General features: G+C 38.1%; 2 protein-coding genes across 2 annotated transcripts; one reads left to right on the top strand and one right to left on the bottom strand.

Moving 5' to 3' along the window:
• Nucleotides 1-19,258: 19,258 nt before the first annotated feature.
• On the bottom strand, nt 19,259-22,359 carry LOC136209311 (short-chain dehydrogenase reductase ATA1). Its single transcript, XM_066000750.1, has 2 exons — nt 22,285-22,359; nt 19,259-20,105 (listed from the first exon to the last, which is right to left on the bottom strand). The coding sequence occupies exons 1-2, from the start codon at nt 22,341-22,343 to the stop codon at nt 19,310-19,312; spliced, it is 855 nt and encodes a 284-aa protein (XP_065856822.1). The 5' UTR covers nt 22,344-22,359; the 3' UTR covers nt 19,259-19,309.
• Nucleotides 22,360-24,986: 2,627 nt separating this feature from the next.
• On the top strand, nt 24,987-30,246 carry LOC136210016 (NADH dehydrogenase [ubiquinone] 1 beta subcomplex subunit 7). The gene is made up of 2 exons (XM_066001677.1): nt 24,987-25,464; nt 29,896-30,246. Exon 1 carries the CDS (start codon nt 25,126-25,128, stop codon nt 25,429-25,431), a length of 306 nt encoding a protein of 101 aa, XP_065857749.1. The 5' UTR covers nt 24,987-25,125; the 3' UTR covers nt 25,432-25,464; nt 29,896-30,246.
• The last annotated feature ends 41,843 nt before the right edge of the window (nt 30,247-72,089 follow it).

Below are 72,089 nucleotides of genomic sequence, written 5' to 3'. Positions count from 1 at the left end.
AGTGCGGGGTTGCACGGCCCTCCGCGTTATTAAAATGACGTCTATTCCAAGGACGTCACAAAAGAAAAGAAAAACAAAAATAAAGATGGGATTTAAAAATGGACCCTGAAGGTCAGGTCCTACGCGAGGCGTGCCTAGGGGGCGTCCCGCGTAGGAGGTGCGTTTTAAGCCAATTTTGGCCAGAGACTCGGATACGCGGGGCGCACTAAGAGGGGTGCCCCACGTGTTCCGAGCTCTGGGCCAGTTATATGGGAAAACGGTGGGGCACGCGGGACGTAGAATGGGGTACGCCCCGCGTGAAGATTATTAATTGATGCATAAACAGAGAAAAATGAACACGGAAAGAGGAGACAAACAAAACAAAACATAAAGGAAAATCATAAATATATGAAAATAAAAAAAGAAAATACAATAGAAACACAAAAAGATAACAAAAACAACAAAAGAAACACACAAAACAAAACGAACTAAGAAAATAAACACGAAAAGAGAAAACACAAAACAAAGGAAAACATACAACAAAGAAAGGGAAACTAGGGTGGAGGGGGAGGAGTGGGAAAGATTTTTTGGGGAAGAGGAGAGAGTGATGGGAAAGGTGGGATGAGAAAAGGCTGCCATGGGGAGTTGCAATTCGCAACTCCCCTAGGATACGCGGGGCGTGCCCTATGAGGCGCCCCGCGTGTCCCAATACGTAGGGGAGAGCTAACTGCCGAAGTTTACGCGGGGCGTGGTAGGAGGGACGCCCCGCGTAACGTGTCTTTTATTGCGGAAATGGGGTCAGACACGCAGATGCGCGGGGCGTGAAAGGCATGGCGCCCCGTGTGGCTTATTTTTGGATTATAATTGGGATTTGTTTTTCTTTTGATTTTTATTTAAAAGAAACGAAACTGGAAAAGAACAATGCAGGAAATGAAAATTAGGGAAGGAAACTCCCTTATTCGAGCTTGGGTTGCCTCCCAAGAAGCGCTACTTTATAGTCGGTGAGCTCGACTTAGAATTTCCTCCTAGGTATATGCTTCCATTCGCGTTAGAAATGCAAATTCTTGAATAAACAATCCGTACCTACAAAACGGGTTGTTAGTTTCAAAGAAATTTAACGAAAACCAAAAACTATATTTAAAGAAGTTTTTGAAGAGTTTAGTTTGCTCTCTTTTTGACTCCTTTGGTAGTTCAAAAAGAGTGAAATATTTAGACGGAACCTCGAACTCTTCTAGCTTTGGATTTATTTCCATGCCCACACATAACCAGCTCATCGATTAGGATTTCCGGTTCCTCGCAGTTGAGACAGCCTACATAATTTGGGGACTCCTCTTGAGAGAGCTCAATTAACTCCAGCTCTACATTTTGATCACCCGGATTGGCGTCTCTAATTGATTCGTCCGCAGTTGAATCGATACGAGACGTCAATCTAGCGATTTGATTTCCCAAATCCCTGCAATATGCCTCATTGTTAGATAATCTCACTTGAATATCTTTAAGCATAGAGATTACCACATCGAATTGCGAGGTTGAGTGTTGGTGTGGACATTCGTCATCCATGTGGTCATCCCACATATGACGAATATGAGGCATTATACCATGGAAAAAATCATTAGTAACAACAAGAAAGAAAACAGATTATTTACAAAGAGAAAATAATATTTACAAATGCTTAGACTAACGATAAAACGTTTTTGTCTAATATTGCAAGAAATTATAAATCCCCGGAAACGGCGCCAAAAACTTGATGGGGCGTGGCGCCTATGTAGAGCTTACGAAATATATATTATGATGAGTGCGTTATGACTATGGATGTGATCTTCTTAAATGCTCTATCTCTACTAGACGCTACTACTTAGGGGCAAGTGTACCCCGTCGTATCAAGTAATAATCCGGTTAAGACCGGGTATCGAATCCACGGGATTTATAACTACAAGTATTAAACGACTCGGGTTTGTATGTTATCTAAGCGGTGAATACTTTGAGTTGATTCGGGGAACAACTACAAACTACTCCTAGCTACGGGTTAGACAAATTTATATAACAAAAACTCTACGAAATGATACGGATGGTGATAAGTTATAAATATGATAAACAATGACTCCCAATATATATACGGTTAATGATTTACTCTTGCAATGACGACTACGTGTAGTGTGACCGACCCGTGAAGTACTTAGACTACGTGGTTCCTAGTCAAGGCGTGTCTAATGCTCGGGATCAGAAATTAGGGCCCGTAAGTTCCGTGGCTTGTCAATTCCTACGGTTTTCGGAGTGTCACTTTCGGTAAGGCAACACCTATATGAATCCCTAAAGATAGCCCGAATGGCGTCGGAAATCGCGTTCTCCTACACAATAATCAATTATGAGTATCAAAACAAGTAACAAACATCAACACATATATAGAAAAAGAGATTATGAATCATAAATTATAAATATGGAGAATGTAAATATGGAATACAACCAAGCCTAGTACATAGGAAGAGTACAAGCTAATTAGCAAGTGAAAAGGGAAGAATCCACCCTCGGAACTAGCTAACCAGACTCAAGGCCGTCTCTTAGGACTTGGAGGTCGAACTTTCGAGCTTGGTGAACGGAGATGGAGCGGAACTTTGATGGAATGCCGGAATCAACGAACAAGCTCTCAAGGTGAAAGAGATTTGCTATATAAAGTCTAAAAATCTAAAGCTATGAAACAAGAGCTTAAACTATAACAAGAATTGTATATCAAAAGCTTTTGCTCCTTAAATGAGTGCTAGTCACTCCTATTTATACACATCAAGCTAGGGGTAGAATTGTAATTTCACAAGATACAAGCATGGAGGAACATGATTTTCTGTAGATTTCCCATGACACGCCTCGCGTATGGTGGAGTATGCCCCGCATATTTGCCCATTCCATCAGAAATGTCCTGCATGTGGACCAAATTCAGATCTTGTTGTCTCAACCACGCCCCGCGTAGATTGGGGTGCGCCTCGCGTGGTTGAGTTTCTGAGATTTTGTTGCTTGAATTGGGTCTTTTACGCCTCGCGTAGCTGAAGCACGCCTCGCGTAAGTGAGTCTCTGGCTTTTTGGATTGAAGAACTTCCCATACACGCCCCGCGTGTATGGTTGTACGCCCCACATGTATGGTTGTACGCCCCGCGTATTGTCAGTTGACTTTAGAAGATCTTGCAGTCTGACATTCATGATTGAGACATTATTGCTTATCATTGCTCGTACGCCCCGCGTGGAAGGTAGGACGCCCTTCGTGTTAGTGGGTAGATCCCACGTGGAGCCTGCGGATTGAGCAATCATTTTTGACTATGTTGTTCCACGCCCCGCGTAAAGGGTAATACGCCCCGCGTGTGTCGGTGGATTTTTGCTCCTTGCTCGTACCTGAAATACAATTCTCGAGAGCCGAGTTAGCTTGACGTTTTATTTTCTAAATTAATCAAAAATAAAGAAAATTAACTGAAAGTACGGATTTTATTTTTATTTCATTATTTTATTAAAACACTCTATTTTTGTAATTAAACTTATTTATTTCGTCTCAAATTAGACCGTAGTGTTGAAACACCTTTCCACATGATTTTGATTTGACAAAATTATTTAAGTAATTTATAAAAAATATTCTAACACATTAAATCTAAATGCTTTGATTTATTTACACTAATGTGTTTGTTCAATGTTGAGTTTATTGATTTATAAGACATTAAGATATAAAGTCTAAAAGCCCATAAGTGGAAGTCAAGCCCAAGTCAACACATCAAGACCTCACGGCCCAAGATTTCAAAACGCGGTCGTTTTGTACAAAGCACAAGCTCAGCCTGAAGAAGGATCGAGAAGCCTTCTCTCAATTGCTTAGAGATGAAGCTACTAAGTGGAACGACAAGAAGTACAAGACAAAGGCAGACAAGAACCAACTTCTAGACAAAGTCTTTCTACTTTGGGTAAAGTTCAGAAGGCGCAGGAAGCTGTCTGGAAGACTTTGCCAAATATGTCGAAACATTCTGTTTACCGGACGAAAAGCTATCGAGCACTCCCGTGGACAGAAGATGCAAGAATCTCATTGGCCAACGACACTGAGCACGTACTGAGTGACAACAACAGGAAGCCGTTTCCCTCCAACGGTTATTTCGAAATTCAAAATTACCGGTGCCTCAAGTGTCACTATATAAAGGCCTCTCATTTGCTTCATTCGATGCAGATCTTCAATTAGTCGAAACGCTGACCAAATTGATACTCGAAGTTCTGTGAGAAAAGCAAAGCAAAATCTTACACCAATTTCCAATCATTGTATAAAAGTCTAGAGTGATTTCAATCATCTAAAGTGTCTTAGCAATTGTTGTTTAGGACAAACACTTTATCATTTCTAGAAGAATAGAAAGGAGAGGCTGAGTACTCGGTTATAGTACTCAGCGGTAGTTATAGGAGTGAGTAGAGGTGTAGAGGAAGGTAGTCTTGTATACTCAGCTTCTATTGTAAAAGGTTTTGTGCTCTACCTTTAAAGAGCTCAATAGAGGATTCAAAAAGCTCGGAACGAGTTCCGGGGACTAGACGTAGGCGGAGAGGCCGAACCAGGATAAGTCTGCTGAGTAACTTATTTCTAACCTTAAACTCCTTTATATATATTGCTTGCTATAAAACTGACTAAGTAACGAACTCACGCTGAGTTGTGTGCACTAAGAAGCTGAGTTCAGGAATAGACTCTAAGTGCTATATCCTAACTCAATTAAAGAAACGGACTTAGTCACAAGTTGACTAAGTGTTTGTCTTAAAACTACTTAGCGCCTCTGTGTAAACCTTTTCTTAAGAAAAGAAGTCAGCCTTAACGGACAAAATTTTAAATTAGTTCCTATCCCCCCCCTTGGAACTAACCTTGTCACGTTATAAGGGACCAACAAGTGGTATTAGAGCTTAAAAGCTCACTGAGCAAGATATAACTATCTTGAGCTGATCCCCACAATGGCTGAGAACAGCACTCGTTTCCTCCCAGGAAATCAGACAACTCAGATTTTACCTGAGGGACTGTCCATTACTCGGCCTCCTCTGTTCTTCGGGTCTAACTATACCTTTTGGAAGAACAGAATGAAAAGTTTCATTCAGGCAACAAATATGAGTGCATGGCTTTCTATAGTCCAAGGCCCATTTGTTCCTGTTGAAACTATTGACGGCCAAACGGTTGTTAAAGCTGGGACTAAATGGACAGAAGATGATCTCAAGAAGCTACAAAATCCTGCTTCGGCTATAAACATGCTTCACTGTGCATTAGATGCTGCAGAGTACAACAAAATTTCAGGTTGTGAGTTAGCGCAGGAGATCTGGAAGAAGCTGGAGGTCACCTACGAAGGAACCAACAAAGTTAAGGAGTCCAAGGTGAACCAGCACATGAGGTTGTATGAGCTCTTTGAAATGAATGATGATGAAGGAATCTCTGACATGAACTCAAGATTCACAAACATAATCAATGAGCTCAAGAGACTTGGAAAGATCTTTACTGAGGAAGAGCAAGTCAAGAAGATACTGAGGAGTCTTCCTAAAAGCTGGCAAGCCAAGAAAACTGCTGTTGAGGAAGCTCAAGACTTAACCACCTACAAGTATGATGAACTCATTGGCTCGCTGCTGACCCATGAGATCTCAATGAAGAACTTCGAGGTGAAGGAGAAGTCTGAAGACAAGAAGCAAAAGTCTCTTGTCATGAAAGCTGACTCCACTGATAGGAGCTCAACAGACGATGAAGAAATGGCAATGTTCACTAGAAAGATGAAAAGGCTGTTCAGAAACAATGATAAATATTCTAAGAAGCCTTACAAGAAGTTTGATAAGTACAAAGCTGAGTCTAGCGACAGCAAGTACAAGAAGGACAGCTCAAAGCCCATTACATGCTTTGAGTGTCATCAAACTGGCCATATCAAGTCAAGCTGCCCTACCTTGAGGAAGGAAAGGAAGAATGGCAAGAAGGCAATGGTGGCAACCTGGAGTGATAGTGATGAGTCATCATCATCAGAAGCTGATGCCACTGAGTCAGCAAAGATCTGCTTCATGGCAGATGAGGTTGCTGAGCCTTGTGTTTCTGAGCATGTTGACCCCTCCATTGCATCTGACGATGAGGTACACTCAACTGAGGTAATATCACTACCCCTGCTCAGAAATGAAATGATTAATGCCCTGAGTGACCTCTATACACTTGTCAAAAAGTGTAACAAGAAGGTTAGAGCACTCAGCAGGCGAAGTGACGAGATTGAGGAGGTCAAACCGAGTGACCTTCGATATCTTCTCCAAGACAACTCAACTTTGCATAGCAACGTAGAAATTATGCAAAAGTTTGTCTCTGAGGTCCAATCAGATTCTAAAAAACTGAAAAAGGATGTCACATCTATTCAGAATCAACTCAAGGTTCCGAATAAAAGAAATATTCCTCTGAACACTCAGTACCGAAGTACTAGTCAGCAGAGATGGAATCCTCAACGGAATGTCCAATGTGACTTCTGTGGGAAGAAAGGACACACCACAAAGGTGTGCTAGCATGCTCAGCACTGGGGTGCTGACCAGTTAGTGAAATATCCTAAACGGAAGGTCAGCTGCGACTTCTGTGGGAAGAATGCACACACTGTCCAAGTATGTCGTCATAAAATTAAATATGATGCTTTACCTGTTGAACCTAACAAACAAGGACCCAAAAAGAATTGGGTACCTAAAACTAACTAGCTATATTGCAGGTAAGCCTGAGGTGTGCTGAGAAGTCAAAGATGTGGTACATTGACAGCGCATGTTCGAGGCATATGACTGGTGATGAAACTCAGTTCATCACATTTGTGCGTAAACGAGGAAGAAGCGTAAGTTTTGGAGACAACAAAAAGGGTAAGATAGTAGGGTCAGGAACCGTTGGTGGTAATCCTACTATTGAGTCAGTCTCCCTAGTCAGCGGACTCAAATATAACTTACTCACCATAGCTCAGCTATGTGACAATGGGAGAAAAGTTATATTTGATGACACTGGATGTAAAATATTCGAGGGTAAAACAAATGAGCTGATTTTAACTGCCCCTCGTATTGATAATGTCTTTATGCTGAACTTAGAAAAGAAGTTTTCAAAAACTGTATGCTTAGTGTCAAAGGAAGAAAATTCCTGGCTATGGCACAAGAGACTTGGTCATGTAAGCATGGACCTCCTGGCCAAATTAGCAAGAAAGCAACTAGTTGAGGGATTGCCAGAACTTAAGTTCGAAAAAGATCAATTATGCAACGCTTGTCAAGCTGGAAAACAAACCAAACAATCTTTTCATAGTAAAAACATTGTCTCAACTAAGCGTCCATTAGAGTTGCTATACTTGGATCTCTTCGGTCCAGTCCAACCGCTGAGCTTGGGTGGTAGAAGATTTTCCTTGGTCATTATAGATGACTTTTCTTGGTACACTTGGATCATCTTGCTGAGTAGCAAGGATGAAACCTTTGAGATGTTTTCAACTTTAGTAAGAAAACTTGAAAATGATAAAGACCTTAAGTTAGCTCACATCCGAAGTGATAATGGTGGAGAATTCAAAAACCAACAATTTGTTGAATTCTGTGAAGCCAACGGCATTTACCATCATTTTTCTTCTCCTAGAACGCCTCAACAAAATGGGGTTGTTGAAAGGAAAAACAGAACCTTAGTTGAAATAGCCAGGACAATGCTGAGTGAGCATAGGCTTCCAAAGTACTTTTGGAGAGAAGCTGTCAACACAGCGTGCTACATACTTAATAGGGCTCTAGTTAGACCCATATTAAAGAAGACTCCCTACGAACTTTGGAAAGGACGAAAGCCCAACATTGGATACTTTCGTGCCTTTGGTTGTAAATGTTTTATTCTAAATACCAAAGACAGCTTGCTAAGTTTGATTCAAAAGATGATGAAGCTATCTTTTTAGGCTACTCAACAAACAGCAAAGCATATAGAGTTTTCAATAAACGAACTCAGGTCTTAGAAGAGTCAATACACGTTCAGTTCGATGAAACTAACCCTGCAGGAAGAGATATGCAGCTGACTGAGGATGATCCACACTCATCTCCCGCTGACCAAGAAACAGCCGTTGAGTCATTGCCTCAAGGGCTGACCAAAGGTAAAAGTGAAACTCAAATTGTTTTCACTGACCAATCTACACCTGCAGAGATTGTTGAAACACAACCAGCACAAGACATCAATCTACCAAAAGAGATCAGAATACCAAGAGGACACTCAAAGAGTGCCATTCTTGATGCCGCTGAGAACACCCTGATGACAAGAAATCAACTCAGGAGATACCTCAGCAACGTAGCATTCATCTCAGTTCAGGAACCAAAGAACTTCGCTGAAGCTGAGCACGATGAGTTCTGGATGAGTGCAATGCAAGAAGAACTTGATCAATTCAGAAGAAATGAAGTATGGGACTTAGTGCCAAATCCAAGAAGACATAAGACCATAGGAACAAGATGGGTCTTCCGCAACAAGCTGGATGAACAAGGGAACGTGGTTAGAAACAAAGCAAGACTTGTAGCTCAGGGCTACAGTCAGCAAGAAGGTATTGACTACGGTGAGACCTTCGCTCCAGTGGCAAGGCTAGAGGCTATAAGAATTTTATGTGCATATGCAAGTTATATGAACTTTAAATTGTTTCAAATGGATGTTAAGAGTGCATTCCTTAATGGAGTTATAAATGAGGAAGTCTATGTTAATCAGCCTCTAGGGTTTGAGGATCCTAAGTTCCCAAACCACGTTTATAAGCTCAAAAAGGCTCTGTATGGTCTCAAGCAAGCACCACGTGCTTGGTATGAGAGGCTGACCAATTTCCTGTTGACTAGAAATTATATCAGAGGTAAAGCTGATACAACCTTATTCATTAAGAGGAAGGGTAAAGATACCCTACTGGCTCAGATATATGTTGATGACATTATTTTTAGTGCCACTAACGAGTCAATGTGCAAGGAATTTAGTAAGCAGATGCAGACTGAGTTTGAAATGTCAATGATGGGAGAACTCAACTTCTTCCTTGGACTTCAAATCAAACAAGGGAAAAATGGCATCTTCATCAGTCGAACTAAGTATGCTAAAGAGATATTGAAGAAGTATGAACTTGAGAATTGCAAGTCAATATCTACCCCCATAGGCACTGACACTGTCCTCTGCGCTGAAGAAAATGGTAAGTCAGTAGACAGCAAATTGTACCGAGGTATGATTGGTTCTCTACTCTACTTAACTGCTAGTAGGCCGGACATTCAGTTCTCAGTATGTTATTGTGCTAGATATCAATCTAACCCTAAGGAATCTCATTACATAGCTGTAAAAAGAATCCTTAGATATTTGCAAGGCTTAGTGAATGCAGGTTTGTGGTATCCCAATACTCATGATTTCACACTCATCGGATACACTGACGTTGACTACGAACGAGACAAGCTTGAACGAAAAAGCACCTCAGGAGGATGCCACTTCCTTGGGAGCTGTCTTGTGTCCTGGTTCAGCAAGAAGCAGGCATCAGTAGCCCTATCAACCACTGACGTTGAGTACATTGCAGTTGGAAGCTGTGTTGCTCAAGTCTTATGGATTAAGCAACAGCTTGAAGATTATGGCGTTCAGACTAAAACAATTGAAGTCAAATGTGACAACAAGAGTGTCATTGACCTATCCAAGAACCTAATCCAGCACAGCAGGATGAAGCATGTCAGCATAAGACATCACTTCATCAGAGATCATGTACTCAAGGGAGAGATCAAGCTGACCTATGTCCCAACGGATGAGCAGCTTGCTGATATCTTCACAAAGCCACTGGCTCGTGAGCAATTCAACATACTTAGAGAAGCTATTGGTATGTTTAATCCTCTTCAATAAATTCCAAGTATAATATGTGATATATGCATGCTGAGTGAATCACCATGCTGTATGATTCATGCTAAATCAACAACCATCAAATGCTGAGTATATATACATGCTAAGTGTTTATCTTAAGCTGAGCTACTAAGCATAAGAATTGTTCCTTTGCGTAACACTGACTACTCAGAACTTTAAACGCTTGAAATCCTTAACACTGAGTAAAAATCTGCTGCAAACTTTAATACATAACACGCAAATTAAATAGCCACCTAGGATGACGTATGCGCAATAATTAGAAAATACATGCGCCGAATGTGTCATAAATGCCAGAATTTTTGTCGATTGAGTATCTCGAGGTCAAACGGCCATCTCAACGCTTCAGATCTATTCGACACCTCTATAAATAGTGGATGATTTCCCACTTTTATCTCTTTACGCTTAGAAATTTCTGGTATTCAAATACTCTTCTCTAAAAACTCCCAAACTTCTCAAACTTCTCTAAGAATCGTGATAAAAGATTCTCAGAATGTCTCCGGTGCCGGTTACACCGATAATCGCTCCGATGAAAACCCTCAAATCCCTACTCAGCAGGAATACGGTGAGACTCCCACCAAGTCTCAAGAAACGAGTCAACGTGACCACTCAAAGGTCACTACACCGAGGAAGTAAACCAAGGCTGACCAAGCCACCTCCTCGAAAGGGAAGCAAGGGCAAGATAAAACAAAGAAGCCCGTGGAACGCACCTACACTCAGGTCTACGAGAGTGTGAGGGGATATAAGGTCGACCACTCTAGATGGTTTTCAAAGGGTTTTATGGAAGCTGAGCAACCCTTTTTGTGAGTGGATCAAAAAGAACGGCTGGACCGAGCTGTTCTCAGTCCGTGACGCTACCTATCCTGAGTTAATGAAGGAATTCTACGCTAACCTAAAAGCCACGGATGATAATCGGGACTACATGGTCACCCAGGTTCGAGGGAAGAATATCTTCATCAACCCCGCTTACCTTGCCTCGCTACTCAAGCTGAAAAACGAAGGAGCAATACTTCGTAAATCTGGTGACCAAGATAAAACCAACTACTCCATTGAGTTCTGTAAACCTCCTGGTCATGTAGGGGAAATTTCGAGTACTTCCATGGGTCAGCATCATAAGATGGCCCATTACATACTGACCAATTTCATCTTCCCCAAGATCAACTGTACCAACTCAGCGACAAACTTTGAGCAGTGCTTCATCTGGCACATGCTCACCTATACACCGATCAACATGTCTGTCTTCATAATCGGTGGGTTTCAAAGGAGTACTGGAACTCTTAGGCTAGGCTCCATTATCACCAGAATCCTCAAGGATCACAGGGTGAGCTTAGTTGAGGAAATCCACACTTGGGGCACAGAGATCACTGCAGCTGCTCTGTTTGGTCTGTTCTACGATCAACCAATTTTGCCCAAGAAAGGGAAAGCAGTCGCTGTTCAGGACACTGAGGGGATGGTGACCCGTAAAGGAAAGAAGAAAATAAAGAGGAAAGCGATTCAAAGCCCCTCTAAAGAAGTTGTTTCTCCACCAAAGAAGCTTAAATTTGTGTCCAGAGGAACTAAGCCTCAAATTCAACAAGGTCAGGATGGACCTAGGACAGCTGAGAAAAGACCAAGGCAAGTTGAGCCTGAAGAAAAAGAGGACGCTGATGAGCAACCACTAAGGAAGAAGAAGAAACTCTCTTTTGAGTTAAGACCCATCAATGCACCTCCCAGTGACTTCGTCATTCCCGCTGATTCACCCTATGCACGAAGTCTTGGCGATGACATTGAGCAACCACAGGATGAACAAGATGAAGAAGAACTAGGTGGTCAGTTTGATAATAAGGAAACAGTGGATGATGAGCAACATGAGTCATCAGATGTTGAACGGCATGACACAACCTACACTGAGCAGGTTGAAAAAGAAGAAGCTGAGCCAACAGAAAAAGGAACACACTGTTCAAAGGGAAACTTCACATGCTGACTCTATTGAGTCTATTCCTGCTGACCCCTCTCCTCCAAAGAGACTGAGAAGACTTAAGAAGAAGGCACACAGATCCCCCGTCATTGACCTTATGGGTGACTCAACTCTGAGGGATGAGATCACTGACCTATCAGATGTGGAGATTAGGTTCTTCTCTAATCTTATTGAGTCTCCACCAGAACAACAGGAAAAGCAAGCCTCTGTTTCTCAGCCTAAGGAATATGCAGACTTAACTGCTTCTCTAAACCAAGACGATCCCGAGCAAGAGCTCGAAGTTCCTGCTCCTCAACATGTTGAGCAATCTAAGGAAATACCTGCTCAGGTCAATGCTGAACTTCCTTAGCTTTCCAAATCCAATCAGCTTCAGCCTGACTCTGAGCAAGTAACACATTCTGCCGATCATCCTCTTCCACAAATCCAAGTGCAGAATCTAATCCAGTCAGCTTCCACTGGAAATCTTAACTCAAGACCAGCCGCTGATCATGCTGGCACTTCTAATATTGAGCAGAACCAAACACTGCCTCCATTCGGTTCTACTCCTCTTCCGGCATCTGGGCCAACAAATGATGGATCCTTCAGTTATCTTACTGCCTCTGAGTCTGGTCGAAGAATCATTGACTCAGCTCAAGCCCTTCTCTAGGACCTCCATCAAACAAACGCCAATGCCGCTGGGTCTATTAATGTTGATCCAACTCACCTTTCGTCTGTCACCCAGCTTCTTACAGAGATCAAAGGTCTTAAGGATCTTCTGAGCATCATGAATTTATTACAGTCTCAACAGCCCAGGAAGGAATCAATAACGAAGCTGGCCGAACTCCAGCTGACCATGGTTAATCGCATGAACTCTCTACAGGGTCAATTTTATCAACTGTCAGCTGTGAACACAATGTATGCAACTTCTACCGAAGTTCATTAACTCTTCAACCAGCTTCACACTGAGCAAGAGAAAACCAATCACCAACTCTCTTCCTCCTCCTAATGCTCCATTGAGCAAATTAGTGAGGCTGTACGTCTGCTAAACTTAAGCAAGGAAGAGATGGAAACTGACTAGCTCAAGACAAACGAAATCCTGAAATACTCTCGAGTTACTTTCAACCACGTGCGCCACTCAAATGCTCAACGTCAGTATTTTGACACGTCCTTGCTGAAGATGTTTCATCAAACATTTGCCATGCTCACTAACAGTATACACTGGGTTGGAAAATCTCAAGCCTATATCCTGAGTATGCTCAGTGTCGCGGCTATCAGGATTCCACGTTCTATTTTGGATGATGGTGTTCCAGTTTTTGACGGCATAAATGAAAGCACACGAAAGCTTAAGGCATTCTCTAAACGCTTAACTCAAGCTGCCATTGAAGACACCTTCATTCCTCCTCCTCTCGATGGTGGCAAAACGGGGGAGAAAAAACAAGCTCAAAGAACTCATCAATCAGAGGAAGCTTCAAGTAGTCAGCAAAAAATTTAAGGGAAAAGGAAAAGCTAAAGATCATGAAGCCCAACTCAACTACAAGAAAAAATAGCTTGACTAGGATTGACTAGATTCAATTTTGTTAAACTTGTAGTCTTTCCCTTATGCATTTCTATTGTGCTGACCCTGAATACAAAACTATGCATGCATCTATCTTTTTCAAATTTGACCAATCTTGTGTGATGCTTACTTATGTTTTGTGTTGAATAGTTAACGCATCTTCATTAAATTAACTGTCTACATTGCTTTATGATTGTATGATGTGTTGATCTATAAGTTGACCTCTTTTATATGTCTTCTTAAACACATTGAACAAAGAAATACTCAGCGCTCTCTGATATCTAAATCTTCCGCATAAACTGAGTTAAAAAGAATATGTTCCATGAGCTGACCTAATTCTGAAAACTGACCTTAGACTTACTTGATTAAACCTTGAAATGTTTAAAGTAAATCTAAGTCAGCCGTTCAACCCTTACGGGGGAGTATACTGAGTAATATAAGGTCAACCATCATGGGGGAGCTCAACACTGAGTTCTTGATTGAATATTTTTGCCAACATCAAAATGGGGGAGTTTGTTGAAACACCTTTCCACATGATTTTGATTTGACAAAATTATTTAAGTAATTAATAAAAAATATTCTAACACATTAAATCTAAATGCTTTGATTTATTTACACTAATGTGTTTGTTCAATGTTGAGTTTATTGATTTATAAGACATTAAGATATAAAGTCTAAAAGCCCATAAGTGGAAGTCAAGCCCAAGTCAAGATTTCAAAACGCGATCGTTTTGTACAAAGCACAAGCTCAGCCTGAAGAAGGATCGAGAAGCCTTCTCTTAATTGCTTAGAGATGAAGCTGCTGAGTGGAACGACAAGAATACAAGACAGCGGCAGACAAGAACCAACTTCTAGACAAAGTATTTCTACTTTGGGTAAAGTTCAGAAGGCGCAGGAAGCTGTCTGGAAGACTTTGCCAAATATGTCGAAACATTCTGTTTACCGAACGAAAAGCTACCGAGCACTGCCGTGGACAGAAGATGCAAGAATCTCATTGGCCAACGACACTGAGCACGTACTGAGTGACAACGACAGGAAGCCGTTTCCCTCCAACGGTTATTTTGAAATTCGAAATTACCGGTGCCTCAAGTGTCACTATATAAAGGCCTCTCATTTGCTTCATTCGATGCAGATCTTCAATTAGTCGGAACGCTGACCAAATTGATACTCGAAGTTCTGTGAGAAAAGCAAAGCAAAATCTTACACCAATTTCCAATCATTGTGTAAAAGTCTAGAGTGATTTCAATCATCTAAAGTGTCTTAGCAATTGTTGTTTAGGACAAACACTTTATCATTTCTAGAAGAATAGAAAGGAGAGGGTGAGTACTCGGTTATATTACTCAGCGGTAGTTATAGGAGTGAGTAGAGGTATAGAGGAAGGTACTCTTGTATAATCAGCTTCTATTGTAAAAGGTTTTGTGCTCTACCTTTAAAGAGCTCAGTAGAGGATTCAAAAAGCTCGGAATGAGTTCCAGGGACTGGACGTAGGCAGAGAGGCCGAACCAGGATAAGTCTGCTGAGTAACTTATTTCTAACCTTAAACTCCTTTATATATATTGCTTGATATAAAACTGACTAAGTAACGAACTCACGCTGAGTTGTGTGCACTAAGAAGCTAAGTTCAGGAATAGACTCTAAGTGCTATATCCTGACTCAAGGAAAGAAACGGACTTAGTCACAAGTTGACTAAGTGCGTGTCTTAAAACTACTTAGCGCCGCTGTGTAAACCTTTTCTTAAGAAAAGAAGTCAGCCTTAACGGACAAAATTTTAAATTAGTTCCTATCCCCCCTTTGGAACTAACCTTGTCACGTTATAAGGGACCAACACGTAGATCACGCTAAAAGATAGGGACGAAACGCCCCTATCAAAGGCCTGAGTAAGGAGCGGCCCTAAGGGATGGCGATGGGGGCAGGAATGAACTGAATCCCACATCGGAAATGGAGAGGGAGTGATTAGGGCTTATTAGTAAGATGTGAATCCAATACATGCAGACGCGTTTTAAAGCTGTGAGGCCCAATGTGTCGGATTTGGGCCAGAGCGGACAATATCTACATGGTATTGGACCAGGGTGTTACAATTTATATAGGAGGTGAGGATCAAGCGGAAGGTGGACCGGAAGAAGCCACTTAGTTAGAATTTTTTTTGGTGTTAAAGGTAAGTGGTTAATTAAATATATAGAACGTGTGCTTGTTTGTTTGTGTGATATATTTGACTTGGTGTAATAATTGCTTATTGATTGATTTATATGCTTGACATATATACTTGATATATTTATGATGACTACGGTGACGTGAATGAATTGAATTTTTGATATTAATGGTTGTGAGGACATGAATGGATTTTAGACCGAGACTTATTGCGGATAGAATGGAAATCGATTATGATACAGTTGAGAATCTTTGGATAAACTGAAAGACTGGAAAATTATAAAAATAATAGCTTATCTAGGATAGTATATTCAATGGTTGCGACTGAATTGAGGAAAATGAATATTGTGATCACGTGAAATATAAACACCGGGTATTTGTTACAACAAGGTGTTAAGGTACCGGGTATTTGTTACGACAGGGTACCTAGAGATATGAGACGGGATACCGGGTATTTGTTATGACAGGGTATCCCAGGATATGATTTTATTGGCCAAGCAACCATTGGGTATTACTAGACTAGAGTAAGTAGAGCCCTTTGAATAAATTAATAGTAATTTATCAATTATTGGATTGTTTGCTTGATAACTAATATATTTAAATGCCAGAAGATTATTGTATGCATATGTGATTGCACTATGTATTTAAATAACTATTTACTGAGTCGGCAGCTCACCCCTTGCCACCACCACCTTACAGGAATAAGAGTTTAGGGACGCTCGTTGGGATCGTCAGTACGTGGAATAGTTATGCTTAGAAATCTACCTTTTGCTAGAACTATTTTTTTTAATTTAAAGTTTGGAGGTTTAATTTGTGGAATTTTAATGCATCGGATTCTTTGTAATTTAGAGTTAAGGAGAATTAATTACATTTTAACAGGTTGTTGTTGAAAGTTTTTCTTGAATTTAATTCCATATTAATATGTTGTGAAAGATCTTCCTTTTACCTTTATGTTTCAAAATATATAAAGTGGTACACAACAAAACCAAAAGCTTCATTATTTTATATATATAAATGTTGCTACCACTTTCATGTTGTTATTGTATATATTTTCTTTTTATTATAATCTACAAACATTCTCTGGCATATAGGTATATTATATATATATATATATATATATATATATATATATATATATATATATATATATATATATATATATATTATTCTTGATATTATTATTTTCATAACAATTATTAGAAGCTTATGATTGGTAAGAAAAAAAATGGGTGTTACATTTAGTGGTATGGCACCGGAATAGAAGGCCTGAGTAAGAAGCGGCCCTAAGGGATGGCGATGGGGGCATGAATAAACTGAATCCCACATCGGAAATGGAGAGGGAGTGATTGGAGCTTATTAATAATATGTTAATCCAATACATGCAGACGCGTTTTAAAGCCATGAGGCCCAATGTGTTGAATTTGGGCCAGAGCGGACAATATTTACATGGTATTGGACCAGAGTGTTATAATTGGTATCAGAGCCGACTCTCCATGTACGATGTGTGGTTCGAGGACGAACCAGGCGGAAGCTGGTGGGCCTGTAACGAGGGTGGCGCTGGGGTAGAAGGCCTGAGCAAGGAGCGGCCCTAAGGGATGGCGATGGGGCAGGAATGAACTGAATCTCACATCGGAAATGGAGAGGGAGTGATTTGGGCTTATTAGTAAGATGTGAATCCAATACATGCAGATGCGTTTTAAAGTCGTGAGGCCCAATGTGTTGGATTTGGGCCAGAGCGGACAATATCTACATGGTATTGGACTAGGGTGTTACATGGCATGTTGTGAGCCCTTACGTCGTCTAATTTATATGTCATTTAATTCACGAACCTAACTCTGACATAAATATCTTTGCCAAAAAAACATGATAAAAAGGCTAAGTAACAAGGGACACACTAAACGTCGTCCTTAAAAATGTTAAGTGGTAGTGTAATGTAAAAACGGCACCCCTTTAACCTAATTCCAAAAAAAAGGATAATCGAGTTCCATGGCCGCTCACAGTGGCGACTCCGCTGGGGACAAGTGAAAGAATTAAACAACATGAGGGTATGACGATTAATGTAAAAACGTGAAAACCATGAAAACTAAAAAAATGAAAAACACAAAAACGGTACAAAATACTAAGACGTGAAAAACACGAAAATTGTGAAAATGCTAAAAACATGAAAAAACGCATTTTTCAGGTTTTCGTGTTTTTAACATTATTTTTTTCACATTTTCATGTTTTAGCATTTTTTTCACATTTACGTTTTTTCATATTTTCGTGTTTTTAACATTTTTTTTTGTTTTTGTGTTTTTTTTCGCATTTTCATGTTTTTTTGTTTTTTGTATTTTTTATCCTTTTTTATATTTGCTCTGGACTAATATGTATTTGAATAATTTATTTTTATAATTAAAAAATTTAAATGAACTAAGAAATTACACTTGAGGATAAAAATATCTTTTGACTTGCAAAACTAGTTATTCCGACTTATTTCAATCTTTTAACCAAACATGAGAATTATTCCTAAGAAATAGCTATTCTATTCTCTTATATTCTACCTATTCTGTTCTATTACATTCTGTGAACCAAATAGTATCTAAATTTATTAGATCTAAGACTTAAAATAATTTTAATCTCCATCATAAGATTTTAATAAGCCGATATATAACGGTAACTGAGCAAATAAATTTGATCATTTATGGTCCATATGAATGCAGTAGTAAAATATATATGATATTTTTAACTATATTCAATTAATTGGTTTTAAGTTGCTAAGTCCCTCTTTAAACTGTTGATATTTTCTTTCGGGTAGATAAGATTCTTATTTGTTTTGTTTTCTTTATTAAATAAAATCTTTGATTGATTTATTTTTATGTGATTTCATTTATTTTGAATTTATTTTTTCTATTCCTCGATATTGATGTTATTTCTTGTGAATTGCTATTTACAGTTCCCTACTGAATAATTGTTTTTTTATATTTTTCTTTCAAAAACTGTAAATGGTTTTTCTCTTCCAATCAAAATTGAAATTCTAAAAATAACTAATGAGTTACAACCCGAGAACCCCGTAAATGGATGGTTACGAGTCAGAGAAATTGGACGAGTTACATTTTTTTATGAGAATATGCGTTATTTTCCCTAGGCGGTTTTTCCGTGAACGCTTGGCCGAGTCACTCTTTTAATTGTTGATCTTTCCAATCAGTGGCGGAGTCAGAACTCAAGGTCCGGAGGGGCTCCATTGCATGAATATTTTTTTTCTTAATAACGACTTAAGGCTTTGATTCATAGCAGTCAAATCAAAATTTTCAAATTTTTGATAATATAAGGGTAAATTTGATTATAATTGGAAACATTAAGGTACAAAACAACTAAATTCAATATAAAGTAAGGATAAGGTGCAAAAAATACTTTAATATTTACACCTAAGAATAATTTTACCTCTAACGTATAAAATGGTGCAATTTGTAACTAAAAAATACAATTAAAAATAATAAAGGAGAAATAGGTTTAAGGGAAAAAATTAAAATGAGATAAAAAGTGAAGAGAGAGAGACTCGAACATAGGACTGGTTGGATGTAGAGATTCCTTTAATCATTACTACAACTAACTATACAAACTTAGTTTTATGCCATATAATCACATTCTACATTATAAATACTAATTTTAAATATTTTGGGGGGCTTCTCGGAACTGAACCACGATTCGTCAAGGGTGTTCCGGAGGATCGGAGGGTCGGGAGACCCTCCCTTACCCCCCTAGATCCGCCCCTGTTTCCAATTAAAATCTTCTATACATATATTGAGATTCAAACTCGAGATATCTAACCAAAACGAGTTCATATAACTTATTTAAATATTTGTAGAAAATTGAAACTATTGGTAAATAAAAGACATATTAGCATTAGCAGAAGTATAACCACCATCAATAACAAGATTATGAGCAGTTATAAACCCAGATTCATCGCTCGCCAGAAACAAAGCTGCCTCAGCCACATCTTCAACACTCGCACATTTCCCCCGCAAAAGACTTCCTCTCTCCTTCACAATCTCCCTCACTTCTTCAGCTTCCATATCCGCTTTCCCCAAAATCCTCCGATGCGCACTCACAAGCATCTCCGTCGGCACACCGTGCGGCGATATGCAATTCACCCGAATTCCATGAACTCCTAACTCGCACGCGCTGCTCTTCATCAACCCTACAATCGCCTCTTTTGAACAACTGTACGGATGCGATCCTAATCCTCCCATTATTCCGGCTGAGCTCGACATACATATGATGCAGCCGCCGTTACCTGCCTTGATCATTGCCTTTGCTGCGTGTTTGATTCCGTGGATGATTCCGTTTACGTTGACGGAGAATAGGTGTTTGGCTTTGTTCATGTCCAGATTTGTGATGCTTCCGTCTTGGCCGCTGATTCCGGCATTGTTGAAGATGATATCGAGTTTTCCTTTCCATGTTAGTGCGAGATTTATTGCTGATTCTACATCTGATTCGTTTGATACGTCGCAGTGAATGTATTTGCCTCCGATTGAATTGGCTAGGGTGTGTCCTTCGTTGTCGAGGATATCTGCAATCACGACGTATGCTCCGTTTTCTGCGTATATTTTTGCTGCGGCGGCGCCTATTCCTCTTGCTCCTCCGGTTATAACTGCTACTTTGCCCTTCAACCTAAGACAATGAAACCTCCATCATTTGGTAGACTTCAATTAAGAATTTTATTTTGTTAATCTTAATTCCCAAGTTCAGTTTAATTCTCTGTAAAAATTGACAGCTGAGAGGCGGAATTGGATATATATATATATATAAAAGTTCTTACTTAAAAAAAACTAACAAGTTCTGCAGTAGACTAGGACCGTACTGATTCCTCCGCTCATATATTCTACATCAACAATTGAGCTAACATGACGTGGCTCACATATTCTACATCAACAATTGAGCTAACATGACGTCATATGATGGACGAGATCCAGTGGCGGAACCAGGACCCCAGATGACCCGGGGCTTAAAATATCAGTAAAAAAATAACAAAAATTTTTTAGCCTCCAATTCGTTAAAACTGTAAAAATATTATTTTTTTTAGAAACTAGCGTTGAACTAATAGAAAATTAAACATGTTTACTTTTTTTAATGGTAAAGACATAATAAAAATGAATATTGAAAAATAAAATTAAAAAAAATAAAAAAAATTTAAAAGATAGCTGAAGAAAATTTTCGTCATCGTGAAAATTTTTTACTACTGTTATGGTGCATTTGGCAAGGTCGTAACGATAGGCTTTGGCGGAATACTTTTTTAACAGCTCATCAGTCGTGGAGGAGAGGCTGCGAAATCTTATCAGACTGGATACAAACTCGACAAACCAGAGAATCTAAGAAGGGAGATCGGCGAGAGAAGGAGTGCAACCAGTGGCACAGACCTGCACTTAACAAATATAAATGTAATACTGATGCTAGTTTCTTCAACAACCTAAACAGAACGGGAATAGGGGCAGCAATCAGAGATAGCAGTGGCAATTTTGTAGCAGCAAGATGTGCTAGTGAGGAGGGGCTGTTACCGGTAATGGAGGGAGAGGCCCGGGCTCTGCTAGAAGCGATGGTGTGGGTAAGAAATCTGGGATTGGTTGCTGTCATTTTTGAAATGGACGCAAAAACAGTTTTTGATGCAATCAACCGGCCTTGTGAGGCGAGATCGGAGGTGGGAGATATTATTCGCCAATGTCAGGATATCCTACATAGCAATGACAATTACTCAGTCTGCTTAGTTCGAAGGCAAGCTAACGAGATGGCTTACGCATTTGCACAGTCCTCTCGTTTTTCAACTTGTCCTGTTTATTTTGATAATTTACCGAGTTACATTTCTTCTGTAATGTGTTCAACTTGCCCCATTGTGGCTTATTAATGAAATTTGAGTTCAAAAAAAAAAAAAAAAAAGACTAGAGAGAGTCAAACATAAGACCTCCTAAATAGAAATAAACATTGTTAACCATCTCATCTACCTTTAAACATTGAAATAGTATTACATATAGTTAATATAATTCTTTCCAAAATATTACGAGACATCATTACTAAATATTTTTTTTCTCAATTCTCCAGCGACCTGCCGGGGCTCGAGCCCACCCCAACCCCCCTGGTTCCGCCCCTGACGAGACCAATACTAGTCCAGTCCATTAATAAAAATTTCTCTCTCAACATAATTATTCTATTTCCTCCTGTTAAAATGATCAGGACTCCAAAATGGAAAAGTTTAAAACTTAAAATTGTTTATAATCACGTTTCTCACAAAACAACCTTTTTTTATTTTCCAAATCTTCATTTTAGATGTTTTTTTCTTTTCTAACCAAGCAAATCAAAATGACCTCAAAATAAAAAAGTTTCAAAATTAAGTTGCTTAAACTATCATTTCCATCAGTTGTATAATGGAGAGGACTATCGACTATTGGAGAAGTCACATTGATCAACAGTAAAATGTATCGTTATGTTAGTAAAGTTCAAACTTCAGTGACTATAATGAAAGCAAGTATAAAATTCAGATAACATAAGTGTTATTTACGGGTAAAAGTTAAGAGTTAGCAAGTATTTGATAATGGAATTCAGATATTAACATGCGGTGACTTTTTAATGTGTATACTCTAACATTCATACACCAGGCAAATTAATTAATGACACATTGTTTTTACACTAATCATCTTTTATACAGTGGTATATAAAACAATTTTTATTGGTTAAATGTATTGCTCATAGGTACCGTAAAATGAGAACAGTTTAGATAAGTATGGAGATCAAAATATGAATTTTTCCTATTTATAAGTACCATGTTTACTTGTTGAGATGATTGCTTAATGGAACTAACCTCTTTGAGGTTGATGAAGTTTTCTTGGCATCTTCATCCGTACAAACTTCTGGCGCCATTGATACTTAGATTAGAATGTGGATGATTTATATGAAGTAAGAGCTATATATATAAAGATGAGAAAATTAGGGTTGTTAAAAAAAATTAATAAAAGTGGTGCACTTTTTTAGAGGCTTTAGTTTACTCCTACATGCTCTTTTCATTCCTTTACTTAATTCATATATATGATTTATTTTTATTATATGTATGGTGTATCATCTAACTTTCAACAACATATATATGCTCAATTTCATGATGACATTAAAAATAATAAAAGGAAAACATTCTAGGAATGTATCAAGTTCATTATTGGTAAGTTGATGCAAGTACCTATATACTACATACAACATGATTATTTTTAACAATAAGGTGCAAAATTAGTCTTACCACAACAAATTTAGACTTTACATATAAATTTTTTCAATATCAGTTTTAACATTAGTTAGATGGAACAATTTGAGACTCTATTAACTGTAAAATCAACGTAAACCAATCTTTTTTTATGTCGCTCCACATCGTTGTCACCTACATTCTCTATATCCATTTAGAATTGCAAGAAGACGTGATAAGATATAAAGTTAACTTTATGGTTATTAAGTAAGTATATATTTACACTTTTGATATAAAATCGTGTTATTGGTCCCACAAAATAAAATATATTCTAAAGAGAGATGAATATTATATTTATTAGAAATAAAATTCTTTTTAATAATAAAAATAGTTTTAAAAGTATCTTTTGATGTAAATATGTTTTCTTTTGAAAACAGTTTTATAGTTATCGCGGTATTGCAAATTTATAATAAAGCATAAACTCGACCAAATAATTAAACCTTTCTTGAAATACTAGCTATGAAAATAAAGTAATTATGCCTAATGGTAGAGAGAGTAGAGCTATGATAGATTTGAACATGGAGAGTTTTTATAGATGTTCGACAATACTAGGGTTAGTTCTTTATCTAAGAATATTGTTTGAGAATTTGTATACTAGGGTTAGACGGGTTCCATCTTGTGAAGTTTGAGAATCTTGCTGGCAGAGACCATATGATCCAGGATGGATCGTGGATGGTTCAAGAACACTATTTGATGGTTCATACTTGGTCCCCTACGTTCGTTCCTTCTGATGTTACCGTTGATTCAAGAATTGCCCCTTCAATACTATAATGAAGATTGCCTGATGTTGGGGAATTTGTTTGGAAAGGTTGTCACGATCGACAAAAATACTAATGATAAACTCGGGGCAAATTTGCAAGAGTTGGGGTAGAAATTGATCTATCAATACCCCTTGTTGCCTAATTTCTCTTGAATGGGAATCATTATCACATTGAATACAAAGGATTGTATGTAGCGTGTAACAAGTGTTCATATACCGGATGGTTTCTTCTACTATCTCGAGTTTTTATTTCACTTCGACCATTTGAATGGCGTGCTCTTGCCTCATGAGCTGACGACTTCGTGGACAGATCATAGGTTCTCTGCCAAATGTCAGGAGATTCCCCCATGAATCTTTATTGTTAGAAAGCTAAGCAGAAAGATATTGGCATCCTCAAGTCACTAATTCTGGAGCTCATCAACTACAGCTAACATCAGATGCGGTATCAAAGTTAAGTCTGTTGATTGGTTTTTAGGAAAAAAAGAATGCTCGTCAGGGTAAGGGCACCAATACCTGTTTAATTGGTTTTTGCATCCCGGGAAAACACAAGTTGTCTGATTTTCATCAAGGGAATTAGGCTTTCTTTCTGTGGGAAAAGACTGGTCGAAGACCTTAACTCGCTTGTTCATTAAGAATGGAGATTTCCCAAACATACCTGCGGAAACTACAAAGAACAACTAGGACTTCTTCTTCTTCCACCATTTCTAGAGTTAGGTCATGATTTGATCTGTTGAATTCGGCACGCCTCTTCCTCAGTTGTTTACTAGACCTCCATTGCGGGGAATGCACTAGTGGAAAAGAATTGTAATGGAACTGTTCAAATGAGTCGTCGATATGTCAGTCCATGCTCGCCACACCAATCTGATGGTTGAATCTTGAGAGTCCATGTGTCAACATACGACTGCACAGAAACGTGATCAAATGGGGGGTCTTTGTCCGACAAACTTGCTCCGATGCCTAAATCAGTTTATGAAGGACTGGAGGATAATCACAATCAGTAAAGAAAAGTTGTAAGTTGTAATGTAAGCTTAATAAAACGAATGAACTTGTGTACCTTGAGTTGAGTTTACTCTATCTATACTGATGTCGAGCTACATAAGACGGTTATCAATTGAAGAGCATAGTGGGCCACGTTTCTCTTATTGATAAGAGAAAGTGTACCCAAATACCGGAGCTTGATCCCAAATACCGGAGCTTGATATCCCTCAATCCGCTAGGCTCGTGATATTCAAGATCATGTGCGATCATGATAGCGACAAGATCCTTGACTGGATCTAGTGAGACTTCAAGAATCGAGCTTCTTGACAAGCGATTGTACTGCTTTATTTTTTTTAGGAGATGCTCGTATTCTCTATCTCCAAGGATTAGTTCGGGGCTCCTAGGAGCGCACTTTACAATATCAATAAATTGTTTTTGATTCGCAATATTAAGGATATTTTTGTATTTTGTCTTTATTTCAAAAATTAATGGAAAATAAAAATATGCTAATTATTAGAGAAATGAAAAGAGAAAAACGAGTCAGGTTGCACGAAGGAAGAAAAAGAGTTCGGGCTCATAGGGACGGCCACAACATAGAGCAAGCGAGGACTGATCTGTGAAATTCTGCATCCGAAGCCGAAAAAACAAAAAGAGAGCACTGAAATACGAAAATTATGGAAGTCGAGGGTTCATCGAAGCCGATGATTGCAACGCAGCAAGAGATGGTGGAGGCAAGGGTGCCCATCCCCTATAGAGACCAGTGCGCCCACCTGCTTATCCCTCTCAACAAGTGCCGCCAGGCCGAATTCTATCTTCCCTGGAAATGCGAGAACGAGCGTCATTCTTACGAGAAGTGTGAGTACGAACTTGTTATGGAGAGAATGCTTAAGATGCAGAAGATCCGTGAAGCGGAGAAGCTTAAACAAGCCCAACAGCAGGGAACGCCAATCCCTCTCATCCCTAAAACTGCCAACGCCTAGCTGCAACGCCTCCATTTTTTCTCTTTTTTATTGGTAAGTGTTTTCCCCTGGCTTCTGTTTGATGGAATAATGTGATCCTGTTAGATTATAGATGAAAATTCGGGACTTTTAGGTTTGGAGGATAGGATCTGAAGTAGGATATTTGAGCTATTTGTTAATTAAGGTTTGGTCTTGGCCAACATTTTAGAGAATCGTAGGTATTGCCTGGTCTAGGGTTCTTATAGTTTTGTCAATTAACGGGATTTATCATCTATCGCCTATGGGTTCATTCGTGATTTACTATTCTGTTCTTGGGTTGTTGAATTGACTAATTGTAGAGGTAATTTAGTATCATTCTTTCATTTCTTTTAAGTCACATGATGATTGATAATTGTTTGAAGTTTATTAACCAATTGGTGTTTGATTATGTTTTGTCTGCGGGTACGAATGTCTATATGTTTAGGTTTTGCCCATTATGCGGACATGAATCTTATTTTGCTTCATTGATGAGTGGATGCTGCAAATTTGAAGATGTCCAATGTTGGCGTCTTGTTTTTTGGGACAAAGGACTGTGCTTGTATATTTTGGGTTTCAGTTTTGTGGAGGATTTGATGAATATGTCCATGAAAATTTTGATTTTGTGTTTTTGGGATACATGCATACTTACTAAAGACGCATGGCGCACTAAGGCGCAAGGCCAGGCTCGCGCCTGAGCGACACAAGGCGCACGAACAAAATAAAATTTTATAAAACTATAGATCTTAGTATTTAAAATATAAGAAATGATAAATTCTAAAATCAAAATACGATAAATACTAAACCATGATAATTCTCTTAATCATAAAAACATTCTAAGATGCAATAAACCCCATATTCTAACCAGTGACCATAATGTTGCTCTGTCTGCTGTTTGTTTTAGTTATAATACTATGGTCACTGGTCTGAGTTTGGAATCAATCAATTATGGCAGAAATCAAAGATAATAATAATGAGCAATTAAATTGAAACAAACAGAGTATGACAAGTTTTATGGAAGAACGTAATGGAAACAAACAGGTATGTTTAAACCCAAAATCCATTATAAGTTCTTTGATCTTTGAAGAACAAAAAAGAAGAATAGAAGAGAATAGGATACTGACAGCTAAATAGAAGAGAAAAAAATAGAAGAGAGGGAGAGAGAGAGACCAGAATTGCAGAAGGCAGAAGCATAGAAGAAAAATGGAGGAGAGACAGCGAGAAGAATACTTGTTCTTGAAACCTTTTATTAGTTTTGTTCTTCAATAATTTCTCTGTGTTGTTGGCTGCTTCTTTCTCTATTATCTTTCCCATTATATGCTCTTCTTTCTCTCTCTTTTTCCCCCTCTGCTTCATTATCTCTCTCTCTTTTTTTTTTTAAATTCCGGTTCTGCCTACTGTCTGTGTCTCTTCAGATTCAAAATGTCTTCTTTCTTTCTTTTTTTTGGTGTTTATTTTGGACCCTAGATGTGTCTAATCCAATGGTGAATATTAAACCTATATGTAACTCTTTTAAAACCTAATAAAACATGTGCCACATAGGCGTGATGCCTCTTATCACCATGCCTAAGCTCACAAAGGCATGTCTTGCACGTGGTAGAGTGATAGCGCCCTCCATTGGGGGTGCTGAGGCGCTAGGCCTAGAGCCTTGTGCGCCTTAGGCATGCCTTTAACAACTATGGGTACATGTATATTTTGTAATAGATCATGATGATTTTGGCGAACTATGGTGGGCATATGTTTATGTATTATTTGCTTGTGTTAAAGGCTTTAATATTTGTTTAAAGAGTTCAGTATTGTTAATACTTTATTAATAAGTATATTTGTGTCATTCCCATCTGATCACTACTATCTCCAAACGGAAATATGTTGCATTCTTTTTCTTCATCTCATCTCTCTTACTTTCTAAGTTCCATTTGGCTCCTTCTATGAAGACAGAACAAATAAAATGATAGATTTATGGCTTTAAAGTCCTAATGGTGCTTGGAGAATTAGATAGGGCTAAGACTTCTGTAAAGTGTTACTCCAGGACATGGTTCAGAAAAGTGAAATACAAAAGGCTGTTGGATCCACCAACCCAGTTCTTACTAATTAAGATTGCCCCATGTGTATTTTTAATCTCTTAAAAACAGCCACATTCAATTGTGTTTTGGGTCAAAGAAAAGTTGGAACAGGACATTCTTTCCTCTCTTTTTTTCTTTCCCATTTAGAAATGCATGATATTTGTTAACATATGCTGTATTAACATAAATAGAACTATTTCTTTTATTCTGGTTAAGTTTATGTAGTGGTAGATTTGTTATTGAAATGAGATTTTGAGTTTGCACTTGGAATCCTATCATTTATAAATAAAATAAAATTCGGAAGCAGTTAGCAGGATCAAGTAGAACTATGAGATCTACAAGCAATTTTTAGCCAATCAGATACGCAATAGGTCATAATAGTGGAATTAAAAGAAGTTTCATTTTGATTGTGTAAAGCCTACACCATTCTGTCAACCATGTGCTTTGTGGATATGCATATTAGAGAGAGAATGAGGAACAGGAAATATTTCCTGGTGCTCTTACTGTAACTCCCCATTTTGTTCTGCAAGTTCCGAAAGAGTTACGAAATTATCAGTTGATGGAACGAAGAATCAAATTGCATAAACACAGTAAATGGAAGTTTATGAGAGATTGTTTCTGACTTTTTTTAAGGTAATACTTTTTTCTTTCCACAATGAAGTTTCGAAACCAGTGAGAGATATTGAAAAATGGAACAAACAGATCAACATTTAATAAAGATGGATTAAAAATTGAAGGTCGTATAGAACAATGTTTAATTTACTGACAGCAATAAGTGAATTTGTCTCTTGCATTAGTATAGAAGTAGGGTTATCATTATTAATTTATTTTTGCCCTAACTTTCTCACATATCTTGGGTTGGCTATTGCTAGTATTGGTTGATATTTTTTTCCTGAATGGCAGCATTGGTGTGTGCCATTTCTCAAAGAGTTTATTTATAGTGATTTACTGCACTTGGAGAAATTTCCTGTTTTTCTACCTTTGAGTTTACGCAAATTGTAGCGGAAAGGGCATTTTGCATGTTTTTGTCTGTCTGGTATTCAATAATTTGGTCACATGGTGATCTTATAGGAGGCAAGCTGTGTTTTGTCGTCTCTTCCCTTTCCAATTGCATAAATCAGTACGTGCACTGTATATTTAGGAGGTACATGATTGTTGTCTTATACAATGTTAGCTGTGCATACATTTGCCTGTTTTATGCTTGCCAATAGGAAGAAATCCTTATCTTCAGTAGGATAACAGTACTGTTGAGTGTTGAGTGTTGGGGAATGAATTTTCAGCCAAAATATGTATGAAGTTGAGGAAGCATTGTGGTTGCTCAGTTTACTTTGAATTTGACGTAAGTCTCTACCATTAGATAGTTAAGTAAACCTACACAATGATGATTAGTATTTAGTACAATGTAAAATTGCAAACTGTCAAGGAACCAATTCTTTGGCACACACTAACATTAGAAAGCACCGTGATATGGTTTTACCTAGATGATGGATTGCGCCTCTAGTTATGGTTACCATAATGCATATGTTCTTCGCATCATATGAAGCAATTAGCCTTCCTATTTAACTATGTACTTTAGTCTTCCTAATTAAGTGCTTACTCATGCTTTTGGTCAATTTCGCATCATGTGAAAAGTTGCTTCACAAAAATTAAATAAATTGATATTCTCTATCTATATGTGCTGAACTTTATATGAAAGCCATTTTTCATTTCATGAATTAATAACTTTCATGTGATTTGATATTTGTAACGGCAATTTGATTAGATAGTGAAGATGAAAACATAATATAAAAATAAACTAAAACAAATCAAAACTATGAGTACTTGACTTTATGTCCTATTATTCAACAAATTTATCTTTATTATATTTTTCTTGAATGCTGCTTGCAAATAAGTTATACTGAAACTTGCAAATTCTACTCCCCATGGGGTTTGATAGTTGATACATTTGGTGCTATCATTAGTGTGAGTAGGGTGCTAAATTGCTTCCAGGTTTTCAGTATTCCATAGGTGTCGTTCATAATGGCTTTAGGAGTTCAGTGCACTCATATAATTTGTGAATGAAGTGGCCATTTGATAATGATTTAGGGTTAGGTAAAGGCAACATCCTCAAAAGGACTAATTTTTGGAATATAAGATAGATTTTTACTTAGAACAGGCTAGTTGAAATATGAGTATCGAGTGATTTTTTTATATGCTTTCGGTAAGAAGACATGTATTCTAATGTAAGAAAACCTCTTTAATTTTCTGGAGATCAGCAATTGATGTTTGTTGAGAAGCTAGCATATCTAATATGTCGTGACAACATAGGAAGTGATACTTGTCTTTAAGTTTGTCTTGTGTTTCACTTTTCTTGTTGCGCCTTATTTGTTTTGGCCATGACACTGATTCGATTATATTGCACTTGCAGGTTTTGTAGTGTTGAGAGACGAATCATCAAATGTTTATGGCCAGTTATTGGTGGGAAAAGTTCATTTGGGAGTGTTAAACAGGAGAAGATGTAAGAGACTCCTAATACTGTTGTTGGTCATTGATGGTGTTGAAGTCTATGGAATAAAATCCATACTATGTTTGTTTTAGCAGTTGATTACTTGATTACATATGCATAAACGTAATTGTGAAAATCACAATATAAGCTTGTGTGAAAAACACAGCATGTTAACTTGGTCTATGTGACAGCCAACTTCCAGGGACCTGTATAAGAAATGTAAGTTGTTGTCAGGGAATAAGATTCTAAATCAGTCTTGAGGTTTCAACCACACACCATAACTCTCACCCCACCCTGTATACGCTTTTCCTCTGCCGGAGACAATCTAGGCGGTAGGATTCTGTATAGTTCAGGGGCAACCTTAGAATGCCATGCCAAATATGCTGTTTAAGAATGTGCCTAGTTGATGATCATTTGAAGTCTTTATGTTGAACATACAATGGTCCTAATAGAGCATTGTTTTTAGGCATAAAGTCCGAATTTGCCCATAATTTTTTTGAGGAAGTGCTGATATATACCCAATGTAAACAAAATTTTTGTTCTTTAACATTTTCACCTTGGAGCTTCAGCTCAAATAATAGTACATGCAGCAATTAATTTTAGGTTTAGATGACAAAATTCATAAAACGACTCTTATTTGGGTCGAGTGGGGTTGTCGATTTGTTGAACGGTCGTTGGGAATCACCTCTTTCAGAGTGGTTATGGGGTGTTTTTGGGGAAAATTATAAAATTGGGTAAAATGGGAGATCCATTTACATACTTAACTCATTTACTCAACCTACTACATATTTAGACTGTTTTTGTGTGACTTTCCCATAATACCCTCAATATTCTGTCTTCCTCTCGTCTGACTTTGCAGAATCTAGCATATGCGAAGTTAATGCTTGGTTTAGTTGATGATTTTAATTAGCATATGCGAAGTCTGATTGTGTTTTTAACAAAATTTGCTAAGTGGTATATAACAAAAAATGTCAAACAACAATGGATTCTAACATTAAAATTATAACATTATCAAGCTTTACAACAAAATTGCCATAATAAACTCCTAACAAATCACTTCATAATACATAGGGTTCTATTCACCACTGATGGATGGATGTGGCTCACGGTACAAGTTCTTATTCACCAACATTAAAATCATAACATTATCAAAATTTACAACAATATTGCCACAAATAAGCTCCTAACTAACCACTTTAAATTGGATGTAACAAATCTGGACGGGAATTTATCCCTGTATTGGAAGTCCAGACTTTTTTGGGATGGATGTGTCACATGGTACAGAAGGAAAGTCATCCTAGGACACCGCCTTCTTGCGGGATGTTATGTATTCAACCACCTTTAGAAAAATTTAATCGCGTTAGTCAGAAAAAAAGGAAGATTTGGCTTCGCGAAACGAGGATTCGCTAAGTATGCGAACATAAATGTGCATGGAAGATGGTGATTTTACTTAGTGAAACAATGATTTCGCGACGTCTGCGAGGAGAAATGTGACGCTCTGACTTCGCGAAACGATGATTTCGCGGAGTCTGCGAGGAGAAATGTGATGCTCTGACTTCGCGAAACGATGATTTCGCGGAGTCTACGAGAGAAATTTATCGAATTACCTCGCAAACTTCGCGTAATCATCGTTTTGCGAAGTGAAATCGATAAATTTATCCCCGCAGACTTCGTGAAAACGGCATATGCTAAGTGAATTTATAGGAAAAACGCAGAGAAAACATTATATACTTACATTTTTGGACGAAAACAATATGATAAACTGGGGAAAACGATGAAAATACCGTAGAATCACCATTTCTTTGATGGTCACAAGAAGAAAGAAACCAAGAAACGAGCAGGAAATAGAAGATGCAGAACCATGGCTTTGTTTTCTAGGATTAGGAAGATGAAAAATCAAAAGATGAAGAGACAAAGAAGAGAAATACATGGTGATTTGGAGAAATTGTGCAGATTTCGTGCAATTTAAAGGAAGATCAAAAATCTTGGAATCATTAATGGAAGAGCTGCTAATCGTTTTGCGTAACCAAGAAGAAGGGGGAAGAGGAAGGGTAAGGAGTATTATGGGAAAGTTACACAAAAATAGTCTAGATATGTAGTCGGTTGAGTAAATGGGTTAAATATGTAAATGAGTCTTCCATTTTATCCAATTTTGTAATTTTCCCGGTGTTTTTGCGCTTTTCCATTCTTCATCATCAATAGGGTATTGATTGCATTCCAATAAATCTTGTCCGCTCTTTTATCATCAACGGGGTGTTGATTGCACTCCTAACGGAAGGGAGGAGTTATGCCTTCGTTTTTCATAGCTCGGACTAGTTTTGGAGTGGGTAGGGGATTTTTCTTTTTAAACCTCAAGTTATATGGTTTGGGTTTTTTTTTTTTTTTTTTTTTTGCTTTTTTTGCATTCTAAGAATGCAAATGAAGAAAACTTTTCACACCAATTAAGGCGACTTGAATGGTTAAGGATCTCAAGTCGCTTAAGTTAAATTTCGAGTTTAAGTTCTAGTGTGCATAAAAAAAACTTTAATTGGGAAAGGATCAATTTAAATGGTATCTGACGAACTTCGAACCGAGAAATTGATGATTATTTAAAAAAAAAAAACTTTTTTCTTAGTCGAATTGAGTGAGGGTTACCATCTTTGCCCTCACTTGCTAACCCTTTTTTAATTTGAGAATTATATAAGCCTTAATATATAATTAAGCTCTTAAATTTTTAAGATTTTAAGGGCTGAGTTGTTAATCATTTATTTTATCTTCGACTTTCATGATTTTAAAGATTAGGTGATTAATCTTTAATTTTTATAATAACGAGTACCTTAACAACTGCTCTTAATTTGTGAAAATTAATAATCAGAATTTCAATCCTTAGGATCTCAAAGTTCAGGTGCTTTATCATGTGACATTTGTTTATTTGATCATTTTTTTCATTGGTTTTAAACTATGATAAATGCTATTATTTTTTTAAAATAAATAAATTTTGAATATGTATATGTTCAAGAATTAAAAAAATTGAAATAAAAAAAAGGTTAATTAGAAGTAGATACTCTACGGCTACACAGATTTGCAGCTTGATACATGTAGTATTTTTCCTAACAACCGCAATCTTGTGTTTTGTAAAATTTTATATATTTTTTTTATTTTGCAAATTTAACTGATAACGACCTCAAACTGAAAACTTTCAAGAACTAAAGTTGTTTAGTATCATATTTACTATGGAACTATATTTTTAATTTTTTTAAAATCATCATTTTTAGAGTTTTCTCTCTCTAAACATTAACTTTATCTATTATAAAAAAATAACATCTAAATGACCTCAAACCTAAAAGGTTGAAGAATTAAAATTGCTTAAAATATCATTTAACTCTTGAAAAAAAATTCATTTTGAGATCGTTATCGGTCAAATTCTGACAAAGTGGATCCAAATATAAAATTTTGCAAACTATAAGATTACATTTGCAAAAAAAAAAAAAAAACACAGATTTCTATATACAAATCGCATAAAGCCACAAGACATCTATACATAATTAATCCTAAAAAAAAAATGAAAATGACTTTGGAGGGCTGAGTTTCTAATGCTTTGTTGTAACGTGGATAGTGTCAGTTCTTAGCTATGGGCTTAGCAGGCCATATTACGCGCCACTTCATACTTGAGCACCATCACTTGAAAGTGCTTTCCGTGGGCTTGTTTTGGACTGATTGCCTTTTCTTACTCTTTTCCCTTTTAACATTTCATTATTTTCTATATATTATAATTTTATACCATAGTTTTCTAATTTATAAATCACAAACTCTAAACTTTTAATTTATAAATTCTAATTTTTAAAATATATTAAAAGTATCGATTTTACTAATTTGATATAATCTAAAATTATAGTTGTAAATAGTTGTTAAAAGATGAATTTCTATATAATTTTCCCAAAATATAAAACCAAATTGGTAATTCATTTAGTTTTGACGAATTAAATATAAAATGTTAGTAAAATTATAGTATGATATAGCTGTTAGAGATTATATTCTGTATTATCTCTACACATTATCTTTAGGATAATTATCTCTACACTAACAGAATTATACTTGTATTAATATTCTAGTAGTGTGATAGAATTATACTTACTATCAACAGAAGTATATTAGGGTTACAACTCCTGTAATATATATACGAATCATTAATGAAACCCTAATTAAGGGAAATTACAATCACTCTATCTCTCTCTCTCTACCTCACCGAAATCTCTCTCTCTCTCTCTCTACACAAACATTCCGAAACATCAACATGGTATCACGAGCAAGTTCCGGTCTGGCAGCCTCGGGTTCCCTTCCCCAGTCGTCGATCAATGCTTCTACTGAACTGCAATTCAACACTACCGCTGTTGCGCAATCGGAGATTGCGGCTTCTCTGTCCGTTGCTCCGTCGCTGTCTGCCGCGGCGCCTCCATCAGCAGCACCGGCGATTTCATCTCTTTTTGTCGCCGGGTCTGAATATACGGTGGCCAGTGCCTCCGCGTCCTCCCTACAGCCATCGTCTGGATGGCGATTTGATTCCCCGTTCACAACACCAGAACAATCAACAGTTACATCCAGGTACTTATTTGATAATAAGGACTCCGGATCAATACCACGAACCAGACAAATACAAACAGCTCCTCATCTGTTTCCACCGCTAGGTAATAATTCCCAACCAATAATCAGACCATCTTTTGGCCCTCCCCCTTCATACCACAGTTCACAATTACATTCCTCATTGAATTCACACAATTCTGATTCTTTTCTCTCTTACCCCAATCATGAACAACCCGCTTCATCTCATCATCCTATTTATTCCAACTCCACCGCCAATTCTGTCACCGTGACTCGCCCTGCTCCTCCGCATATAGCGACTCACATTAAATTAACACCCCATAACTATAAAGCCTGGAGAATGGCCATTGTGTCTATCTTAAAAACTCATCACTACTTCGAACACATCATTAGCAATAACCCACCGCCCTCAAAATTCTTGCCTCGTAGTAGCTTTCTGTCTGAACATGATAATATGATGCTTAACCCTGCCTTTACTGCTTGGGATGATATTGAAAACACTGTGATGTCAATGTTGTTACATTCTCTCACTGAAGAAATATATCCTTTGATCACTTGTTTTCATTATGCTCATGATATTTGGGTTGCTTTAGAGGAAGCTTATGGGATCATTACTGATTCCAGACAGTTTCAATTAAGTTTAGAGCTTCAAGCTCTAGAACAGAATCATATGTCCATAACTGAATACATGCATAAGCTCAAAACCCTCTTGGATGATCTTGCTGCTTCAGGAAGCCCTTATCTTATGCATTTGCTACCGTCTTTATTATATAAAAACGTTGGTGAAGCGTTCAAATCATCCATTCAAAATCTCATCACTCAAAGAGGCATGCATGTTAGTTTTTATGAACTGTTGAGCAACCTAAAAATGGTGGAAGGTTTGGTTCAATCAACCAAGAAACCTGATTTTCTGCTACCCGCCCCAAGTAACAATTCTCTTGAAGCACATGTCTCCACGGTCAACTCTAATGGTGTCATTAAAAAAAACAAAAAGCGGAGAGGTGGTAAGTGCTTCAACTGTGGGGATCTGGATCACTGGGCAGACAAATGCAAGCGCCCGAAGGGCTATGCAACACAGGCAAGGAATGGTCCACAAGCATATTTGGTGTGGCATACACCTTCAGACCCATTCAGTGGGGCTATTCAGCCGTGGTATCCAGACACGGGGGCCACAAACCACATGACGGCTAACCCTAATCAACTTCAGCGCCTCCTTCCATACCCTGGATATGATACGGTTCAGTTTGGCAACGGGCAAGGTTTGCAAATTTCTCACTTTGGGCAATCTGAAATTAATAATCTTCATATTAATGATGCTTTACTTGTCCCTAAACTCACCAAATCTCTTTTATCTGTTCAACAATTCTCACGTGATAATTCGTGTTTCTTTGAATTTTGGCCTAACCATTTTCTTGTGAAGGATCAAGCAACTGGGGAAATCCTGTTACGAGGTCCGAGTAAGAATGGGCTCTATGTTCTTCCACCCAACTTAAAAGAGGCGCTAGTTGGAGAGAAAGTGTCTTTTGAACGGTGGCATGCGCGCTTGGGTCACTGTCAGAATCAAACGGTTAGCAAAATCTTGAAGAATAATCATCTATCTTCCTCAGCACCAGTCAGTAGTTGTCTTTTTTGTCCTTTAGGAAAATTAGCCAAGTCTTCTTTACCTTCTATCAGTCGTTCTAGTACTTTTGTTTTTGAAAGTTTGCATCTTGATGTTTGGGGCCCTGCCCCGATTCTATCATTTAATGGACATCGTTATTTTTTTTATTATTGTTGATGAATTTACTCGCTTCAGTTGGTTGTTCTGTTTAAAAAATAAAAGTGAAGTAGCTTCTGTCTTTCACAATTTTCTAGCAATGATCAAAAATCAATATAATGCACATGTTAAAAATTTCTACTCCGATCTTAGAGGTGAATTTCAAAAACTTCAACTGTTTCTACAATCTCATGGAATTTTGCACAAAATTGCGTGTCCACATACTCATGCTCAAAATGGTATAGCTGAAAGAAAGATTAGGCATGTAGTCGATACGTGTCTAACTTTGTTAGCAAATGCTTCTTTACCTCTCAAATTTTGGAATTATGCCATGACTCATAGCATGAGGTTAATCAACAATCTTCCTACCAAAACCCTAAAAAATAAATCTCCGTTTCGTGTATTTCACAAAAGAAATCCGGTTTATTCATCGCTACATGTTTTTGGTAGTGGAATCTTTCCGTTACTTCGTCCTTACAACAAGCACAAGTTTGATTTTCGCTCAAAATTATGCATTTACTTGGGTCCATCTCCTAATCATTCGGGAGATTTGTGTCTGGATTTCTCAACTGCATGTATCTACGTCTGTAGGTTTGTGCGTTACCATGAGGATATTTTTCCGGCTATGCAAACTGCGCCGTCGCCCATCTCCGCTAGCGCCGGGTCGGAAGCACCATCGACTGAACCTTCGTCTATTCTCGGACCTTATCCAGGTAATTCTCTGATCTTCACTAATCAAACTCCTACTTCTGAATCATCTGAACCGACACTGTTATCTGGTGAATCGGCTCCGAAAACACCGTCCACTTCCTCACCGAATACTGGACACGCATCGCCTGCATCAGCCCCAGAAAATGTCTCTGGTATTTCCTCACCCATTGCGGTCATTAACAACAGCATCTCAGACATCACGGTATCAGATTTGGCCATTGCGGTGTGCAATCAGCAGCAACCTGCACAGTCTCCTACAACGCCAGTTGCAGATCCTGCGTCGCCATTGCCCCTTACAACTCCTGCTGTCACGGCGATTTTTGCTGCGCAATCGGAGTCTGATTTCACAAATGCGTCGGCCATGGCAGATGGTATCGCACCAAGTGATGCGCTGCTAACGCCTGTGGCGTCGGCTGTGTCTTCCGCAGTCCCGCGTATGCATTCGGGAAGCTCCGTAGCCACTACATCTATGGTGCCGACAATGCAAACAAATACGACAACATCCAATTCATCAATCTTTCGGTTTTGCGCAAATGCACCGCGGAATGTTGCTCCTCTAATTCGACGTAAACATGTGATGGCACTTCGTCATTCCACTATGCACTCTCGATGGAAGTTTACGGCGTTGTATGCGGAGCATCCCGATGGAACGGTTGATCCAACCTGCTTCAGCAAAGCACATAAACTAAGTGAATGGCGAGCGGCGATGTCTGATGAAATTCAGGCGCTCCTCACAAATGGTACATGGACATTGGTCCCACGACCGTCAGGAAGTCATATCATAACATTACGGTGGCTCTTTCGTAACAAAAAGAAAACGGATGGTTCAGTTGATCACTACAAAGCACGCCTAGTGGCGCGTGGCTTCACACAAAAATCTGGGATTGACTACAAGGAGACGTTTAGTCCAGTGGTGAAAGCAACTACAATTCGCATAATCTTTGCCCTTGCAGCAGCAAATGGATGGTTTGTCAATCAGCTCGATGTCTCAAATGCTTTCCTTCATGGAAACCTATCTGAAACTATCTACATGGAGCAACCTCAAGGGTTTCAGGATCCTGACAAACCTGATCACGTGTGTCTTCTGCGTAAAAGCTTATACGGGTTAAAGCAAGCACCGCGTGAATGGTTCACTCGACTGAAGACATTCCTTCTCTCCCTTGGCTTTCAAATGTCCCTTGCCGACAATTCTCTCTTCGTTCACAACAAAGGCACTCATCACACATACATTTTATGCTATGTGGATGACATACTTATCACCGGGAATGTCCCTGATCACATTGTGCACACCATTGCAGCTATTGAAAAGGAATTTCCTATTCGTAACTTGGGGAGAGTCGAATACTTCTTAGGAATTGAAATTCAGTACTCCAATAGTGGCATACACCTGCGTCAAGCTAAGTACGCAGTGGATATACTTGAGCGTGTCAAGATGGTTGATTCAAAACCAATAACAACACCCATGGCCACCACACCGTCTTTGTCAAAGAGCCTTGGCATGAGTCTTCCTTCGGATGATGAATACAGAAGTGTAGTTGGTGCTCTTCAATATCTATTCACCTGACATTGCGTTTGCAGTAAACAAATTATGTCAGTTTCTTCACTGTCCCACAGATGAGCATTGGAAAAGTGTAAAACGGATGCTTCGATATCTTCAAGGCACTCTAGCCTTTGGCATTACCATGTCCACTAAACCAATTGACTATGTCCATTGTTATTCGGATAGTGACTGGGGTGGGTGTCCCGATGACAGACGATCCACAGGTGCATTCTGTGTCTATCTTGGTGTTAGACGAGGTGCCGCGGCCTAATCTCCCGGGCGGACCGGGGGGTGGACAACCTCATGGAGACGTAAGCGGTGATTGGCGTCGAAAGCAACCAATCGTGGAATCAAGCTGCTCGGTAGGACCGGAGCTCGGAGATATGGAAGAGTCGCCACCCACGAATGGGAAAATGAACACCGATCCCTTGCGGGAGACCGGTGTGGGTTCGGGAAACTTAGGTACGAGCCGAGAAGGCTAGCTCCTTTCCGGAGAAAGGCTACTAGGCACCCCGACATCGCCCGGTTATGAACCACCGGCCTCCTACTCAGCATGTTAGGCGATAACAGACTAATCGTATACTTCTTTAAGTTTAAAATTCATTTGAAACCCTTTTCTTTCTCTTTTTGGAAACCATTTTGAGCATATGATATTGAAAAGCCACATCAGTAAAGAATCACCCATTTATGTTTATACATACACAGAGAGGGGGAAGAAAGAAGTGATTTATTTACAACCGTATTTAAATGTTATATTGTGTGTCTATTCTACATTAACTTATTTCTCCAAAACGATGTTTATTACATGGTTCGCACTTTAATCGCCGTTGGAACGATTTAGGTGCGTTTTAAAACCCCGTTTGATGAAGCTTACTCGAATCGCCGTTGGAACGACTCGAGTAATTGAAAACGTTAAAGTAAAAGCCTTTTAATAAGAAAACGTGGTTAAACATACAAGTCGATTTTATTTTGTACAAATTCATTAAGAAAGCGATTCAAAATCTCCATTATTAACAAAAAAAACGATTTTGATTACAATGTTCGCTTAATCCGTCGTTGGAACGGACTATGGTTTTAAAACGTGGTGTTTTGAAGACGATTTGAAATATCAACCAAAATGACTCTATTTATCTACATTAGAGATCTAAGAAAGCTCATTAGCTTAAATAATTTAATTGAAAACTCTCTTTTTGTGACTTATTTTCCCCACTTATTTAATGGACTCTCTAACTATTATAATTACATCAATAAACACATTTAGGCCCGAAAATTAATTTTTCCAAGTGAAGCCCATTTGAAACATGGACTCATAAATGGCCAAAAGAGATAAAGAAAATAATATAGATATATATTTACACATTTTAGCCCAAAAGACATAAAATAAGAGTAAAAGAAAGTATACTATCCAATACATATATAAGAAAGAGTAATGAAAATAATATATTTATACTTTAAATATATGAAAATAGTAGATGAAATTCATAAATAAGAAAATAGCATTTATCACTCAAAATAACTCTATTTGTCAATAATTAACATAACCCAAATATACTCCAAAACTATATATATATATACATAACTAATATAATCTTAATGTCAAAAAGACTATATGTTTATTCCCTAATATCTACTAATTGTCTCACAAAATACCAAGTAAATAACATTTAAAATAGATTTTAATGTGACTTAAATAAATAATGATAAAAAAAGGGAAAATAATACATACATTTATAAAAAATAAAATGGAACACCACTCTTCTAAAATAATTATATATGTTAAAATTCTAAAACAATTTGAAAATCATATATTACATAATTATATATATATATATATATATATATACACTAAGGATTAAAAGTCTAAAAGTTAAGAAAAGGGGACCGAAATGGCATTTTTTACATTTTGGCAGATTTACCGACGGAAAATCCGTCGGTAAACAGCCTTTAGAGACAGAATTGGCAAATTACAGCAGCATTCCAACATTTTCCAGATTTGTTCAAAAGCATTAAATTAAATCTAATTCAATCGTTTTGGACTTCCGAACTACCAAAGATGGATCATAGTCGAAAACGGAAGTTCCTAAAACGATGTTTTTATTTTAAAACGTTATTTGGAAACCTCTTTTAAATAAAAAAAACTTATAATTACAACATTTTCGATACCCGAACTACCTTTTTATCGGATCACGGTTCGTATTGGGATATCCAAAACGAGGTTTTTATTTTAAAACAAAACCGAATTTTATTTAACACGAAACGAAAATTAAATAAATACGCTAACTAAATAAAACGTGACAAAATAAATAAATGACTAAAGGAATAAAAACTATAGCATAAAAAAATAAATAGAAGGAGAGAAATAAATTAAATAAAATAAAGAGTCTAGTCCTCGGATAATACCTTTGATTCGGTATATGACAGTCGAAGCCGATTGATTCCACGAACCGCGAGCTCCCGATTTTAATAAAAATTTAGTAAAAATTAAACTTAGGAAATTTGGAATTTTTGAGAAAAAAAAATATTTTTCTCAAAAAAATCCACTCTCTCTCTCTAAAAATGTTTAGAGTGAGAAAGTTTTTCCCCCCCAAAAAAAAGCCCCTTTTCACCTTGGGATCCGTGCCCTTATATAAGGAAACGGATCCCGGAACAATGGGCGACGCCCAAAAAAAATTGGGCGTCGCCCAACCTAGTGTTGGGCTACCGCTCAACCTTGTTGGGCGGCCGCCCAACTTTCGTTGGGCGAGCGCCCAACCCTCGTCGGGCGTCCGCCCGACGCCTTGGGCGTTCGCCCGACGTGGTTGGGTGCCCGCCCGGCGACCCTCGGGGTGTGCCCCGCGCCGTCGGATGCGTCCACTCCGTGGCCGCCGAGCGCGCGTTCTGCGCAGCTAGACGCTCGCACGTCGGGGCCGCCGAACGCGCGTCTCGCGCTGCCAGGCACGTGTGCTCAACGGCCCACGAGGGCGCGCACCGCCAGCGGTCCCAGGCATTGCTCGGGCGTCGAGAGCGTGCCACTCGCGGTGCGTCTGACGGACACCGCGCGCACGTCTCGAGCCGTCAAGCGGGCGTTCGACCATCGTCGTCCGCGTGCGGGATGCCGTTGTGTGCCCGCGCCGTGCCGTCAAGCGGACACCCGAAATCAATCGCTTCGACCGTCTTGTTTCAGGTTTTCGTCACAGGTCCTCCGACTCGGTGTCTACAGTTGCCCCTACTTTTCTATTTTGACAGTGATGTGTGTGGTTCGAAAACGTTTTTGCTAACGTAACACATGCAATGTAAAACATATAAAAGTAAAAGACACCTAACGAGTAGGAGGAAACATACCTGACCTTTGCGCTGCGCGCTCCGGCGTTGCTCTCTGACTGCATCAGACTCTGCTTCGGGCTGCACCCTAGTTCACGACCGTGGGGATAATGGCTAAATAGGTACCCTAGTTTATGACCGCGGGGATAATGGCTAAACAGCTACCCTATTTCAAGATTGCGGGGATAATGGCTAAATAGCTACCCTGATTTACGACTGCGGGGATAATGGCTAAATAGCTACCCCATTTTAAGATTGCGGGGATGATGGCTAAACAGCTACCCTGGTTTACGACTGCGGGGATGCTGGCTAAACAGCTACCCTGATTTACGACTGCGGGGATAATGGCTAAACAGCTAGCCCATTTCAAGATTGCGGGGATAATGGCTAAACAGCTACACTATTTCAAGATTGCGGGGATAATGGCTAAACAACTACCCTATTTCAAGATCGCGGGGATAATGGCTAAACAGCTACCCTATTTCAAGATCGCGGGGATAATGGCTAAATAGCTACCCCATTTTAAGATTGCGGGGATGATGGCTAAACAGCTACCCTGGTTTACGACTGCGGGGATAATGGCTAAACAGCTACCCTATTCTACGATCGTAGGTAAATATGGCTCAAAAGCAACTCCGGTCTGCGACCATGAGTCAGATGGCTCAAAAGCAACTCCAATCTGCGACCGTGAGTCAGATGGCTCAAAAGCAACTCCGGTCTGCGACCGTGAGTCAGATGGCTCAAAAGCAACTCCGGTCTGCGACCGTGAGTCAGATGGCTCAAAAGCAACTCCGGTCTGCGACCGTGAGTCAGATGGCTCAAAAGCAACTCCGGTCTGCGACCGTGAGTCAAATGGCTCAAAAGCAACTCCGGTCTGCGACCGTGAGTCAGATGGCTCAAAAGCAATTCCGGTCTGCGACCGTGAGTCAAATGGCTCAAAAGCAACTCCGGTCTGCGACCATGAGTCAGATGGCTCAAAAGCAACTCCGGTCTGCGACCGTGAGTCAGATGGCTCAAAAGCAACTCCGGTCTGCGACCGCGAGTCAGATGGCTCAAAAGCAACTCCGATCTGCGACCGCGAGTCAGGTGGCTCAAAAGCAACTCCGGTCTGCGACCGTGAGTCAAAATGGCTCAAAAGCAACTCCGGTCTGCGACCGTGAGTCAAAATGGCTCAAAAGCAACCCTGGTCTCTAAATCGACCGCAGGTGTGTAGTGATGCATATAGATGGATGAATGTAGCCTAGTCTATGGATGCATGTAAACACCTATGTGTGTGTGTAGGTGACTGTGCGTGTGTTTGAATGTGCATAAGTGTGGCTTATGTGTTTTGCTTTATGCGGATGTATGGACATGTGTGTATGCGAACTATGTACATGTGGATGAAATGCTCGGATGGATTCCCTTTTCCTAGGCTTGGAGGATTTTTGTAGCTTCAGATCGAGAAATGATGTTTCGGGCCGTCCCCAAGGAGTGCGAGGATGAGGGCGAGGTTAAGTTTGAAACCAAGGGTTGTAAGGATAAGGATTTGGTCTTGATGAGCTCGTGTCAAAGGGGCTCTCGCTTTTAACCAGAGTTTGACGTATTCATTTTTTCCTTAATTTTTGCCTGAGCTGCCCTTTTCGGGTTTTCCACTCAACGGGATCTCTCCGATGTTCTCTATCTCTCCTTTTGCATGAACTGCCCCTAGGGGTTTTCAATTCATCTTTTCTATATCTCACTGATTTTCTCTATCTCTCCTTTTGCTTGGATCGCCTCTTTGGAGGTTTTCAATCCAACCTTTTTGTTTAATTTTTCTTCTCTTTTTCTTTCTTTCTTGATTGTGAATGATACCGGATAGCACATGAGGTTTATATTCACGGGCCATTTCTATGCTAATCATTTGATGATGAGTTCATGCCCGATGCCTTCGTTAATGGAGAAGCTTCCGGAGTGAGATGGATGTTGATCTGATTGTAGGGCCGTGCCCCCGATTAAAGTTACCGTCTTGGTGTAGGTTAGAAGTTGATGCGGGCGTATGCCCCTGCCAACTCGAGGTGAGATTTCGTGTGCGCCAAACTAGGGATACTGCCGTTGGGAGTAGCTATGGAGGAGAGACGCTTCGGTCGAAGTTTGACCCTTGAGAGGACCACATAGGAGCAGAGGAACCAGACTTCATGGAGCATGAGAGAGAGGAATAGTCTTTTTTTTTTAGTTTTTCTTTTTTATAGATTTTGGATCGGTTTATGGGTGTTGGGGTGATTTCAGTTGAGATGGGGTGCCTATTGATGCGGGTGTTTTTATGGCAAATGCAACCGTCTAGCTTAAGTAAAGCACTTGGCAAACATACATTGAGTTGATTACTGCTCAGTTTATTAACCACTGTCACCGAAGTATGCCCTTTCGGGTTTTCACACTTCAGTTATTTTAACTCTCTCCTTTTACCCCGGAATTTTCAAATAAGCGCCCCGTGGGGTTTTCACTTATTGGGGTGTCCCTTATTGTTGCATAGGCCGTCCTTTGCGGATTTTCAACCTATCGGGATTTTCTTTCTTTCTTTTTTTTTTTATTTTCATGAGAAGGATTCCTCGGTTCCCTCGAGATTGATTAAAGTTCTGAACTTTGTTGCCGCCTTCGGCTTCACTTGACTACGCATTTGATCTTTCTTCGTTACAGTGAGCTTTTCTCGTACATTTGATTACACATTTGCTGGGTAATGTCAACCGCTTTTGCCACCTTGACGCCTTTTGGCTGATCACGTCAGCTTTTGATTTATTTTCTTTTACTTCCGATTGACTTGACTTTGCCCCAGGGCCTTTTTAGCATCATTTTTTTTCTTTTTTCTTCTTCCTTTGTTTAACTTTGAGTCATCATAGGTCTAAACCCTTTCGTTGATCCTGGAACAAAATACTTTATCGCTGATAGGTTAGTTGCCCCCGCCTCGTTCTAAATGGCGCACTCCTGTACTTGTGTCCCCCTTTGGGGGGAGAAATCTTTGTCGGTGCCTCAGTGTAAGTATGGCTCTGAGGGCTTGTTGCTTGCTCCATATTTTCTTTTCTTTTTCTCTCTTTTGGACTTTGTTGATTGTCGCTCAATCTTCTTTCTGCCAAAAGCCGATGAGAACCCTTCGTTTGATGGGTCTACGCCCGACTTATCATCGTAGAGTCAGGGAATCGTTTCTCATGATTTATTTTGCTTTTTTTTTCTTTTTTTTACTCTCTTAATTTTCTCTCTTCAGTGGTTAAGTATTGATCAATAAATATATTCTAGATCTTACGTCCGTGCTATGATAGAAGCGGGAATATCTCAATTGAGTAGATATCAAATGTAAGTACGTATGTTTAGGATAAATTTGCGGAAACGAAATTTCATTGAATTCAAAAGGAGGTTAATAACATCTTGTGGAATAGAAGATAAAATAAAAGACAAGGATAAAGACTACAAGTGCAATCCTCTCTCTCATACTACTTCAGGAAGCTTCAAGTTCACCTGCTTCCTAAGTGTCCTCAATCTAGAGAACTTCTTCTCTCGCTTATCCTGATCCATGATAGACCTCACCGTTCAAGGAACAAGTCAAAGACTTCATCCGCTGAGAAGGATCTGGATCACTTATCTTCCCAGCTTCGATGAGATCTTGGATTTCATGCTTCAACTTCATGCAAGTGCTTGTTTCGTGACCATATTTCTGGTGGAAGTGGCAGTAGCCCCTGCGTTTGACTAATTCAGTGGTGTGACCTCCCGTGACTGGTAGAGGGTGAAGTAAGTCATGCATTCATAGACCCTCCAACACTTCAAACAAGGGTTGAGTGAAAGTGGAGAATTCCCTTCCCTCCCTTCTATACTGAGTGGGCGACGGAGGGCGAACAACCCTGGTAATCTCATGTCCTTGGTGGTGTGGATCTTGTTGTGTTCGTGAAATATGGTGTGAGACTACCCTTGGTGGAGTGAATGTTTGTGGATTAACTTGTGACGCGAGCTGGAACATAGGTTTCTCCACAGCAGCTTTCGGGATCTCCGCAACCAGTGACTCACTCAGGACCTCCCTGACCAACCTTTTCAGCTCTATCTTGAATTCATCTGCAGCAAGTATCTCGGGAAGAACTCGCTCGATTTCTGCTCTGAGATTGAAATCTCCTATCATCTCTTGGGAATTTTCAACCCCCTCATGCTTAGTATTCTCCGGATCATTAAGAGCACGTTTGAACTCATCAGAAAAGATGTATTTGGCTAAAGCCCTTTGCACACGGCTCTCAAGATTGTGGTTAGAATTGCTGGACTGGGCCATGAGTTGGGTCTCTAACAAGGAAAGAGAAAGGATCGGTGAGTGGAGCTTTTTAGGCATTATGAATTTTGATGATGCACGTGCGATGCGAATGCTAAAGCTATCTACTTGTGCCTCCTATAGATGGATGTATGATTTATGCATGATTCGTGGTCTGCGCTTTATTTCTTACAACATAAACACGATTTGACTGGAGCTAAACCCCTTTTTTTCTTTTTCTTTTTTTTTACCAGAGCCGTCGGCAGTACCTCGATCGTTTGTGCTAACTTACCAGTTTGGAAGTGCCGATGTCTGAAACCATTTCGACTGTTATACACACACTAGTACGAACCCTACAAGTTAACCTTGCAATGCTTTACAAGATGTACAATGTTGAATGACGCTCGACACGACTGACACTTGTGAGATTGAGACGACCCTCATGATACGTAAAATCCCCTATGACACTAGGTAAATGAGAGTGTACCCCGATGATATCCGTGACGTGTAGATATATTGGAGGGGTAGCGATATGAGTGGTGGGAATGGCATATTTGGTACATCGATACGACTCACGATCTAAAAAGAACAACCTAAGCGATCATGCCTGAGGTGTATGTGAGGGATTGCTATCCTTGGTAGTAATGACGTACTTCGAAGATACGCGGTGTTACATGGACTGATATGATGCTCATGGTATGTCCGAGACTCAAACAGACCGTGACGGAGACATGCGGGGCACTTGTCCATAGTTTACTTGGTATTGATACTGATAACAGGGAACCGTCTTTCTGGGAAACACAAGTTTCCTGAAACAGGTCGACATAGAGGATGTGTCCTAAACTAGAAGCAAGCGGGACGAGACCACCGCATATGGGGTGTGGGTCAATGGTTAGTTTAAACCCAAGACACGAATACATAGGCGTACCAACGGAACCTTGGCGTGTTATGCAGAAAGTGGTGATGCACGGGACATGCCCTAAATAGGTTAAGGCATAGGGGAGACTCGAGTGACATATGTCATGTGCGCCAATCGTCAGCTTCTCCTGGAAAGCAACTATTACGATGATGGGTATTATCTGACGGGATAACGAACACGGAATTCCCGACACTCGAGGTACGAATAGGATGCATATGTCAACGTATGAGGTACGTGCCAATTATTAACTCCTACTTGGCTCACTAGCATCTTGACATAGTGGTTTGAAACGTGGTGCGTTCAGGAAATACGATGACGTACGTGGTATGCCTTAGAGGTAGCCAAAAGGCATGATGGGAGTCCCACTTGATGTGCCCCCACGATTGACTTATACGTAACTCACGAACGATGGGATGGCTTGATTTTGGGATTTCGACCATTGTGGGGGAAATCCAACATGCTAGGTACGAGACACGAATAGGGTACGCATATGACACACGTATTATCTGACCAACTTTGGGTATAGATGAAGCACAAAGATGACTCGAGAGGTACATTCTAACAACATTGGAGGTGTAAGCTCGACACTATACCGACACGCAGGGTGTGGTTCAAGGATTAACTTAAGCTAGGGACCCAAATACCTCGATGGATTTGCGGACATCAGTGCGTCCGGTAGAATGAGAGGTGTCCTAATCCGATCGAGGTATCAATGAGACGGAAATGAAGACTTACCTGGTACGTGTCGAAGGTCAATTTGTTTCATAGCGCAAACCCAACGAAGATATGTTTTATGAGAATCACTAAAGATCTTACGCGGATATGTCTGACGTATTCGGTCCATCATTGATAGTTGAGATACCAACGATGACACACAGGGTGGACATCCATAGTTCGACGGGAACCTATTACTATGAACAACTCGAGGAGCAACGAGGACGCGAACCAAGACCTTCGAGGTAAGTGCCAAATTTTGGACTTAGCCGCGGTATGAACAACTCGATACTACTGATACGAGTGAGACTCAAATAGCGACACATAGGGCATATGTCTCAGACTCGTGAATAAGGCAATTCGGAGTTTGGGGGCGCATGGACAGCGGTACCAATGATGTAGGGAGAGCGTGTCGAGGATTTGACAATAGAAACAAACCGATGTTTGAGACGTACTCTAGATATGAGTGACAATTTACAGGGCGTACATCAAGAGTTTGATAGGAACCTCATGACATGAACGACTCAGTGTGTCAAGGTATGGGCGGGATGCCCGAGATATCCCATAGGGTACGTGCCTAAGGGTGTGACTTGGACTCGATGACATGAATCACTCTATATGACAGGTACGGGCTAAAAGTTCAACTTGAACTTGTCGATACAAATGACTCGACATTGGGGGTGTAAGCAAGATGCACGTGATGACATATATGAACTTGCCCCAGATTCGACTGGAACTCAATGACATGAGTGACTCGACATTTGACATGCGAACAAGACGTACGGAACCGCGTATGTGGGTGTGTGCCACAAGCTTAACCCTGACTGGATGGTATAAACGACTCAGTTTTCGACATGTGAGTAAGGTGCGAGGGATGACCTACGGAACGCGCGTCAAAGGTCGGTCCAGAATTGGATAGCCTAATGACATACTCGTGGGCTACAAATATTGACAAGGCGACATGTGGGGCACATTTTGACAAGGCCCAACGTATAACTAAAGCGCAAGTGGTGACATAAGGGATACGCACCGAAAGCTGATACGTGTTCGAAGGACTAGTGTCACATGTTTGGAATACTGATGTGTTACGATATATGATGACACACCTGGTATGTCTCATATCGATTTGCCCATTTTTGAAGATGCGACAGTGTGTCTCAAGGAGGCCAAGGATGCGCGGGTTACCTTAGTACAATGACGTGTCGATATACAAAGTACGGTCGAGAGTACCAATGGGGGCATGAGGATGACCTACTAGCTAAGAGTTTAGTGCAATGACGCATGGATTTATTAGATGTGACGAGGTGCCATATAAGGTGCCAGTTAAAACGCGGATGTAACACCATGACTTCGTGTGAAGCGTGCGTCAGAGGGTTAATGCGAACCTGGGGTCCGGACAGTGGGACGGTGTAAATACGAGGGGACACTATGATGACCCACATGGCGCACCTAAAGGTACAAATGGGAAGCATGGACAATATACCAGTCAAGGGTTCGTTTCGAAGCTTAGGGTATTGCCCATAATTTTGGAAATACGGAGGTGCTACGTATGGACTACCTCCCCAGATGCGAATGATGACAGGTAAACGAGATTCATGTGAAATAGTTCACTCGACCCTAAGGTTTTTATCTTACGACCACGTAACTTTGGAGTATAGGTGCACGGCGCACCGACACGCGTGGCATGCCTTAGTGTGCGAAGGTCATGATGGCAACCTACGAGGTGAGGGGCATGAATAATACAACAACATATATTTGGAATCACTTAGGCATTATGTATAGCGTGGCGACATTCGTGGGTATGTTTTGAGATACGAAAGGGAGGTGACGATGACCCATGAGATTATGGTTCTATTTGAGATCAAGGTACCAGTCATAATCTTGAGATGTGTTGGCTAAGGCATAGCGACATACATGGTATGTCTTGAGACATAAGTAGGACGTGTGTGAGACATGTGACGAATGGTTAATTCGAGTCTCGGGGGGAACCGATGCCATGACAATGTTTCTTTTTTTTTGAACTATCGATAAGTTGTAAGTGATGTGGCGACACACATAATATGTCTCGAGTCGACCATGCGGGAAGTGAACGGAATTTTACCCACGATGTGAATGTTAGGACAACAAGGTACGATCACCAAGTAGCTTGGTATTGTTAACCATGACAGAGGGAGGCGGAGTACGTCACGACATATGGGATATGTCTCCGGATGACTTAAACACGATGGCGAAGGTGCGTGTGGCAGGTCACGATGCAGGCGGTATACCCCCTAATGGTATGAACGGGACGATAAAGATATGTCCGACCCATCCCACGCAAAGTATAACCTGGCGAAGACGTAGAGAACACCTCGGGGTCTAGAGGTAGACCACTTGACGGATATGCAAGACCTGGTAAAGACGTGCGAGATTCATCATGACATACGGGGTATGTCTTTCATTAGGCACCTATCGAGGCGTGGAGCTCAGGTTATGACATACGGGGTATGGCTCTACACTAGTGTACTTGATATGGAAGGCGCATATACGGCCTATCACGATGTACGACCTTGACAATTCCCGGATGTACACAATGCATAGGGGGCGCATCGAGTACACGTCCTGACTAGTGTATAGTTGACGTGATGAAGACGCATAGGACACTCCACGATATGGAAGGTGGGACGGGGTAAGGATGTCTGGGCTACGCCACAGCCCAAATGGTATGCCTTTTGTCTAACGTATATAACATGGTGAATAAGCACCTGATATGCCATGAAATACGAGGCATGCAACTCATGCCCCTCGCTTGATGCAAGGAATGAGGTGAAGATGTACAGGATGCGTTATGACACACATAGTACCCCTTTTGACCAGTGTGTAATGACGTGGTAGAGACACAAGGAATGGATCATAATATATGAGGCACAACAGGGAAGGGACATGTGGTATACGTCATAGCATAATGGGTACGCCCCTTGATCGGTGTCTGAATGATTAATGGAAACTGTATGGGGGTGCATTACATCCTCAGGGGTATGACAAAGTAAAGATGCAAGGAATACGTCACCACATGACAGGTGGGACTCTTGACGGGTGGATGCGTGATGACACGACACAACAAGGACATAGGGGATACGTCACGAGAGAACAGTACGCCTCTTGACAGGGTAAGGACATATTGGAGGTGTCGTGACATACGAGGTATGCCAAAACAAAGGCGTATGGGATATGCCATGATATAAGGGTTGTACCTTCTGACTAGTGCCTGGGATACGAGAGAAATGTACGAGGTAAGCTACCATACATACAATATGCTAAGGCGAAGACGGATAGGATACGTGACAACATAATGGACATGTCTCCTAGCTAGCATACAAACGACATGGTGAAGGTGTACGAGACGTGCCAATGACGCATAGGATGCATCCCAACGCCTAGGTATGACAAGGCAAAGACGTATGGGATACGTCACGACATAACTAGTATGCCTCCAGAATGACACGCGACGCTGGGGTCGACTCTTTCTCACATTCCTAATAAATACGTCCTAAGTCTATGAAACCTAGAATGGCTGCACGCAATTTGGTTAGCATGCAGCGCTCTATATGGTATGACTGCAATGATTCGTTAAGCGTAGAATGCGTTATAACTTAAATCTGACTCGACTGATGTACAACAAGATATAAATCTATACAAACAAACTAGTTAGCGAAAATCGTACATAACACGTAATCAGATCGCAACAAGAGAAAGAAAATGTTAGATATCAATCACAATTATCACATCATCTCTCTTCCATCCTTATTCCTCCACACACTCATTGGTCCAAGTCTCTTTCCTAGGATTTTGGTATGGGCTCACATCATGGTCCAGAGGACGCGTGATGCCGTCGATTATTGAGGAAAACGTAAATCATCCATCAGACAATAAAGTTCATTTTAACGTATCAACATCCAGTGACTAAGATATCGACCAAGTGAGATTGTTCCTTCGGAATAACTTGTCTTTTGTCCTTTCGCGAGACACATTAGTTCGGGTTTTGACTCCCTTCGAGCGCATCTCGATTTTTAGACGTGATACGAGTTATTCTTTTAGTCCAATCGTTTGTTATTGACAATGACTCGTTCCCTTTTATTCACGTGGGTTCGTGCCTCGATTTTTGGATTACAACAGGATCTTTTGGATCTCTCGAGAGACACAGCCACGTGTTTATTTAGTGATGAAATCACTTTTGGATTTTATTTTAGGGAACGGACTCATCGCGTAACGCGTTTGTTCTTAGCGTCGAGGATCTGTTTGCTCATTTTAGCTACGTGGAAAGACGGCGAGTCTTATTTTGAGCGTACGGTAATCTTTCGGCTAGCAACAATTCGTTGTTCTTCTAATCCACGGGATATATCATCTTAGCATGGTTATAGAAAATCAACATTTCGTTGAATCGCGCGTTTATTCGAAGCGAGGATATCACCGTTTTCTTTCCTTTAAGCGCGAGTTTAAGCAAACCTGTATATCGGGCCATATTTCTTGCAGTTTTGGCAACGGTCGAAATGATCGAGTCGTTAGCCAAAACCCGCAGTCTCGTCCATATGGCGCAACTATATGGTTTGGCTTAATTCGGTTTCGAGATTTCAAACGGGGTATATAATCGTTCGAGACACGTATTCAACGGCATTGGTTTATTTTCTTTAACTACCCTTAGGATTGACATATATCGTAGACTCGGAATGATTTTTGGTCGTTTAGTTCATTTTTTCCTTTTCTTTTATTTTCTTAGTCACCTTTGCGGATACATCCATTTCTCTTAAGAACAACTCGAGGCGTAACGTAAAAGCTCGTCTTTTATTCAGAAGGGACGGGCTACTTGTGCGAAACTTTTCACGTTACGACAGGGTCATTCGAGACAGAAATGTTCTTTGTTTTCGTTTCGTCATGATTTCGTTTTATCCCAATTTATTTAAAGAATGTGAATAACGGCTACCGTTAATATAGTCTTTTGTATCGACATGTAATTATCCTCAACAACAAACCGATTCATACTAATACGTGCTTACATCATAACGCATTTCTTGAAACATGTGCCTTCGTCGGGACACCGAAAGGGACAAGGCGGGTCGCACATGTTCATTCATACGAGATGACTAAGTCGTCTTTAGTTCAAATCGTTTTAATGTTTTGGGGTAATTAGTATGTCGATTCATGAGCATATATTAACGCATCGTCTCATTTTCTTTACATATTTTAGGATTTAGACACGTATCATGGCGGTTTGAAAACACGAACTGATTCATTTATCACATCAAAAATAGTAACGGGTAATCCTATGGAAACTTCTAAGGCTACTATATGCTGACACGGCTGACCGCGGGACCTCACAGGACCGCACAGATTCGCCCCTAACGAATGGATGGGGACCCTCTGGCGCCTTACTGTAAGGGGGAACTTACGCTATCCTCTTTCGAGCGACGAATGGACTCTCGCTAGAGGTTTCGCGGAAATTACCCAAAGGGTTTGCAATAATGCACATGTATGCATACGAAAAGAAGTAAAACGATCCGTCCCCGTTAAGGGCTTAGTGCATGCCTTCCGGAATCAAATTTCTCGCTTCCCCAGCAGAGTCGCCACTTATTAGACGAGGTGCCGCGGCCTAATCTCCCGAGCGGACCGGGGGGTGGACAACCTCATGGCGACGTAAGCGGTGATTAGCGCCGAAAGCAACCAATCGTGGAATCAAGCTGCTCGGCAGGATCGGAGCTCGGAGATATGGAAGAGTCGACACCCACGAATGGGAAAATGAACACCGATCCCTTACGGGAGACCGGTGTGGATTCGAGAAACTTAGGTACGAGCCGAGAAGGCTAGCTCCTTTCCGGAGAAAGGCTACTAGGCACCCCGATATCGCCCGGTTATGAACCACCGGCCTCCTACTCAGCATGTGAGGCGATAACGGACTAATCGTATACTTCTTTAAGTTTAAAATTCATTTGAAACCCTTTTCTTTCTCTTTTTGGAAACTATTTTGAGCATATGATATTGAAAAGCCACATCAGTAAAGAATCACCCATTTATGTTTATACATACACAGAGAGGGGGAAGAAAGAAGTGATTTATTTACAACCGTATTTAAATGTTATATTGTGTGTCTATTCTACATTAACTTATTTCCCCAAAACGATGTTTATTACATGGTTCGCACTTTAATCGCCGTTGGAACGATTTAGGTGCGTTTTAAAACCCCGTTTGATGAAGCTTACTCGAATCGCCGTTGGAACGACTCGAGTAATTGAAAACGTTAAAGTAAAAGCCTTTTAATAAGAAAACGTGGTTAAACATACAAGTCGATTTTATTTTGTACAAATTCATTAAGAAAGCGATTCAAAATCTCCATTATTAACAAAAAAAACGATTTTGATTACAATGTTCGCTTAATCCGTCGTTGGAACGGACTAAGGTTTTAAAACGTGGTGTTTTGAAGACGATTTGAAATATCAACCAAAATGACTCTATTTATCTACATTAGAGATCTAAGAAAGCTCATTAGCTTAAATAATTTAATTGAAAACTCTCTTTTTGTGACTTATTTTCCCCACTTATTTAATGGACTCTCTAACTATTATAATTACATCAATAAACACATTTAGGCCCGAAAATTAATTTTTCCAAGTGAAGCCCATTTGAAACATGGACTCATAAATGGCCAAAAGAGATAAAGAAAATAATATAGATATATATTTACACATTTTAGCCCAAAAGACATAAAATAAGAGTAAAAGAAAGTATACTATCCAATACATATATAAGAAAGAGTAATGAAAATAATATATTTATACTTTAAATATATGAAAATAGTAGATGAAATTCATAAATAAGAAAATAGCATTTATCACTCAAAATAACTCTATTTGTCAATAATTAACATAACCCAAATATACTCCAAAACTATATATATATATACATAACTAATATAATCTTAATGTCAAAAAGACTATATGTTTATTCCCTAATATCTACTAATTGTCTCACAAAATACCAAGTAAATAACATTTAAAATAGATTTTAATGTGACTTAAATAAATAATGATAAAAAAAGGGAAAATAATACATACATTTATAAAAAATAAAATGGAACACCACTCTTCTAAAATAATTATATATGTTAAAATTCTAAAACAATTTGAAAATCATATATTACATAATTATATATATATATATATATATATATACTAAGGATTAAAAGTCTAAAAGTTAAGAAAAGGGGACCGAAATGGCATTTTTTACATTTTGGCAGATTTACCGACGGAAAATCCGTCGGTAAACAGCCTTTAGAGACAGAATTGGCAAATTACAGCAGCATTCCAACATTTTCCAGATTTGTTCAAAAGCATTAAATTAAATCTAATTCAATCGTTTTGGACTTCCGAACTACCAAAGATGGATCATAGTCGAAAACGGAAGTTCCTAAAACGATGTTTTTATTTTAAAACGTTATTTGGAAACCTCTTTTAAATAAAAAAAACTTATAATTACAACATTTTCGATACCCGAACTACCTTTTTATCGGATCACGGTTCGTATTGGGATATCCAAAACGAGGTTTTTATTTTAAAACAAAACCGAATTTTATTTAACACGAAACGAAAATTAAATAAATACGCTAACTAAATAAAACGTGACAAAATAAATAAATGACTAAAGGAATAAAAACTATAGCATAAAAAAAATAAATAGAAGGAGTGAAATAAATTAAATAAAATAAAGAGTCTAGTCCTCGGATAATACCTTTGATTCGGTATATGACAGTCGAAGCCGATTGATTCCACGAACCGCGAGCTCCCGATTTTAATAAAAATTTAGTAAAAATTGAACTTAGGAAATTTGGAATTTTTGAGAAAAAAAAATATTTTTCTCAAAAAAATCCACTCTCTCTCTCTCTAAAAATGTTTAGAGTGAGAAAGTTTTTCCCCCCCAAAAAAAGCCCCTTTTCACCTTGGGATCCGTGCCCTTATATAGGGAAACGGATCCCGGAACAATGGGCGACGCCCAAAAAAAATTGGGCGTCGCCCATTGTGGTTGGGCGGCCGCCCAACAATGTTGGGCGATCGCCCAACGCGAGGTTGGGCGCCCGCGCCCAACCCTCGTCGGGCGTCCGCCCGACGCGTTGGGCGTTCGCCCGACGTGGTTGGGTGCCCGCCCGGCGACCCTCGGGGCGTGCCCCGCGCCGTCGGATGCGTGCACTCCGTGGCCGCCGAGCGCGCGTTCCGCGCAGCTAGACGCTCCCACGTCGCGGCCGCCGAACGCGCGCCTCGCGCTGCCAGGCACGTGTGCTCAACGGCCCACGAGGGCGCGCACCGCCAATGGTCCCAGGCATTGCTCGGGCGTCAAGAGCGTGCCACTCGCGGTGCGTCCGACGGACGCCGCGCGCACGTCTCGAGCCGTCAAGCGGGCGTTCGACCATCGTCGTCCGCGTGCGGGATGCCGTTGTGTGCCCGCGCCGTGCCGTTAATTTTCCTCAGCTTATTATTCTTTATATATTTTTCAAAACTTCCGGAATCAATCGCTTCGACCGTCTTGTTTCAGGTTTTCGTCATAGGTCCTCCGACTCGGTGTCTACACTTGGAAAGAGCATTATCTCATGGCAAGCACGCAAACAATCGACTATTGCACGTTCTTCTACGGAAAGTGAATACAAAGTTGTTGCCAATGCCACGGCTGAACTTCTTTGGCTGCGATCACTTCTCTCGGACTTAGGTGTCCCGATACCCAAACCGGTTCAACTATGGTGTGACAATGTTGGTGCAATATATCTCACGTCCAATCCAGTGTTTCATGCTCGAACGAAACACATTGAACTTGATTATCACTTTGTACGCGAACAAGTCACCAATGGGTTTCTCAGTGTACGTTTTATTCCTACAGATGATCAGGTTGCTGATATTCTCACCAAGCCGCTTCCTAGTGCTCGCTTCACTATGCTTCGCTCTCGCCTACTGGTTCAAGATAGGCATCGGCTTGAGGGGGGTGTTAGAGATAATATTATGTATTATCTCTACACATTATCTTTAGGAAAATTATCTCTATACTAACAGAATTATACTTGTATTAATATTCTAGTAGTGTGATAGAATTATACTTACTATCAACAGAAGTATATTAGGGTTACAACTCCTGTAATATATATACGAATCATTAATGAAACCCTAATTAAGGGAAATTACAATCACTATATCTCTCTCTACCTCACCGAAATCTCTCTCTCTACACAAACATTCCGCAACATCAACAATAGCTGTCATTAAATGCCTAAATGACTAATGAATTTAGAGAATGGTGCCATTCTAATTTGAGAGCAAGAAAGGAAGGTTGGCACCTAATTTATTGCAAACTTTTCATACCAAACTGGTATAGAGTCAATTGCTTGCCCATAATCAGCAGTAGTTTGTGCCTTTTAGCGAGCTTGACACTTTTATTATTATCAATTTCACGTGGGAATATGTTGAATCACATTCAAAAGCTAAACAACAAATTTGGATTCAATGTTTTGACTCTAACAATTTCAATTGTATCTAGGAATAAACGTGATTCTGACATGACATAAATTACATACCTACATATCATATCTACACAAATTTAGTCCATTGTTTAATCTTTTATTCTGTGACTATATTGGATCCATATTCATTTTTATACCAAAATCACTTACCAATCGAAATTGGTGAAAAAGAGACAATCTCTTGTTGTACCAAGCAAAATTAATCAGATGAGTATTTTTTACCTAACTAAGAATAGAATATCATAGATAACGATAATTATTTGGATTAGTAATAATTTCTATTTTATCGTTATTTTCTTTACACATTCTTTTAAACTAAACATGACCCGAACTGTTAGCTTGCCTCGGAGAAACAAAAAAACAATCCTTGGCTAGTGGGAGTCACCAGGCAATTCCCACGATTCAAGATGCATTTCCAAAACTCGAAAAAACGATTGATAGGAAAGTCCTAGACCTATCGCGATACAACTAAAAAGATCTTCTACTGCCATAAGCTCTTTGTGAGGCATTTGATTAATCAAATAAATCATTGACTTTCTACATATCATCAGATGAAGATGAATATATTTTTTCAATAATTTCTACGCAAGAAAAAAAAAACGCTTCATAAACAAGACAAGAAAGGCATTGGGAGAATTCCAGCTTCTTTTTACAACAATACTTGCGATGAAGTTTACCACAGTTAGAGAAGGAATGAAAAACTAGGGGGAAGAAGAGGAGAGAATATAATTTTTTTTTATCAGCAGTGTTGAGTTGTACTTTGTTGAATGATTAAATGAATTTGGTAATTCACCATTAATTCTAAATTCATTAAATTTATATTTTAAGATGTTTTGAATCCAGGGCGGGCCTAGGCCTAGGCCCGGGTACGCTGGCCTATATGGCCTTAGGGCTGTAAATGAGCCGAGCGCTCATGAGCGGTTCGGTGGTCGGCTCCATAAAAGCTTTGCTCGATTTGTAAACGAATCGCTCGTGAGTACGATTTATTGGCTCGAACTTGTTGAGCAAGCCAAAGTTCGGCTCGAGCTCGAGCTCGTTAATTTTATAGCAAGCCGAACTTGAGTAGGTCAAAGCTTGGCTCGGCTCGACTCGATTACGGCCCTATATGGCCTAGAGCTGGAGGGAGTCCAAAAAACATTTTTTTTAGTGTTATATGTATATATGAAAGTTATCTTTTTTTACTATAGATAGTGATAAAACCATATAGGATGGTCTAATTCTTTACGAAAATCTATTGATAAAAAAAAATCTGCTAAATATTTACAATTTAATTAATAAATTTTATATTAAAAGGACTCTTATTATTTATTTTGTTCAGGATCCCTAAATTATCAGGATCGGCTTTATTTGAATTTTTATCGTTGAGTTTAGATCTAACGGTGGTGAATGGATTCTGCAGAACACTACTATTTTCGTTGTTAAGTTTTGGTTACATTTTTTTACGTGCATGAGCAAGACAAAGGTTTTGTAATACTGAAGCACCTAATTCCAACAAGGGAGGATAAAAAGTCAAGAGTGGTTAGTGGGGCCTATTATTTCTTCAACAATTATAATATTATTCCGTACACAATTTTAGAACGTGCTGTCTAATTCATTTTATAAATTATAAATCATAATATATTTTCTTTCCCTTTTTGCCACTTCTTTCACGCAAAAAATGAGGCAATTTCCTTATTCTATAATGTTATTTTCTCTCAATAATTCAGAAAGATTTGGGTGTTAATCATTGCGTGCCTACAAAATTTATCTTTTCTAATATATTTCATTTAGCTTAACTACATCAAATATTTCGTGTATATATATAATGAAAGCAAGTTATTGATGTATAATTTAATGAATATTTTATAATCACTAATTATGAACTCTAAAATCTCTAATGTTTTCGATTGCGAAACTTTCACCTTCAAAATAATCATATACATACACTAATATATATGGCAAAACGCATCAAAGTGTAAATAAATTCATATAAAAAGAAAGTTTAACTAAGGTAAAACTGCTGGAAAATAAAGATGTATATAAATAAAATTAATTTCAATTTCAATACACATCTCCCTTAATAAATAATCGTCTTCATGTGTTCATTTGTGAATAGAAATGTCTATTTGAGCTATATTTATATATGGTAGAGTTGTTCAATTTTACAAACTTGGAAAAAATTATTCTCTGAAAATTTCTGCTTTTTGTACATTTACATTGTTCCTGTTTTCTGCTAGGGTGATAACGAACTTACTGACAGTAAGTGTTCGCTTACGTAATCTGTTGTATTCTGGGAAACGATCATCAATAGCGATGACATCTGTCTTAAGTAGACTGCTGATACATGCATCAAATTTGTCTAACCTCGTTCTTTGATTCCAATTTTAATATTCATACACATTTTTGTATTTATTTTATTTAATCATTTCTAATATTCTTAAGATATATTAATTGTTCTGTGATTTCCAAAAAAAAATTTCCTGTGTTTTAAAAGTAGCCATAGTATACCTTAGTATCTCAAAGCAGAAAGGAATTTCTCAGAGTCTAGAAGTTGTTCTAGATCTCAACACACCTATAGCCAAACTCCTCGCCCCCTAGTGTAATTTTTTCTATAATATACGTGAGGTAACGTTTTCTCTTTTTTAGGGTTTAATTTTATTTTTTATTTTGGAAATTAGGCCTAAGTTTCTCACCATACATCAAAATTACCTAACCAAATTAAAGCTTAGTGAAAAATTATGCACTAAATGTTAAATATGTTAAGAATTTCAAATTGGACTATAGTTGAGGAATTCTTGAGATAAAGTGAAGTTAAGAAATTTCAACATAATTAGGTATTTCACCTTATAATTACATTCTTTTTTTCATATATGTGCATGCAAGTTGGAATATTGTAATGAAATTAGAAATCAAAGACTTGATGGAATTAGCAATTAAAGTAGAAGAGAAAAATGTCATATCAAACACAAAACCATACTCCATTTTCAAAAGCAAACTTTGTCTCAAGCAGAAATAAATAAATTTGGAATTTTGAATGGTCCCAAATTAAACCTTTTCATAAGTCTTTGAAAATGTTATAAATGAAGTATTTCAATTCAAACAAATTCTTGTTTGGACTAATTAATTTATACTCCTTTCGTATTATATAAGTCTTGGATTTTTTAAACATCTAAACCTCAATTTCCATCTTAACCCATTATTTACAAGCAAGACATAGAATTATCCACCATTACAACCAAAAAGTCATTAGCTTACGCTTGTCACAGATAATGCATGGAATTATCTTATAGATAATTATTGTATTTTAGTTAGGGATAATCACTGTCTTATTCCGATCTATTAGTGTATTTCTTTAGACCAACGAGGGTTGATTTCGACAAATTATTAGAAGCACTCGGTTTTTCATGTCAAATGGAAGACCTTCCATACATATTTTGACACGTGTAACATGGATCCGCACATTATAAGATGCCCCCGCGATTTTAATTATTACGTAGGGTCACAATACACGTGTCCAAATGTGAATTGGGGGTCCTCCAAATGACATGAAAGACCCGATGCTTAATATAAGAACTTGTTGATTCGAGTGGTAAATAGTTAAATCTCTGTTTGTTAGTATGATTTTCTTTTTTCATTGGTTGGATCTGTTGCACCCGGTCCATTGTAGAAGTTCTCCTGTTATAGACAACTATACTAATTAATTTGGTAAGCAGAGACTTAATTATGTAACAAAAATAATAATGATAAAAAGTACGATGTGTTAAAATAGAAAATTAGAGACTCAATCCATCAAAATCTAAATATTAGAGACTCAATCCATCAAAATCTAAATGATCAAAACCCTCCTTGTAGTTTTTTCATACCTTAAAAATAAAAGAACAAGAATCAAATATTCAAAAATTAATCAAAGATTTCATGAACTCTCTAGCTTCACATTTTCATAAAGCAACACTGTGGTTTAAAAACTTATAAAAATGAGTTTTTACTTTGTTTAGTTTGTGAACTCTATAATATTTTATAAAAAAAAACTATTATCGTGACTATTTACTCTACAAATGAGCAATTTGAAGAAATTAAAAAAACTGATTTTTTTTTTTTAAATTACTTCATATATAAAGTCTCACTTAATAAATTAACTCAAACGCAAGCATTTTGTAACCGAAAAATTGACTCGCACACCCTTATTGCAAAAGGCACAAATCATATACTAAACTTTTAAACAAAGACTTGTATTTATATATAAAAAAAGGACAAGTATTTTATTTTATTTTTTGTTTCTTTACTTTGTGTATATAGTATATTCAAAAGTTTGATGAATAAATATAATTACAAATTTGAATGTGATGGTACAATGTATTATTGATGTCAATACCTTAATGATTGGTTATAATATTGAAAAAGAATAATGTTAAAAGGACAATGAGAGGAGATTATGATGGGACAAAATTAGCCAAACTTTATTATTTCCATTTTGTAATATATTTTATCCTTTTGGGGGATGGATTCATAAAAATTGCATCAATCAATAAAAAAGCAAACACAATTATTCAAACTTTCTACCTAATTCTAATTCATAAAGTCAACATGGTGGGAATCAATCATTTCTTCATTCCATTTTTTCAATATTATTATTTTATATTCCTCATTCCAAAATTCTTTTGTTGCTTTCAATTCAATTCAAAAACGATTTTAATATTTAAATACACCTAAACTCCTTCTTAATTATTCAATTGTTTATATTTTCAACTTCTCAACTGCCCTCAATCTTATTTCTTACTTGTTTTCAGTCCTTTTGGTGTTGAGTTTGCATCACAAATTAATATTCAATCCTAACATAGTATCAATTTAAGTTTTTTTCTATGAAATAATTTATTGATATAGTATGAAAGTCTCTTAGATTAAGTGGTTAATTAAATCCTAAGAACTTCATTTATTGATAAATTTTTATATATGATAAGATGAACAAGTGATGTACACCCGAAGCCTAAAAAATATTTGCATGAATGTGTAAAAGGCAATAACAAAATACCTTACCTACCATGGTAAACTTAATTCAATTGGTTAATTGACATCTTGAATTAACCGAGATTATAAATAATGTTAGAGCATCTTCAAGAGACTTTTAGTGTACTCTCTAAAAATAATATAAATAATTGACTCTTAGTGATTTAAGAGTGAGATATATCATCTCTAACAATACTTTTTATATCCACTCTTTATTTATTATTTTATAATTAAAATTATCAATGATGGTTACATTTGCCAATAGTGATTGCCAATAGTGAAAGGAGAGAGAATTCTTAACAATAAATTATTAATAAAAAATAAATTTAGGAGGCACTAAGAGGTGGAGAGAGGCTCTCTATTAATAGAGAGGATTGAGAGGCTCTTAGTGATTTGAGGAGCCACTAAGAGGCTGTTGGAGTTAAATTTTTATTCTCCCTCCTCAAATTGTAACTTAAGAGTCAGTTTAAGAGTATCTCTAAGAGACTCTTAGTGCACTCTCTAAAAATAATATAATTAATTGACTCTTAGTGATTTGAGAGTGAATAAGACATATCAACTCCAACAATACTCCTTATATTCACTCCTTATTATTTTATTATTAAAATTATTAATTGTTATTATATTTACCAATAGTGTGAAGAGAGAGACTCCTTCAAAATAAAATACTAATAAAAAATGAATTAAGAGGCACTAAGAGGTGGAGAGAGGCTCTCTATTAATAGAGATGATGGAAAGGCTCTTAGTGATTTGAGGAGCCACTAAGAAGCTGTTGGAGCTGATTTTTCATTCTCCGTCCTCAAATTTTAACTTAAGAGCCAACTTAAGAGGCCGTTGGAGATGCTCTAAGAGGCTGTTGGAGATGCTCTTAGGCACTAGTCAGGTGGACAACGTTCATGAGATTAACCGGATTTGTAATTTTATATTTTTAAAATTCTTAATAAATAAATTATTTCATAAATATAATTAAAATGTGAATTATACTATATAAAAATAATAATGTAAAATATTTAAGGCAAAAAGCATATTTAAGCCCCTGAACTTTACCTGTTTTAAGGATCAAGCCCCTGATCAATTATTTTTCCACATTGAACCCCTGATCATTGATTTTGTTATGGATTTGGCCCTTATTTAACTTTTCTGTCGAGTTTGGACTGCATACATCGTTAGAGCGATTCGGCTTGTTGACATGGACAAATAAAAAAAAGATTTCTTTGACTAGGAGAGATAAAAAATCAAAAATTAAAACGAAATTATAGAAATTAATTTTCAGTATATTCTTCCAAACTCGATTTTCTTCTCTCTCATTTTGTGATTTTCAACATTAGAATTGTCAAATCGATCTTCTCATCTCCTAAACTCGATAAAAAAAGTTAAATAAGGGCTAAATCCATAACAAAATCAATGATCAGGGGTTCAATGTGGAAAAATAATTGATCAGGGGCTTGATCCTTAAAACAGGTAAAGTTCAGGGGCTTAAATATGCTTTTTGCCAATATTTAATATAGAAAAACATATAAATACATATTAATACTTATTACATTAATGTCCTTAAAAAATAAAAATATGTTCATAAAATAACATTAATATCCTTAAAAATAATATTTGATGGTTTTAGATTTTTTTTATTTTTAATTATTTAATATTTTATTTAAAATTTAAAAAAAATGAGATAAAATTCAAGAGCCAATTTTTTCATAAAAAAGGCTGCCTAGATCCGATTGTGAGTTGTCTGGGACTGCTTGGAGCCGCCTGAGATTGTCTAGAGCCACTTGGGGCCGTCTAGGCGGCCAAAAATCAATATATCCATTTATATCTCTCCGATTTGAAGAAATCAAGACGATGCTCTAAAAATCTCTGCCTAAATCGATTTTGATAACACTGTTCCAAATTGACGAATATATATATATATATTCAGACTAATTTTCCCCTTCGTACATCAGTTGGCTTAACCATAACGAAGCAAAATAGAATTCTTGTTCTATAATGAAAAAAAATCATAAGGAACGATTTTGGAGAAGTCTAAGTAAGATTGCATATGGTCAATTAATTGGTTCATTAAATTAAATTTGGTTGGTTCATCATTATTTTTTTTAAAAAGAAAAACACTAACCATATAGTAGTCCATTGTATTCAGTTAATCACTAATTAGTTAATTAATTATTTGAGTGGCTAACCTTTTATTTGGATTTTTAACCATTCATAAATACACAACAAGATAAATAATATTTTATAATTTCTTAGTAGTCAAAGGACATATAATTGTCTAAATAAAACAAATAAATATATATAATAATATAATAGCATAAAATTACAAAGTCACAAATATAATAAATTATTTAAAAATCACATTATAAACATGTAGTCTAAAGGAAAATGAATCATCAAGAACATACATTATTTAAAATAAATAAATAACATTCTCAAGGTTGGTCTACAAATTTTGATATTCCAATTTTCAAGCATTCATATATAAATAAAACATTAATAATTATATGGTTTATATTGAAAAACTATTATTCATTAATAAATATGATAATATTAATAAGATTGATCATCTGACAGAAAATAAGATTTTAAAAAATAAGATAATAAATATCAATAATTATATTCTATTATAAATTTAGAAATAAAAATAATAAAAAATTAAATTAGAATAAAATTATCAATCATACATATTTTTGATAATCTATTGCTCAGTTACAATTTGTTTAATTCTCTATTTCATATATGAATGCTCGTCAAACAAAAAAAAATATTTTTTAGGTGTGATTTGTTGAATACAGATCCAATTTTTCATTTTTTTTATTTCTTAGAATTTACTTTTACTGTGGTATCACGATACTACTATGTCGAGATATTTTATCTGTCTCTCCTTAAAAATGGATATCTCCAAAAAATATTTTAAGTTCTATTTTTTTCTTTCTCCACTCTGATCAATCTATCCACTCACATTCCTCTAATTTTCTCGTAAAAATAATAAATATACTTATATATAATTATATATACATATTAAATTTCGATAATTAACCGTATCTATTTAACTTTGGAAATAAAAAATGTAACTATAACATATTAATAATTGTTTTTCAGTTTAGGTTTTTGGGTTTTAGGATTTTTTTTTTTTTTTTCAGTTTATGATTATAGAAATTGGTGTTATTATTATTATTGGCTAAAAAGTGTTGTTATTATTATGATGGGCTAAAAAGTGTTTGGAGAACTGTATTATGTCTCTAATCTGTACATATTGTATTGTCTCTTTCAAGGGTTTCTATTATTGGTTATGTGTGTGGGTTACAACCTTGAGTCCAGGTTAAGATTGACATGGAAATTAAATTATGTATTTAGAAATATAAATTATTACTTTACATTTGACAAAATTCGCATTAATTGAGCAATGGGTGGAATCATGTGAAATTAGCTTCATTTTCAAGTTTGGCACAACACCTCACATGGCTACGTACGTATCTTATATGATTGCCATTTTCATTAAAATATTCACCATTTGCTACTACAAAATATTAGGATGTAACTTAATCAATATGTGTGTTGTCTACTAGTATTCTATCGAGTGATATAAAAAAAAGAAACAATTGGTCACGAAAGAAGAGCCGGAATACGGCAAATCCGCTTCAATATTTACGTTAGTAAAGGTTAAAGAAGGGTTTGAATGCAATTAGATATTAATGACTGTGATATTACTTACCTGTTTAGGGTGTTCTCCAAATTTATATATATATTAGCTTCAATAGTAGTTGTTGTTGTAATCTTGAGTATTGTGTGTCCTAATGACTTATCACACAAATGTTACTATCTGGTTGGTCATGAGGTCTTAAAATTATTGTGACGTCGAGCGGCGTATCCTACTATATGACAGACGTCTTACTGATTTCAGGTGAACATTGGATATTGATCCATGTGGCCCTACTGTACGACAATCGTCTTCTGGGTAACCACCTTGCATGATCTAAGGGCTCTCATTCCTTCGTTTTTTTTAAAGTTGTGCGCAATGCACTTACTTTAAACAAAGGAAAACCCTCAACCCACCCCATCCCAATGTGATTTGAACCCATGACCTCTACAGTCATAGGTAAGCTCTCAACCAACAGGTTAAGATCTTTCCTTTTGTCTTGCTAATTCTGGAATGAACAATTGATATTAATTCAAGTGACTGAATGGTAATAGCATCTTCAAGGGATATTTCTTAGCTTGGATCGGCGATCTCTATGAGGGATCCGAATCGTAAAGAAGGTATCGATACATGTATTAAGGAATACATTAAATTTTAGGGTATCACACATATTAGTATATATACTAGTTGCTACGGTTTGCTTCCTTTGAATAGCAAAAATAAGCTATAAAAAAGAAATTCAGATATAAAGAGGAACCTAATAAAAAGGAAAAAGAAATAAAAAGATAAAAGAAAAAGTAGGGTTTGATTTGAAATTTTCCAATGTCAACCTGCAATATAATTTCATACTCCTTTTTACTAACTAAATAGATAAATACTGCAACAAGGAATAAAAGTATATATTAAAATAAGAATTAAAGACATACACCATTTCTTTCTTTTTGGTAGGATTTGCTTTTACTAATAAGGTCAAACAATTAACATGAAACAACTGTACGTGCACTGTACAATCGACTTCATACATATCTATATTGTTAGAACAAGAGCTGGAATTACCGAATAAAGTAATGGGCCGAGTCACATACTATATCACTTCTTTTTTAAATGTTTGTGGAACTGTCAAAAAGTACAAGAAAATTAAATTTCGGTCGCCTTCGGGATAAAATAGCTCACTCTTAATAAGAGTTTGTATTGAACAGTACGAACTTAGTGATGAGGGCATCCCTCTCTTAGCTGCGGACCCAGAGCCAAAAGACGAGACCCGTAGAGAGCCAGCCGAGGAAGACGAGGGGCAACGGCAACCAGCAGAGCACGCGGAGCGTGAAGAGCCCAAATTCCGAAGGACAGTCCAGAAGGTCATACACGCGGGGCGTTCCTTCCGGTGCACGGAGTGTGCATCCCGCGTCCGAAGAGAGTTCTGTCCAGGAGGTCAAGTACGCGGGGCGTACTTCCAGGGACGCCGCACGTGAGAATCCCCAGCGAGAACCACCAAGTCTAGGAGCTGAACCACACGGGGCGTGCTGAGGGTTATGCGGAGCGTGCCAAGCTGGAGAATACTTCTTCAGCAAGTTCTTCCTACCATGACCATGAAGGACCACTTATCAAATTACTATTTAACCCTTCCTTTTGTTTATTGAATTACCTTTACTACTTTTTATTCCTATTTTATCCTTAGAGGTTTAACTATGATTGTAACCCTAATGTGGGCTTTTAGACATTTCATTTTAGATTTGCGGGAGTATATATAAGCTCCTCATTTTGTAATGTTTCCTAACTTTTGATAAATTAAGAACATATAGCCTCCATTGGAGCCAATATTTCTTCCTTGTTAGGTTTATTCAACCTTCAAGTTTAGCTTGAGAAGTTAGTAATCTTTGTGAGTTTACGATTAAAACTCTCAGTCGACTTCAATCTACATCACTTAGTCTGTCTACACTCAAATTACCTCAGTCGAATTTTAGAAAGCATAAAAAAATTGAGTTTTGAAAACAATAAGTGTTGTGTTCAGGTTTAGTGGAGAAAAAGGTGGGAGGGAAATCAGGGATGTGGGGAACTTGACAGAAAAACCAAATCAAATAGAGTTGTTTGAGAAATAAAAAGAAATAATTCCAAAATTAATTTAAGTAAATATTAATTCCCAATTAAATTAATTAAATAAAAATATTATTATTTTTTCTAAAAAATATAGAGTCCACACAACACCGACCCGATCCAGACAGACGGCGACGGCACACGCACATGTGGTGGTCAAATATCAACTAGATCCTCATCCTTTCACAAAAGTGGGGTACCCCTTGGGGCACACCCAAATGTATAAGGATCATCTTTATAAATATTACTACAAAGTGATGATTTATCAGCAGTGGGTGATGCCTTTAACTCTTCTAAAGCTCTTTGAAGACAAACATTTGTGATTTTTTTCATAAATTCAAATTGGGCCTAGACGTCTAGCCCAAGAATCCCCCACTAGAATTTTTAAAAACATTTACTCAGCAGTTAGATAAGATCAAGCATAAAGAAAGGTATCTTTCAAACTGAACCCTTCCATACTGAGTATAATTGAGATTATACTAAAATGACTTGCAATCTTGAACTCTATCTTTGATATTGTACTATGTCATAACCTTTTCAGAGTGTAGTTCTATTAACTCGCGCGCTTATGGCCATGCACATCTATCCTGGTATAATGAAGGCTCTAGAGTTTTTTCCTAAACTCATAGGAAGCGACCTCACTTCCAAATTCATATAAATGAGTCTATCAGAAGTACTCATGTAGTTATGTACTTCACTCCAAATGGAGTATAAATCTCATTAAGAGTTTCTATTATCTCAACCTATTTCTTGGGATCTCCAGTCTATAGGTTGGGTTACCATTATGTGTAACTCATCACTGTAGGGGCATAAGCCTCATACTTTTTTGTGGTACTTTGGACTTTCTCTTTAGCTAATCCTTTCGTCAAAGGATCGACTAAATTCTCTTTAGAGCGTATATAATCCACTCTAACAGCTCCTTTAGAGAGCAACTCTCTAACAGTGATGTGCTTACGACGTATCTGTCATTTTTTTATTGTTATAATAACGATTCTGAATCTTAGCAATAGTCACGGTACTATCGCAGTGGGTCAATACTACTGGAATCGCTTTTTCCAATAAGGGAATCTCAGCTAACATACTTCTCAACCAACTTGCTTCTTCACTAGATGTGGTTAGTGCAATAAGTTCTGATTCCATAGTTGATTGAGCTAGAGTAGTCTATTTTTTGGACTTCTATGAAACAGCAGCACCATCTATATTAAAAATATAGCCACTAGTTGCCTTGGAGTCATATGACAGGGTGTTCAATTCAGCATCATTATATTGTCCAAGCATTTTTTATACTTCCATTGAGGGTGTAGCGCTAATCCTTTCGGCTCCCACCACTTTTTCAGGGCTCAACGCTCTTTCGGGTTTCCATGAGCACTTTGAAGTGGGAGTTTTGTTCCATTTTGTGGCGAAGGGAAATCTTAGAGCGTAAGTATTGATCGAATCAACCTCATTCGGTTCTACCCAAAACTACTTTGGTTTGAAATCCTTAACACTTTGAACTTTCTCCTTCAAGAATGGCCATCTTGAGGAGGAAATTGTCCAATAAATCACATCCTCATCTAGCTTCTTTGTGGGATGCCAGAAGCTTCGAAATAATGGCCCAGTCAATTCGACGTTGAGATTATCACAAACTTTGGAGAAGCTAAGAAGTTCTAGCCATGCATTTGGAGTAAGTTCGCAATGGCACAATCCGAACTCATTTACAACAGCCACAACGCCTACGGGCAGTTGAAATCCCATCTCCCAATCTAAATATTGGGTAAAAAATCCTAATTTTATTGAGGATGGGGGAAGATGAGCCCTCTCATTGCTCTTAGGAAGGGAAATGATCATTCTTCGAAGCCAAATATATTGTTCCTCAATTGCTCTAAGATGGAAAGCACTCAAAGTTGAGGGTTGCTCAGGAACTCTAGGATTTACTTTATAAGGTTTCGCAACTTTCTCAGTATCAATAGGTTATTTGGCATGAGCTTTCTTAGAGAATTTTTTCGAGGATTTGGGAGCCATTTAAACGAAGAAATCAGAGGAATTACAAAAAAGAAGAAAAGCACAAGAACTTACAAATTTGAGAATGGCAGATTCGCAAAACTATGAAGCAAAAGAAATGGAGAGGAAAGCTCTTTCTCGAATTTATAGCAGGCCAGAGATATTGAAACTTCTGGAAAATGGAAAACCCTTTTTATTCTTGAGGCAATCAAAGCGCTTTATAATAATGATATTTGGGGAAAACGGTTGGCATATGGCATTAGGATGACATCAACAACGTTAGACATGCCTAATCATAACATTTCGATCGAAGTGAAGAAACCCTAAAGGACTTCATTGCGAATTAGGAGGGGGGACATCTGATATAGTGACAAATAACTGGGCCTGAATACTCAAGCACCATTTTAAGCCCGAATTCAAAATTTGGGCCTAAGCTTATCAATCCTATAAATTTTTGCTTAGTCGGATACTTAATGATGAAGAAAGCTTCTTCGAGAGCTGCCTAAATGGACAAGTGGACCAATAGCCGTCCTGGATCCCAAAATCATGCTTCCCAACTCTCATTTAACATGGAACGGAAAGATAGGGTCTGAAACCCAATCATAAGTTGCCACATATCAAAGTCACAAACTTTGTGTAAGTAGATTGCCCATAAATAGTTTGAGAATCAGAGCTACATGTACGTGATTCTTAATATTCTCTTTCTTACTCAACTGCTTTTAAGTTAACTTTGTACTTCTTCAAGTACTTATCTAACCTAGGCATCAGAGAGGGTTTGCCGAAACTTCGGTCCCCTTTTCTGATTGTTGCTATCATTTTAGGTCATCGGAGACGGTTAAAGAACGGATTTCAATAAGGAAGACATGAACACATAAATGAGAAGCGTATATTGAGAATTCATACAAGTAAAGTGCTTGGCTTACTTATTTAGAATCAAATGAATCATACACGCCTCACTTATGGGGTGAGATGATTATAGGTCCTTGCAACAAACGAGCTGAAAGGACAACAAACTTATTGGCCCTAAAATATTCGGATGTATTGGACCATTAAGCATGCAAATTAGAGGTGGGTGTAGCTAGTTCATGACTATCACGGAAAGTAGGCTCAAAACCTTAATTGCTAAGGCCACTTCATCACCAAACCCAATGGCAGAACGATACTTCCATAGTCACTTACGCCTATAGAAAGAGGTATCTCTTTCTCTCTTGTCATTATGAGCTTATCATAAACTTTCCTTTCATATCCTCAAAAGACTAACTTTGGCATCAAATTTTACACTGGAAGCCTACCTAATCACAAGTCAATTTTTCTAAAAAAAGGTCAAATATCGAGGAGTTAGATCGGACCCAACAATTATTAATTTTTTATCAACTTTAATTTTAATGATTACATTATAAAAAATATTATCATTAGTTGATTTATATTTTATTCAATCCATCGTTTTAATAAATTAATATTTTGATATTAATAAAAATTACAAACAATCTACAAAATAAATATTATATGTTTATGAGTCGGCGACTCATTCTTCAACGGGAACACGGTCAAAGCCCTAGGCTCCTCCCATTTCTTGAGAGCTTTCACTCTCAGGTTGGACAGTAAGGGTTGGAGAGCATTACCACACGTGTAAAGGAAGTGCTATACCTAATTGAGCTATAGCCATTAGGTTTGTTATTTCTTCGATTCATGGACTCAATTCAAGTTAGTGGAATCTTTCATTCACATTTTTTCCATCAAGAACGTTTATGAAACTGTTGGACTCCTGAACTTGCGCAAAATGGAAGAAACTGTTGGGGGGATCAAAGAAAAAAATATCGTCCCCATCCTAAAAAAATCTAATTCGTTAGGATTTTTCCCATAACTAACAAAGAGATTTTGGCGGCCAGACATAAGAAATCTAATGGGAGCAATACTTGAAATGATAAATCCAATGGAATTCATTGGGATTAGGAAGAAGCCATATCAAATAAATATTTTTTCTTCTGAGCATTTTTCGATTGTTAATACAATATATAAGAACCACTATTCATTCCATACAAGAACTAATCACATGAAATCTTTTGACAACACTGATTCAACAAGCAACTCTTCTCAAAATCTCAAAACGTGTTGCGATATTGCACCGGAGATGAACGAGGCTAAGC

Source organism: Euphorbia lathyris, chromosome 10 (genome assembly GCF_963576675.1).
Source record: "Euphorbia lathyris chromosome 10, ddEupLath1.1, whole genome shotgun sequence".
In the NCBI taxonomy this organism is placed as follows: Eukaryota; Viridiplantae; Streptophyta; class Magnoliopsida; order Malpighiales; family Euphorbiaceae; genus Euphorbia; species Euphorbia lathyris.
This window is presented reverse-complemented; position numbering and strand designations above follow the sequence as displayed.

What these genes read in the sequence shown, in the direction of transcription:
- LOC136209311 (XM_066000750.1), bottom strand. Translation starts at nt 22,343, where the DNA reads ATGGCGCCAGAAGTTTGTACGGATGAAGATGCCAAGAAAACTTCATCA. An exon ending in ACTTCATCAACCTCAAAGAG is followed by an intron (nt 20,106 to 22,284) that starts GTTAGTTCCATT and finishes TCATTGTCTTAG; the next exon opens with GTTGAAGGGCAAAGTAGCAG.
- LOC136210016 (XM_066001677.1), top strand. Translation starts at nt 25,126, where the DNA reads ATGGAAGTCGAGGGTTCATCGAAGCCGATGATTGCAACGCAGCAAGAG.